We start from the raw sequence: 72,089 nt of genomic DNA, 5'->3' as shown, positions 1-72,089 counted from the left end.
TAAAACACTTTTGTTTCACTTGTGTATGGTTTAATTTATTGTATAACTCCATCTGTTCTCTTTCAGTTTTCCTTAATAATTAATTATGACTTCTTAGTGATGTATTAATCTTTTAGTATGACTGGCTCTTTTGCTATAGAGGCAAGACATGAAATTTACTTCTAATCTCTCTTTCAAATAGAACATTGACTTCTGTCTATTATGCTACCTTTACAACTATCCCTAGCTTTTGTTTTAATATTTATATTATGTAAGTAGAATTTTGATAGTACATGCTGGCAAATATAAAAGGTAACTATCGTCACATTTGAAAAGTAACTTATATACATAAATATGTATATGTATTATTATTTTTATACCTATTACATCCCGCTATTACTACTTGTGTATTGATGTGTATATATGTAAATATATACATATACTTGCATATAGGTATATATGCTTTTATAGGTAAACATAGTAAGAATGACATAAAGTCATACTCAATTGGTTATTTCATCTAATATAAAAGGATGTTTTATTTTTCACAATTAATTAATTAATTTTACATGCTAGCCTCGGTTTCTCCTCCCTCCTCTTCTTCCAGTACCTCTCTCCTGTATCCCATCTGTTTCCACCTCCCAATCCACTCCTCCATTTCTGTTCAGGAAAGGGCAGGTCTCCCATGGATATTAACAAAACAAGATATATCAAGTTGCAGTAAGACTAAGTACCTCACCATATATTAAGGCTAGTCAAGGCCACCCAGTAAGAGGAGTACGGTCCCGAAAGTCAGCAAAAGAATCAGAGACAGCCTCTGTTCCCACTGTTAGGAGTCCAAGAAGAGGACAAAGCTTTGCAACTATAACATATATGCAGAGTCGCTAAGTCAGTCCAATGAAGGTTCCTGGTTGTCAGTTCAGTCTCTGTGAGCCCCTATGAGCCAGGTTAATTGATTCTGTTAGTGCTGTGTGTGTGTGTGTGTGTGTGTGTGTGTGTGTGTGTGTGTGTGTTGTCCTTAACTTCTCTGGCTCCTACAATCCTTTCTCCCCCTATTATGTAGGATTTTGTAGGATTTCTTGAGTTCCACCTAATTTGGCTGTGGGTCTCTGCATCTGTTCCTGGCAGTTGCTGGATGAAGCCTCTCTGATGACAATTGGGTTAGGTACCAATCTATGTTAGGCATCATTACATTGACATTTTTTTCCTTCAGTAGTGTTTGGTTCTATCTTAGATCTCTGAGGCCTCCAACATGTGGGTCCTGGTGTCCCAGGCAGTGTCAGGGGTGGGTTTACTCTCTTGACATGGATTATAGGCTAGAGTAGTCATTCGCTGGCCACTCCCCCAAACTCTAGACTACCCCTACCACAGCATATCCCATAGGCAGAACAGACTGCAGGTGGAAGATTATGTGACTTGGTTGATGTTTAAATCCCTTCACTTGAAGACTTGCCTGGTCCTAGGAGATGGTCAGTTCAATCTACACATCCTATATTGCTAAAAGTCTTAGCTGACGTCATCTTTGTAGACTCCTGGCAGATTTTCTTGCACCAGGTTTCTATCTGATCTTGAAATGCACCCTGCCTTTCTAGTAGTCCCTTTTAACATTCTTCCCCTCCATTCCTTTCTCCCCAGCTTGATCCCTCATGTTTCCATCCCTATTTACCCATTTTTTTTTTTTTACAAAATTTCTCTTATTTCTCTTTCCCAGGGAGATGGGCGAGTGAACCCTTCCCCCAGAACCATCCTTGTTCCCTAGTTTCTCTTGGTAGCATAGTTAAGAGGATGCTTTTCTTGTTCTTAGCATTGAGCTAAAATACTGTGATGTGACTAAGGTCTATTAGGGAACAACACCTAAAATAATTTCACATTTAATAACCCCATTCTTTTCATTTGTCTTATTCCAATAATTTCTAAAATTAAAAATAATTACAATTGGTGATATACTAATGAATATTTATAACTCCCTGTGGCTAGTAATGCTTTCTGATTTTCATGGCAATAATACTTCACAAAACTGATTTAAACTGCCTACCTCTTATCATTAAATGGAGAGTGAAGTGCGATAAACATAGTTAACCCACTCAGACCAATAGAAAGCAGCTCCAGTCCTACCACTGTGTTTAATTCCCTGTGTCAGTAGTCACTTGATTTAACAAGAGGCAAATTATTAGATTGTATTAAATGATGTTCTTTTAAAAAACTATTCTAATAGATAATTACTCAGAAAATTACTGTAGTTCATCTGTTTGCTTGATCGGTATGACTAAGAGAGTGTTTACAAATAAAGAAATGCGAAAAAAAAAAGCAAATAAAGAAATGTAGTAGAAAATCCAGAGTTAGACCAAATCTTGCCTATTGGATATATTCATGTAGCAGAGACAAAAATTTCCACAAACTCCTTTTCCATCCATAGAACAATCTTTGCAATTTAACCTCAACTCTTATGTTGCTACTTCTAGTATCTGGGTCTATAGTGATGAGAAGGAAACAAACCTTTACAGTAAATGAACACTTTTGAAAATCTGCACGCTTATTTCATTCATAGAAAGTGCAGTCTAGAACAGTACTCAAACTTATTTTACATACTGGTGTAGATATAGAAATCTATGGCCATTGTTCTGTGATGAGAAAAGAGCCCAAACAGAAATAAGGGTTTTCAAGCATTTTCTCCAATTCAGCATTGCTATTAGCATCTCTGGTGGTTTGGATGAGAATGACCTCCTTAGAGTCATATATTTGAACGCTTGAGACCTAGTTGGTATAACTGTTTGAGAAGGATTGAGAGGTTTGGTCTTGTGGGAGGAGATGTGTCCCTGCAAACAGTCACTGAGGCTTCAAAAGCCTATGCCACCACCAGTTAGCTCTCTCTACCTCATTTTTGTGGATCAACTGTAAGCTCCCAGCTACTGCTCCAGAGCCATGCCTACATGCTTGCTGCCATGTTCCCTGCCATGATGGTCAGAGACTCTACCCTTTTGAAATCATGATCCCCAAATTAAATATGTTCTTTTATAAGTTGCTTAGGTCTTAAGACAACAGCCTAGATCATGATCAGCAGATTCCTTTCATGTATCTGTATGTGTATCCTATACTCAAGAAATAAAGAAGACAAGTTTGAGTTTTAGTAATACTATTCTAAACTTAATTCTTAGAAGTGGTTATGATGAAGGACTAAAGATGAATCTTGAAAGCATAACTGGCATCATTTCATATGGTAAAAAAAGCTAAAAACCTGTTTTTGAAATTGTTTTAAAGTCTTTCCATTTTTCCCATTCTATCTAGAATATTATAAAGTAAAACAGAGACCATTAAGAAACACATAATCTTTTACATGTAGCATATTACCAATTCTACTTTGGTTAGGTCATTTAATGTGCAAGAAACAAATCAATTTATTGTACTAAAAATTTGAGCTGTATATCTGTGTTTGTTCAAAGTATGTGAACATCCATGCATTTGACCTGAATGGAAATGGTAATGCACACCTTTATCCCAACATGCAGGAGGCATGCCAGGTGTTCCAGGCTAGCTTTGTCTACATAGAACGTCCTAGGCTAGAGTTCTATATACAGGGAGACCCTAGCTCAAATGTCAAGACAAAGAAGGTAAATAGGTAATTAATATAGTAAATTACTATTTCTCTTCATACACTTTATCTAAAATTGTTAAGTGGTACAAGATGCAAATACTTAGAAAATGGCTATGTTAATTACCTGTGCACACAGTTAGCAAACAGCTTATACTGTTTTATGATTTAATATATCCCCCTTCTGTATGTTTCTCTTAATTTTAAGTATTTTAATATAATTTTAATTTACTATGATTATTTTAAAAACTAAAAAATTAGTACTATATCTCTTGTTCAAAATTAGTTTTTCTATTAATTTGTATTGTATGAAAACATTAATCAAAAATTACCTAAATAAAAAGTAAAAAATGGTCCTTTACCTTAGACAGTTTAAAAAGAACTTGGTAGAGAAGTTGTTGCATCATGATGTATTGAGTGTAGACAGTGTAGAAGTAGAGCTTTTGAAGGCAATAAAAACTTTATGAAGTCTCACATTTATTAAAATTGTGGGTGATAAATCTTCAAATAGTTTATACTGTTGGGATAGCTAGTTGTGTTGAGTATTAGCAGTATAAACTTGCATACATTTGACCTAAGTAAAAGTTGTGTCTGTTGTGACTATTTGATCAAGGCCTCAACAGACAAAATAATCTTTTATAAATACATATTAGTGACTGGCAAGATTGCTTAGCAGTTTATGTTGCTTACTACGAAGTCTGAAGATCTTTCTTTTATTCCAGGACCCACATGATGATGGAAAGCCAATTCCTTCAAGTTGTTATCTGGCCTTTACATATATACTGTGATACTTACACATACCAAAACAAACTATTTAAAAGTCATGTGTGTGTGTGTGTATATATATGTATGTATGTATGTATGTATATATATATATATATGCGTTAGAGATAGTACTTAAAATCTTTATCAACTTTCTGTCACATTTATAATAAGGTCAAAACTTATTTAATTCTTGAAACCTGCACTCAGCTTCCCTTTAACTTTATTTTGCTCCTGGTGATTGCTGTGTGAATCAGCCATATTGATGTACTTTGGGTGTTCCAAGCAAGCACACATTCTTTATATCTTACGTTTCTTGTGCTAGTCCTCTCTGCCCAAACCTTTCCACTGCTACTCTTTCTCATCCTTTGAGGTTTCAGGTTAAACCTTAGTGCTACCTTTCTACCTCCCATTGCAGTAACTTACTGGATGGCCTTTTGTAGTATCCACAGCATCTACCACACATGCACTTTCATTGATTCTGCTTGTTTGTTTGCTTGTTTTTTAAAATTTATTTTACATGCCAACCACAGTTTCTTATTGATCCTCTTCTCCCTTTCCTCCACCACCTCTTTTCTATATCCCCCCCATCCAATCCTCAGAAAGGGCAAGGCCTCCCATAAGGAGTCAGCAAAACCTGGCATATCAAGTTGAGGCAGGTTTGTTTTGTTTTTATTTTTATCTCCTTTCCTTTTAAATAGAATAAAAACTTGATGACTGTAGAGGTTTTCTTCCTCCAGCTTGTGTTTATATTCTCAAAGTATAGTTTTCTGGGAATGATGTAACAGGTAACAGATGCTTAGTAATGATGCTCAATGAGTGAATGCCAGAGAGGAGGAAAGACTGAGTCATTTGAACTGGTAATTAAAGGAGATCTGGAGAAGACACCTGATTGAAATGATACAGATGTCAAAGGAGGCCATTTTGGTTGTTATAAAAGCATTCATCTGTAAAAGTGAAATCTGTTTCTCATTTGACAGATAAAATTCTATTTTTTACTGGCATATTTAATAATAACCTTTAAAAATCTTCTAATATCCAATTATGTACATCAATATGACTGAAACGCATAGAGTATTTTAAGGATAAAACAAAGTCAGAGGGAGGCTGAGTACAGATTGTATAGAGTCTTTGTGAGAATAACATGAGTTTCCAATTGGCTACAAACATGACAGGAAGTTGATAAAGACTTTAAGCATGCAGATCACATATATTTTAAATCATTTTCTTGTGAGAAGTACATGGCAATTTCTGAAGAAGGACGTTTTAAAGAAATTCCACTCTAGCTCAGAATTAAGTATAATAGAGGGTTATTTGTTTAGGGGTAGATTCACAAATCACAATCCTCTGTTCGAATGGGAAACAACAACCAGATCCAGCAGCTGGCAAAAAAGGCCAAATGTGTGCTTTACATTGGCATATATAGTATAAGAGGCCACACCCAAGTGGGTGGGTAACTTAAAGTCTACTTGTGGTAGGAATTCCTATAGCACCTCCCCCTTTTGTTTAAATAAGAAAGTTCTAAGCCTAATACAAAGTTATAAGAACAAATATCAGATATAAAAATTAGAATTACAACCAGTATAAACAATATCAAGCAAGAAAAATTTAATAAATGTTTCAATAATTACTCTATCTTAATGAGTTTAAGTCTTGTATAATAAATAACTTGGCCAAGTCATGAGAGGAAAGTAATAATAACTATCTAGTCTTCAACCCCAACAAAATACCTGAGAAGGGAAATAATATTACTTGAGTAAGCAGAAAGTGCAATCAAGCAACTTCCAAAATGTGCAACAAGTGACAGAGACAACTGGCTACCTGGGCAATAACTTAGAGTTTCATTTGCAACATTGGAACAACCAACTTTGGCTAAGGCCTATAGTAACTGTCAGACCATTTCCAGAGGCAGGAAATTTTCAAAATTATCTTACCTTTTCTTGGCAAGTCTTTTTTTTTCTTTATTTTTTTTATTTTTTATTCTGTTTGTCCTGTCTGGATATCGTGCATTTTGTCAGTGGTCTACGCATGGGCAATTCCTTGCCCAAAAACCAGTTTTTTTTGTTTGTTTGTTTAAAAACAAAACAAAACAAAACAAAACAAAACAAAAAAAAACAAGCTCCAACTGGAGGGTCTTTGGTGCTCAACATTCTCTTGGCAATGGATCCATGCTGCCAGGAGCAATCGTGTCTCACTTCAACAGAACCCTAAGTTAAATGCCTTATTTTACAGCTATTTGAAGTGGTTGAAGATTACCTATTTATGCAGAATACAATTTCTATATATCTAAAGAACCTGATTAGTCTAAATATAAGTATGACAAACATGGATGACTATTGACCTATAATTCTGAATACTTATATAACTTAAAGAATAAGACTTCACACTAGAATATTAAACAATCTTTAAACAACTGTGCAACAAATAAAGACAATGGTAACAAAATGTAAACAATGTATAATTATGTTAATCAGAGGTAGAAATGTACATTGCAATATGCTAAATATATCCTAAAAGTTTATCCAAATACAAAATATCTTAAGCAGAGGTAGAAGCATGCATGCATACAATATGACAAAATAATTTTGCCTAGATATACAAATATTGTAGACAAAAGTAGGAACATATTCAATATAATTTAAGTTTGTATCAATATACAAGAATCTATACCAATGTAAATTGCCTATAAATAATAGCTCACAAGTATTCACTCTATCACTCATTATTATTAGTGTGAGTAAGGTCACACTAATCTATTATCCCATTCAATTTCCTCTCTTTCTTTTTCAAAGAGATCCTCGATCCTGCATAATTTAACCTCTAACCCTATACCAATTAATTATAATCAGTCCCTAAATAATGTCCCTAACCCTGAGGACAAACTTTGTTGGGAGAGTGGACATTGTCTTCTAGAATTACTTTCAGCTATCAGTGGGGCAATGTTCTTTCTATAGGATTCTGTGAAAGTAAAATGATGGTTAAGTTCCAAGATTAGTGTCTGGTATAACTACAAATAGTCTCTGAGTATTCAGTAGGGTTTTTCTAAAGTTTTTATGTAGAGTTCTGGCCAGAACATTGTAAAAAATTATACCATTTCAGCTAACCAAATTGGAACCATCTTGAGTAGCTAGTACCTAAAACAGGTCTTAATATTGGCACTATCAGCATCATGACGTCGTATCAACCAGGTAGAGTTGTTGTTGTGAGGCCGCATCTTTTTCCTGGAAACTTCAAAGATTACTGCAAGAAAATTCATTGTTCATTGTGTAAAACAAATATTATTTATATAGACATATACAGATATATATCTTAAATTAGAAGCATAACAGAGACAAAAATAGGTATGGAGAAAAGTAAAACTTTTTCTAAATTCTTTCTTCTTTCTGTTACATTCCAGGCAGCTCTTGACATGAGACAGAAACTTTGAATTTTTCTTTTAACAGCATGCTTGGATTTAGAGAAGAACAGAGCCATTGACCAACTCCAAAGCCAGCTCTATATATTCATATATATATATTTAAATGTATATGTTTGATCACCTGTCCTTACAAGTCATATTCCTTTTTCTTGATGATCCTTATTGAATAGTTATTTTTCCTTCTGTTAGCATACAAATATCTAGGACCTCTTGCATTTTTGAAGATGTGTATTTTCCTGTAAAGACAAGTACAAAACCCTGCTCCAAGCCTATATCATTTCCTTACCACCTGTATGGCTGTCCCCATTGTGGATGAGCTTTCATTTCTCTATCTCAAGAGATTTCTCCTTTTCAAAGTGAATCTTTATTAATTTTAATGATATCCATAGTTTTTCATCTCCTGTGGTAACAAATGCAAAACCCCTTCCCCAATGTAGCACATCTCCTGTCTTATATTATGAGGTCAACACATCCTTGAAATACATTGGCTGATTTAATTCAGAAGACTTTTCTATTATCCAATGTCTCTCTGCTGCTGTTGTCCCATTCTCATTAGCTTTAAGAAAATACAAGGTTAATAAAGCATTATGTAATTTATTTCTGGGGGTATTTCCATCCCTTTCTGTTTGTTTAACATATTCTTGACAGTTTGATTTGATCTTTCTCCAACTGCCTGACCTGTAGGACTGTGTAGTATGCCTGTAATATACTTTAAATTATAATAAGAAAAAACTGTTTCATTTTCTTAGAGACATATGCTGGACCATTATCTGTCTTTATTTGTGCAGGTATACCCATAATGGCCATAACTTATAATAAATGTGTGATTACTTAATCAGCCTTTTCTGAGCTTAAAGCAGTAGCCCACTGAAAACTTGAATAAATATTAACGGTGTGGTGTACATATTTTAATTTTCTAAATTATGTAAACTGTGACACATCCATCTGCCAGATTTCATTCCTTTGAGTACCCTTTGGGTTAGTCCTTGCAGGTAGTATTGTTTGGTCATAGAAAGAGCAAGTAGGTCATCTTTTTATAATCCCCTTAGCTTGTTACCATGTAATAGAAAACTCTTTCTTTAAACCTTTGCTATTGACATGATGTTTATTATGGAATTCTGAGGTCTTCAACACACTTCCAATCAGTATTGGATCAATTTGTGCATTAACTTGCGCTAGAGGACCTGGCAGACCTGCATGGGATCAAATATGTGTTATGTAGATGGTACAAAGCCTATTCCTGATTGTATCTTGAACTTGTATGAATAATAAAGTCAATTCTGTATCATCTGGTATAAATTCAGTGGTTTCAAAATTCTGCAAAGTGGAATACATCTATCTACCTGATTTCATTCCTTTGAGCACCCTTTGTGTTAGTCCCTGAAGGTAGCAGTGTTTGGTTATAGAAAGAGCAAATAGGACATCTCTTTATAATCTCCCTAGCTTGTTGCTATGTAATAGAAAACTCTTTCTTTAAATCTTTGCTATTGACCTGATGTTTCTTATGAAATTCTGAGGCCTTCAACACACTTTCAATCAATAATTGATCAATTTCTGCAATGTGCTAGAGGAACTGGCAGACACATATGGGATCAGATGTGTGTTTTGTATATGGGACAAAGCCTATTCCTGATTATATCTTGAAACTATATGAATAATGAAGTCAATTCTGTATCATCTGGTGTAAATTCAGCAGTTTCAATATGAAAGACAACTCTTTCTGCATATGGTGAATCAGTAACTATATTAAGAGGTTCTTTAAAATCCCTTAGTGCCTTGTATGAGAATGCATACAAGTATATGAGAATGAATAAAAATACTAAGAATATTTAGTGCCTAGTATGAGAATGGCATATAATTCTGCCTTTTAGACAGAATTATAAGGGTTTTGTTCCATCTTACTTAACTCTCCTGATTTGTAACCTGCCTTTTCTGATTTATTTGCATCAGTATAGAATGTATGGGCTCCAAATATTGGCATGTCCCATACAATGCAGGGAAGGATCCAAGTAGTTCTCTTTATAAAGTAAATTCTATCAATTTGGGTATAATTGCTATTAATCACTCTTAAAAAATAGCACAAGCTCTTTGTCAAGGTTCATTGTCTTCCCATAATTTTTTAATTTCTTCACTAATAAAAGGCACTATAGTCTCTGCGGGGTCTATACCTGCTAGTTGATGAAGTCTCAATTTTCTTTTTGTAATTAAATCTGAGACTTTTCCCACATAAGTTTTAAATTTTTTACTTGGTTTATGTGGTAAAAAGAGCCATTCTAAGACGTCTTCCCTCTACATTAAAATTTCTGTGAGGAAACTCTGGCAGGAACTAAGACTAGAATGCAATTAAGATTTGGATTCACCCTATCCACATTTTTGTTCAACAACAATCAATTGCTTTTCTGATTCACCTGTTAATTCTCTGGTACTGTTTAAGTCTTTGTTACCATATAAGGTTTTGTTTAAATGAACTATTAGTTCAGGTGCTATCCTAATAGCTGGTTGTAGACTCAAAATGTCCCATAACAGTCTTTGAAAGTCATTAAGTGTCTGAAATTTGTCTCTTCTAATTTCTGGCTTTTTTGTTTTAATTTTCTGTAAATCTATTTTATAACCTAGGCAATTGACAGAATCTCTTCTCTGTATTTGTTCAGGAGCAATTTGTAATCCTCATTTTGTCAAAACTTTCTTTACTTATTTAAACATTCTTTCTAAAGTATCTATGTTTGAATCTGATAGCAAAATGTCATCCATGTAATGGTAAATTATAGATTTGGATTTTTTTTAACATATTATTTCAAATGGCTGACTTACAAAGTATTGGCATAGAGTGGGGCTATTGATCATTCCCCGTGGAAGGATGGTCTAACGGTATATCCTTGTAAGTTTAGAATTACTATAAGTAGGCACTGTGAAAGCAAATTATTCTCTGTTCTTTTTTTGTAAAGGTATAGTGAAGAAGCAATCTTTTAAATCAATAACTATAATAGGTCATCCTTCTGGTAATAGAGAAGGCAAAGGAATTCCAGATTGTGAAGGGCAAATAGGTTGAATTACCTTATTGACAGCTCTTAGATCTGTCATCATTCTCCATTTACCAGATTTCTTTTTTACAACAAACACAGGAGAATTCCAAGAGCTGGTTGGTTCTTCAATATGGTGAGTATCTAGTTGCTCCATTACCAGCTGTTCTAAAGCCTGCTGTTTGTCTACTGTTAACGGCCACTGTTTCACCCAAATTGATTTCTCTGTTTAACCATTTTAAAGGTAGGGCTCTTGGTACCTCTAAAGGTTTGCTGTTGCTTTGTGTTCTTGTACAGCCTGAATGACTGTTGACCTTTGTGTATAGTATCTTATAATATCCTTCCCAGAATTATGAGTTTCTGGGACTGCAGGAACGTTAATCTGGTATTCCATTGCTATAACAGCTCATGACCCCATAAATTCACTGCAATATTAGCCACATATGGCCTTAGCCTTCCTGTCTGTACTTCTGGCTCCATGCATCAACTCATCTTGTGTTTGAGATAGGGGTTCCAATTCCTAGTAATTGAACATCTGCCTCTTGAAAAGGCCAATTTGGATGCCAAGATTCTGGAGTAATGATACTCATGCTTACACCTATGTCTACTAAACCAAAATAACAATGTTATTTATATGCATTCTTATTTTGGTCTTTGATAATTTATAGAAGTCTACCAGAATATATGTTTCCTATTTCCTATTGGAATTTTTCATTTATCCTCCATGTTTATTCTATAATCTAGAACAGTATGATTTTGTACAGAAGGCTCTAGATATTTAAATTTTCCTGGTGAGACATGTCTTCCACAGTGATTGGGAATGACTGGACCACTTTTGACTTGGAGAGCCCCCCTAAGGAGTTTCCCAAAGGTATTGGTTTGCCTTGACTGTCTTTTGTTGACCTATATTCATTGGTCCAATGTTTGCTTTGCCACATCTTCTACATATATCTGAAAGCTGAGTCTTCCTAATCTTGCCATTCCCACAGGAGATATTATTCCTAGGAATTCCTTGTCTATAAGCCCTTCTCAGATGTCCTATTCTATCACAATTAAAACATTTGGCATTTTGATGTCTCATCATTCCTTTGGAAATTGCTTCTCCTACCCAAGATTCAGTATTATAGTTAAACGTCTTAATGTTCATTGTAATTTCCCTAACAAATGTGAAATACAAGCTATAAGTTACAATTGCTTGCTTAATTTCTTTTAGATCATTCATTCCTATAGGTGTCCATTTACCTTCTTTGGATCCTTTTGGGAGGTTAGAATTTGATGCTTTGTCAGAGTAGATTACAGGATAGGAAACTAAAAGCCTGGGTAAGTCTTCCCTAACAGCTGCTGGCAATGTTGAATCTTGTCCTTGTACCTTCTTTCCCTGCTCATCAGCTCTAACAATTTCAAATCTTTCTACTACTGTCCTTTGTAAAGCCTGAATCTCCTGGCCTATATATATTTCTAGTGATTTCATTGAGGCACCTAGCCTCTGGTTCTCATTCTGCACATGTGATTCCAAGGTGAAGTTTTTCCTTTAAAGATAATGGCTTATCCTTGGACATTATTTGGATAGTGTGTGGATTGCCATCTTGGAGAGATGCTGTATCTGCTAACCTATCATAACATTTTAACAAATTTTGATTGTCAAATTCAGCAGTATGAATTCTTTCAGATAATTTCTCAGTATCTTTTGGAATGGATTCAATTTTGTTTTTCAAATTAATGCTACCCTTTTCAATAGCATTAATGATTTCAGGTAACTTTTGATTTTTGGTGGTATTAATTCTGTCAGTTAGCTGTCCATTATTAGTTTATAAAGACTGTATAATTTTTTTAAAGTTCCTCATTCTTGGCTCTGTTATCAAACAATTTTCTTAAGGATATAATATGAAGAAAAAAATGTCTCAATATCTAATAAATAGATGTATGACCACAACCATATAAACCTTGCAGAATATAATCCATAGTATTAGGGGGAAAAGTTACTAAAAGTTTCAATGGTAATGTTGTCTGCAATTATACAACTTTCAAGTTTATTGATTTATTAATTACCTGTTATGAAATCTGATAAACTGTTTTAGGTGTAATAATCTTTATTGTCCAGCAGGTGTTGTGGTTGCAGAGTCACAACTAGAGGTGCCACCTGGTGACACAAACAGTCCTGAGTGGCTTTGGTTTCCCCACTTTGGTGATGGTTAAATACTGAGAAATATGCTTTGCTTGACAACTTAAAAGCAATTAAATCAATTCCGTACACAAAGCAAGAAGCCCAGAACTCAGGAGCCAGGAGAACAAACAGGAAGTTTCCATGAAGCAGGAAATGCAGCAGTTGGGGCAGGGGACATGCGTGTGTTTGGGAAATTTCCAAGTTGCCGCATGCAGTTAGTTTCTCTGTGGCAGGGGTTTTACAAAAAAACCACTTAGTAGGTAAAAGCAAGTCAAGCAGGTGAGGCTTTCTGGACTGTGGATTGTTTAGACCTTTTAGACTGGTCCACCTGGTAGGTGTGGAGTTCAGATCCATGTGGGGTACCAGACAAAGAAGGATGCTTAAAAGAAATCCCATACTAGCTCAGAATTGAGTATAATAGAGGGTTTTTTATTTACGGGTAAACTCACAGATCACAATCCTCTGCTGGAATGAGGAATAACAACCGAATCTTGCAGCCAGAAAAGAGGCCAGATGCATGTTTTACATTGGCATATACAGTATAAGAGACCATGCCTAAGTGAGCAGGTAACTTAAAGGCTACTGTTGATAGGAATTCCTACAGCAAATTTTATACATATTAGTGCCATACTAAACCATGCATTACTTCGTATTCGTATTCAAGGTATGTGATGTCTTCAGCAATAGGTTCTTTTCAGCTAGTTCTGCTGAGTCACCTTGGGGAATGGCAAGGACTTTCATTGTTATGGGAGCCTCTGGAGTCTCCCTAACCTATAGCTCATATGGAGATGTCCTACACATGTAATTGGACTTTTTGTTTAATAACTGATCCCTTTCAGGAGCAACACAGTCCATCTCTGCAGGATGTCTGATCCCTTCCAGCCTTCTCTCTTTTTTATGGGGACACCTAACAAAGCAAGAGATGCCCATGGGGATTTTCATAATTCTTTGCTTAGGTGAATCTCCCTGCTCCACTTAGCCCATAGTTCCTCTATCCTAACTACCCAATCTGTTTTCAAACCTCTCATATTCTCCCTCTTTGTTTTCATGATACCTGTGTCCTACTAGACCCTTCCAATAAGGTGCTCACCTACCCAATGGCCTTCTATTACTACTTCAAGTTAAACACACAAAGCAGATTTTAAAATTCACATATGAAAGAAACACAACGTCCCTTTTGTTGGGCCAAAATTATCTCAGGGCTTGTATCTCGAGGCCTGTAGGACAGAGAAAAGCCTGAGTTTGAAGGATAGTCTCAAAGCTACTAAGGGAGCATAAGACAGCAAAATCTAGGTAGATGCTTCTGGATCCAGAGGGAGGTTTTGGCTTCCCTTCATTGGCTGGAGGTACCCTCATGTAACCCCATGTCACTTAACCTATATAAGCTGACACTCACAGTAATAAACTGAGTTCTTGCTTTGACTTGACTCTCTATTGCATCTAATGGTCTTGCATTGTAGGACTGTGGATCTGATTGTCCTTCCTCATGGGGCTGTGGAATGGGCAGATAGCACACTCACCTTTCCATAGGGACTAAGGCCAAGGAGGCCGGGCAGTGTTTGTTTTCTGTGTCTGGACCATCTCACTCACTATAATTTTCTTCAGTTACACCCATTTACTTCAAGCACAGATAGTTTCATTTTTATTTGCAGTTGAATAAAACTCTGTATGTACCACATTTTCATTTACCATTCATTAAGATATGTTTTACATGAACTCCACATAACACAGCAAGAGAAGGACCACATAATATGAAGTCCTTAGGTTTCAGATGTTATACATCTAAAGCAAAAAGGTACAAACATCCAAAGATACTTATTTCTATTTAAGTATTTTAGGATAAATACTGAATGGAATTTCCTGTCATGGCTTGATGAGGAAAGTTAAGAGTTTGGCTCTGTGAAAACAAGACACATTCTCTAATTAGTTATTTTTGCACAACACTATAGTTGGTAAAACTTAGTTTTTTATTCTACATAAATCAAAATATATCAATTAGAATCACATGGAATAATTTCCTTAGTATGTCAAAAATTGTTCCAACTGTTCTACTAGTTCTAATAGTGCCTGTTACCTGAAATACCCCACATATGCCTTCCACTCTACTTGGATACTAATCAAAGGGTCTACTAAGAACTCTGATTTTTAAAAAAACAGAGCCTGGAAATAAAATTTATTGCTGCATTTTACTATTCTATTTTAAAGGAAGCATGAATTAATTAGATTACTATATAGACTTCATGATAATTTAGTTTGGAATTAGAGACAGTTTTGCCGGATGCCATATAGAATGCTATCAGTTTTAATCTATTTCTGGTTATAAGCCATTCTTTCATCTCATTTTAACTTTAGTGATAATAGCATAAAATCTGCTTTGAATATATATTTTTTATCTTATGCCTACATAATGAATGTTAACAGGCTGGCAGTCATTGGCCTCAACATTATTACTGGATGGATGAATATGTAAGCAGATGTTTGTTTTAGCAGTTCAAAATACATATATGTGTATATGTCTGTTACATTTGTTCAAGGTATGCTGAGAGATAAATTCTGACTGTTATGAACTCATAATCAACATTACACTGTTAACTACATGGTAAATATGAAGCTTTTTAAAATTTAAGATTTCTTAATTTAATTTTCAAGTGTTTTCTTGCCCTCTAGAATTTTTGGGTGGGACCAAATTTTATAAAAGATGAGTCTATAAAAAGCAGAAAAGTTCATGGATTCTTACATGATATTTAGACCTTATTTAAATGGAAAAGATAATGATACATTTAGGATGTCTCATGTTTTTTTTTGTATTCGAATCATTTACTTTTTTCAAGATATGTAAAAACAAATATACCTTTTCAAGAAACAGGAAAGACTTTAAGCTTTTTGCCCCCTCCCATCCCTTCTTGTCCTTCTTCCTTTTCCCTCCTTCCCTTCTTTCTTTTCTTTTCTTTTTTTCAGACTAAGTCTCATTATTACCACAGACTGGCCTAGAATTCACTGTGTAGCCCAGAGTGCTTTGAACTTGGTGCAGTCTTTGTGCTTCATTCTTGCTGGTGCTGAGTCAGTCTATAGGCATGAATGCCACACCTGACTATTGAGATTTTCTTTTATTTTTTAATTGATTTTTATTGAGCTTCACATTTTTCTCTGCTCCCCTCCCTGCTTCTCCCCTCCCCTTGAGCCCTCCCCCAAGGTCCCCATGCTCCCAATTTACTCAGGAGATCTTGTCTTTTTCTACTTCCCATGCAGATTAGATCTATGTAAGTCTATCTTAGTGTCCTCATTGTTGTCTAAGTTCTCTGGTATTGTGATTTGTGGGTTCGTTTTCTTTTATTTATGTTTAAAAACCATTTAGGAATGAGTACATGTGATAATTGTCTTTCTGTGTCTGGGTTACCTCACTCAAAATGATGTTTTCGAGCTCTATCCACTTTCCTGCAAAATACAAGATGTCATTTTCTGCTGTGTAGTACTCCATTGTGTAAATGTACCACATTTTCCTTATCCATTCTTTAGTCGGGGGGCATTTAGGTTGTTTCCAGGTTATGGCTATGACCAACAATACTGCTATGAACATAATTGAGCACATGTCCTTGTGGCACGATTGAGCATCCTTTAGATATATACCCAAGAATGGTATTACTGGGTCTTTTTTTTTTTTTGGATTTTTCGAGACAGGGTTTCTCTGTAGCTTTTTGGTTCCTGTCCTGGAACTAGATCTTGTAGACCAGGCTGGCCTCAAACTCACAGAGATCCGCCTGCCTCTGCCTCCCGAGTGCTGGGATTAAAGGCGTGCACCACCGCCGCCCAGATTTACTGGGTCTTGAGGAAGGTTGTTTCCTAATTTTCTGAGAAATTGTCGCAGTGACATAAAAAGGGGTTGTACCAGCTTGCATTGCCACCAGCAATGCAGAAGAGGCTACAACTACCCTGATACCCAAACAACAGAAAGACATTACTAAGAAAGAGAATTGCAGACCAATCTCACTCATGATCATTGATGCAAAAATACTAAATAATTTACTGGCAAATCGAATTCAAGAACACATTAGAAAAATCATCTACCATGATCAAGTCAGCTTCATCCCAGAAATGCAGGGATGGTTCAACATATGAAAATCTGTCAACATAATCTACCATATAAACAAACTGAAAAATAAAAACCACATGATTATCTCATTAGATGCCAAAAAAGCTTTTGACAAAATACAACATCCCTTCATGATAAAGGTCTTGGAGAGAGCGGGAATACAAGGAACATACCTAAACATAATAAAGGAAATATACAGCAAACCAACAGACAACATGAAACTAAATGGAGAGAAACTCCCAGCAATCCCACTGAAATCAGGAACAAGACAAGGTTGTCCACTCTCTCCATATTTATTCAATATAGTTCTTGAGGTCCTAGCTAAAGCAATAAGACACCTAAAGGAGATCAAGGGGATGCAAATTGGAAAAGGAGAAGTCAAACTCTTACTGTTTGCTGATGATATGAGAGTTTAATAAGCGACCCCCAAAATTCTACCAAGGAACTTCTACAACTCATAAACACTTTCAGTAATGTAGCAGAATACAAGAGTAACTAAAAAAAAAAAAAATCAGTATCCCCTCACCCCTGTACACAGACAATAAAAGGGCTGGGAAAGAAATCAGAGAAACAACAACCTTCACAATAGCCATAAATAGCATGAAATACTGAGAAGTAACTCTATCCAAACAAGTGGAATTCTTGTATGACAAGTACTTTAAATCTTTGAAGAAAGAAATTGAAGAAGACACCAGAAAGTGGAAAGATCTCCCATGCTCTTGGGTAGGTAGAATTAACAGTAAAAATGGCAATCTTACCAAAAGCAATCTACAGATTCAATGCAATGCCCTTCAAAATCCCAGCAAAATTCTTCACAGACCTCAAAAGAATGGTACTCAACTTCATATGGAAAAGTAAAAAAACCCAGCATAGCCAAAGCAATCCTGTACAATTAATAACTTCTGGAGACATCACAATCTCTGACTTAAAAATCTACTACAGATCTTCAGTACTGAAAACAGCTTGGTATTGGCATAAGAACAGACAGGAGGACCAATGGCACTGAATTGAAGATCTGGATGTTGAGATTTTCTAAGCCTACTATAATTTGCTTCATGCTTCCTTATAAAAATGAAGCAGTTCTAAAACCTATGAGGAAAATTATTTGCCTTGGGGGCACAAACATGCTTCTCTCTATATCAAGCATTTATCATCTTTGGAATCATAGCATGAAACAGTGACCTAAGGACTTGTTTTGGACCACTGATGTCTCAGTTTGTCATGTTTGAACAGGACGTCGCACAAGATACCAGCGTTATTGATATTTCCTTGTCAAGATTATTATATCATATACAGTTGAAACCCGACTCAGCAGTTCATAATGAGGTCTACACTCATCTCCCTTTCGCCTTCTCCTTCCACTCTTCTCCCTTCCTTCCTTTTCTTCTTTGTTTTCTTTTGAGATAAGTTCTCACCGTGCAGCCTAGGTTTGCCTTGAACTTGTGGTTATTCTTCTTCAACTTCCCAAAAGCTGAATATTTTTACAAGAGAAAGGAGAATAATATGGTCAGATTTCATAAAATCTAACTAGAAATAGGGCAGGTGACAGGGTCAATTTTCTGCTTTAACCATAGCTAGATCAGATTGGCTTTAACATTTTTTTTGTAGTATCAGGGAATTGCAGGAAACAGGTCATTGTTGAAAAACACAGACTGCTTCTTCTTGGACATTTGAGGAAGAGTCACCTCTTGGGATCTGATATCTGAGAGTTTTACATCACTGGAGCCAATGAATTGTAGATAAAAACAAATTGAATTGTAGATAAAAAACAATTTTTCTTCTACTAAAAATGCACAGATGTTTTTCTTCTCCATATTCTTTGAAAACATAGAAACCCAGCCACTTTTAGCATTAGGTTTAGCTAAGATTTTAAATATACAGGAACATGCATGGGTTATGTGTAAACACAATGCCATTTTATAGAAGGACACCAAGTATATTCCAATTTTGGTATTTGCAGACCAAGTCTGGGAACTAGGCTTCAGTGGATCCTGATCATTAACTGTATTTTTCTTAAAACAAACAAACAAACAAAAAACCAAAAAGCAATACAAAACAAAACAAAAAAACTCAGCAACAACAACAACAACAAAAAACCTACCTTGGAAGCACCCTTAAAAGGCCTCTGGGTTGCATTATATGTTTTCCACTTAAAGAAAAAGAGCACGACACAAAACTGACTGGGGATTGGGTTTCCAACCTCATGCCAGACCCTTCAGGGCTGTTCTAGTATGTGGGCAGGTTTATGAGAGCAGCTCAAATTGGGCACACTTCTCAGCTCACTCGCACTGTATCTACAACACAAGAATTCACTAGGATGGATGGATAGGTAAACAGGCTCCCGTATTCCTGCAGGGAAAGCATGGAATATGTTTCATTTGATTTTGATGTGATTTATTCTCTATGCCATCATTGGCAAGAAAATGACTTGTTTGACAATGGACTCACATTTCAAAAAGCCCAATTCATACACAGTCATAACAGGTAGAAAATACTGTACATACTAATCACATACAGTAACAACTAGTAGCCATCTGCTCCAATTAGATGAATGTGAAAAACATTTTCTTCCTTATATCTCCTTTTAGACACTACTACCATAAAGTTTCCAACCCAAATGTCCTTCAAACCATCTGCTCCAATTAGATGAATGTGGAAAACATTTTCTTCCGTATATCTCCTTTTAGACACTACTACCATAAAGTTTCCAACCCAAATGTCCTTCAAAATCTTGCAATGCCTTATAAATATTTAGTATATTTGGATAGTTGCATGTTATATGTGGGTAGAAAACAAAAGGTTGCAAAACTTTAATATATACCAGCAAATATATTTGCTAATTTCCAGTGTGTTTATTTTTAATACCATAGGACTTTGAGCATTTCCCAGAAAGCATACATTTTTTTTACATTATCTCATTCTAGTAATCAAATCAAGTAGGCTTTTTCTATATGATTGAATTTGAACTTTATGGATTTTCTGCTGGAGAAGGCACCTAGGGACTATATATTGTTTTAACCAAGGAAATGTTCTTCAGAGAAAGGGAGGTCTTTGGTTTTCATCTACTAATTTAAAAAAGCTACATTTCTAATATAAAATAGTACCTCCAACACAAAAACGTGCAAATAATCTTAGAAATGATTAAATGTCATTTACTCTGTGTAGTAAAGATATATAATAGAAGATCTTATATATGAAAAACCTTCCACTAAAATGAATCTGTTATTTATAGCCATGCAACCTCTTAACTGTTTCTTCATATAAAACAAAGGGTGGACTTGCTTATAGGAAATTAATCTGGTCTTAGTGTGCTGATTTTATTTTTGAATCAATAATTTCAGATCCATCAAACCTGACTGGGTATTCTAATCATATGAGATATTCTTCAATTTGAATTTATTGCCAACAAACTCTTCACACACACAAATGGAAAAGAGGTTTTGGAAAGTGACTAGACAATGTCTCTATTATAGGTGATTAAAATATGTATTTATATCCTGGTCTGTATTATTTGGAGGCCTGAAATTATCTACACTTCTGTTTATTTTTATTGTATCTTCAGCTTACGTTGTGAGCACGTCCAACAGGAATCAGGCTAAATTGAAGGCTTTCATTCACAAGATTTATAGTGTGTGAACTAGGCAGAACTTGGTTGTAGTAGTTAGTCTCTTTTGCTATGATAGAACACCATAACGAAAGCAACTTACAAAAGGTAGGTTTTATTTGGGATTATAGTTTTGGAGGAAAAAGACATTATTACCGTCAAAGAACAGAAGCATAACATCATGTTTGCCTGGCAGCTGGAAGGATTCGGCGCTCATGACTCAAACTGCAAGCTGAGAGCAGAAAAGGGCTAACTGTGAATTGTATGAGACTTTGAAATTTCAAATACTGCCTTTCCCAATCCTTAATGATGAACTCTTTTCAGCAACTCCATACCCCACCAAACTACCCAGACAGAATAAGAACTGGGCACCAAGTATTCAAATGTCTGAGACTATAGTGGACATCTTAAAACCACCACAACATTGAAATTCACCTAGTAGACCAGAAGTACATTTTTGAAAAATTAATTTCAAATTAAATTTATCTTAAGTGAAAGACATATTCTTTAATTTATTTAACCAATAAATGCTTACTATGCTTTTGTCAGTTCTGTGCTAGAGTAATAAATTTGAATGTATGTCATAAACTAAAGCCTGAAATACAAAGTAAGTGGTAAAATACACTTAGAAAAATAAAGTAGCGACTGGAGGATGGTTCAGCATTTAAGAGTGCTTGCAGTTCACAACCATTAGTAACTCTGGATTTAGGGGATCTGAAACTCTCTTCTGGTATTTCAGGCACTGCACACACATGGCACACTTACATGCATTCAGGCAAACACCCATACGTGTACAATAAAAATAATCTATTTTTAAAACGTTTTTTTTTTAAAAAAATAAAATAAGACACTAGAGAGATAGCTCCATGGTTAAGAGAGCTGCTTTCTCTTGCCAAGGACGTGGGATCAGTTCCCAGCACCTACATGGTAACTTACAACCATCTACAGCTTTAATTTCTTCTGACCTTTCTGGACTGTTGAATGCACTTGGCACACATGCATAAACCTAGGCACACACATAAAGATGTAAATCGTTTTCTGCCAAAAGAAAATTAAAATAGCAGTTAAAGGGGGGTGGTTAGCACAGTGAGTGTTAAGCACAGCGGATGTTATGTGTTCTATGTTATGGAGATAGGTTCACAGAGATTCTGAGGATGGTATAGGGAGATGGCATCAGCATAGACTTGAATGAAACGAAGTAGTTCTAAGCAGAGGTATGCAGAGGGTGGTTATCGTGCAAAGGGAACAGCAAGAGCAAAAGTCTGAGTATGTGGTCCTATTTCAATTTCTATAGAAAACGAGATTGCTGAAGAAGAATAGGTAATAACCATGGCAGTCACAGACTGATAAGCAGTCAGCTGAATTTGATCCATGGTTTGAAGAGATTTACAGGGAGATAGAGCTACTTATCTATATCTAGGGAATCTTTCTAAAAAACTGTTGAACAGGGATATAAAAAATGCCTGGTAGGTGGCAAAGACAGGGAAACAGCATTGATGGAGCTCGGGAAGGACACAGGTTGTATGGAGTCATTAAGGCTGTTTCAAGGTCTTTATAGCTTAGTCTAAAAGAGGGCTCTGGGCAGAAAGTGGTATTATTTAATTATATTTTTCAAAGATTCTCTGACTGCTCTTCAGAGACGACGTAAAAGCAGCAAGGATGCAAACAGGAGAGCTATTTAAAGGTGCTGTGTTTTACAGACCAGAAAGGGAAGTGATTGTGACTTGTTCTAAGGTGGTAGTGGAGCAATATTTGTCTCACTGTGGTCAAGTACCTATATATGGTAGGTGAAATAAGAGGTCATGCAAAAATATGGCAGCTCCCTCTGGAATTTTCTGTCAGATCAGGAACTGGGAGAAAGAAGGCCAGGCCCCAGTGGGACATGTTATGGCTTTGTTAGTGTCAGAAAGGATTTTCCAAAGCTCATATTTGGAAAACTTAGTTCCTGATTCAGCAGTTCATGTATCATACTTTGGAGAAGTGATTAGATCATGAAGACTATTACTTTCCCAATGGTTAATCTACTGATGAGTTCCTAATTTTATTGGTTATTTAGAGGTGATGGACACTTCAGAGTGGGATCTAATTGAAGATAACTCAATGGAGGTAGACTCTAGAGACTCTATCTTGTCCTGTTTCTCTCCTTTCCACATCTACTATTAGACAAGAATATTTTTTTTATTCTTGCTGTTATTCCACACCCTTGTACAAATGAGCAGTACTAATTGGAATCTGTGGGTTAATATTAAATAAACACAATTTTAAAATATGACCTAATTTTGGGCAACAGGTACGTTTTCAAATTCTGGGTTCAAATTTTCAAGATACATATATATGTATATAAAAATTTCAAATCATAGGTAAAAACTGTAAAATAATTTAAAAAAGAAAGAAACTATAATTTACAATGAGAAATTGTGCCTGGTGTAATGGAATTCTTTGAAATATCTGAGTTGTCAACGTAGTCAAGGAATTAATTGATTAGGATCAATTTAGTTAGGAAGAAGATAATGTTAAGAGATGTTGAGTCAATGGTGAGAAATATTTTAGAGAAATATGGAGCAATAAGAGAACTGAAGACGATTTGTTCTATCTGGTCTTTAACACAATGGTATCACTGGCATGCTGAAGATGAGACAGTTTCAGTGAACTCTGCAACAAGTTAGACAGAAGTGAAGTTGGGATACAGATAGCTCTTTCTAGAAGTTTGAGGAAGACAAATGTGTGGTAAACAGGAGAATGGAAGTTATTAACGTGGGGATTGTGTATCAGTCACAGAGAGCCCAAAGCAAGGAAAGGCAGCCACAGAAGTTAACTGTTCAGCGGAGCCCAAGCTGAAGTCCAGGGAACATGGGAGGCAAGGAAGCCTTTCATAGGAGAAAGCGTCTTCCTTTTGAGGCAGATGCAATGGAAACAAGTAAGTGCAGAATGGATGGAGAGAGAAGATGTCTGTGCTCAAAAATAATCATTATATCTGTTATTTTTGTTCGTGTTTGGTTCTGATGATGTTATCTGTGTTACAAGTCTATAATGGCAATAAAAGCATTTTCTTTCAAAACAATTAATTGAATTTTTGACACTTTACCCAACTACTCTAAGATAACTATTCATAATTTGGAGAGTTCTTCCATGTGATTTTAGCTTCATGGTCTTTCCATGGGAAGACAGTCAGAAAGGTGTCAGAATAAGCCTAAACGTGGTTGTTCTGCATTGGCACAGAAGGAAAGGTTGTAAGTGGGCATAAGCAGAGCATCTTTATTTCACGTTGAAGCATTATTACATTGAGAAGTAAATTTTATTTTTGAGCAAGGGAACTAGTATTGAATTTACTAGGAAATTGGATTTTAGTAAAGTAGGTCACAGCAATGTCTAGTTTTACTGAGAAATCCATGAAACATTTGAAAGGCTGGTATCTCCCTCCAGAAACTTCCAGCTAATCACAGGCTTGAAGTCAAACCAAACTGATTTTTTCCCCTAGTTGAAGCTTCCAGACGTAAGAGGAGTGCACATTTTTATTTATGTTAGGAGGCAATATGTACTTCATTCACTGAATAGAATTTAAGCAGTTAGTTGTTTTACTAAGTGCTAAATCACTGCTATTCCATTATTGATTTATTGTGACCATGAAAACCCACTTCAGAATGCTTTGTGGAAGGCAGAAACCATATTGTCCAGATTGCACTCTACCTTTCTCTTTATTTCCCTTTTAGTCAAATAAAATGCACAGCTAAGTAGCATAGAGAAAAAAAAAAGAGAAAGGAATGAACTGTATGTAGGCCAAATAGGATTATCCTTTTAATGAAGCTAATGTGAATTACTTTTAATAGGATTAAATCCCCTGGGTTTAGAGTAATAGAGAGAATCATCCTAGCTATTTCAAGAGAATGTGCCTAAGTGATGTAGAAGAGTTCTAAATAATATTAGCATTCTACAAGTAAAGTGGTCCCTGAGCATAAAGCTCATCATTCAAAACTGGAAATTACGTTCATATTTAATATCTAATGTAAACAGAGACTGCTCATTCATTTCTCGCCACCCAGAAACAAATAATCACACAGAAACTATATTAATTACAAAACTGCTTGATCAATAGCTTAGGCATATTGCTAGTTGCCTCTTACATATTAAATTAATCCATATTTATTATTCTGTGTATTGCCACAAGGCTGTGGCCTCCAGTAAGGGTTCCTATACCCGTCTCCTTCGGCAGCTGTATGGTGGCTCCCTGACTCTGCAACTCTCTCTCTATATCTCTTCCAACCTGACTATATTCTGTCCTGCCATAGGCCCAAATAGCTTCTTTATTAACCAATGGTAATAAAACATATTCACAGAATACAGAGGAATACCACATCATCTCCTTTTTTCTGTCTAAATAAAAAGAAAGATTTTAACTTTAACAGAGTAAAATTATATATAACAAAATAGGTTCAAACAATAATTACAGTTACAATAGTTAGTCTATTTCTATCTATTTCTATCTAGCAAAATTGAAAAAAAATACTATCACCTATTTTATCTTTGTGAGTCTAAAGTTTCATATCTAATTCATCTTTTATCATAACCAAGAATAACTATAACTATCTGTCTTCAACTCTTCAAAGACCAAGAAGAATATAATATTACCTAAGTAAACAGGAAGTGCATTGTAAGCAACTTCCAAAAACTCTAGAATTGACAGAGACTTCTTGCTGTCTGGATAATCACCCAAAGTTCTTTTATAACATTGGGACATCCATCTTTGGTCAACAAGCTCATAGTATCTGGCAGACTTTTCAATGAAGCAGTAATTTGAAAGGCTGCTTCACATATCTTGGCAGTTTGTCAGTCACTCTCTTCTGTGTCCTGCAGAATTTCTGGCATACTCTTTCATGAAGAAGGAACCATGAAGGTATATTCAGTAGTCACTTTTCTGTGGGTCTTAAAAGTCCAGTTTATACAGCATGCCATCAAGCAGTCCAGAAAAGAGCAGTTTCTTGCCCAAATGGCTAGCATTGTCACATTGAAAGCAAATTCTATGGGTTTCTTCAGTGCCCATCAACCTCTCCGAAGTAATTGGTACTGCCAGAAGCAGACATGTTTTACTGTTGAGAAAAGTTTAAGTTCTTAAAACCTTTTAAATACCATATTCTGTAAGTCTTTGAAAGGACTGAAGAATACCTATCCATTTAAAATATATCTCCATACATTTAGAAAATTTAACTAACATGACTACAAGTTTAACTATTACAAATGACTATATATTAATCTAAATTTTAATTATACATTACATTTTTAAATGAGCTGCAAAAGCATAATACCTTAAACGAGGACAAATACACATACACAATGTTACAAATTAACCTTAAATTTATATCAATAGACCAAAGTCTGTAGCAATGTAAAGTATTCACTTCTATATCACATTCCTCTCTAAATGAAAAAAAAAATTATAAACATCATTTTGAGAATTTGGGTGCAGTTTTCAAGGCTACTTCCTGCTGATTGTTGGGTAAAATAGTCTTAAGGTTCATGGAGACCTACTCTGGGGGGTCTTGTTCCATCATACCATATTAACCTGGAAAGAATCCACAGACTCTCATTTTCTGTGGAAACAAAAGCAGAACCGCTTTTCCAAAGTAACATATTCTTAGACTCAAATTTTGAAGTCAAAATAACTTCATGTTGGTTTAACTTTATGTTGGCCCCCAGAACCAAATGTTTCTCTGCAGTAAAAAAATTTAAAGAAATCACAATAATATACATAATTCAGACTTTCTTTGTATTTTCCAATTTTATGTGGCTTTTTTACTATATTACTTTTTAGGAATTATTTTATTACCTTTACTCCTTTAATCTATGACTGCCTGTACTTCTTTTTCTGTCTATATTTTTTTCCCTCTCTCTCCCAAGTTTATGTCAATTTTTAAAGCACACTATGGCATGTTCAGAGGTTTATTTTTGCCTAAGTCTGTCTTTATTGCATAATAAAATCTATAATCATTTTCTGACCAGGAGTGCTTCTTAAAATGCTATGTGGTGTGGCTAGGACTCCAGCTGCTTTGACTTCTGGCACAACCCAGTCTAACATGGGGGAGGTACATTCACAGCCAGTTCTGGGATCCATGTTCACTGCCCCAGCTCCAGGGACACAGCAGGTCTATGTCACCATTAGGCAACTAGTAGTGTGCTGTTCACAAACCCCATTCAAGTACTCTATAACTGCACCAGCATGAGCCAGGATCTGGCTCTTAAAGGAGCTGTGCAGTTTTGCTGCTAACACTGAATCAGGAAGCCTTCTCTTAAAGGAATCACAGCACTGCTTGCCTCTAGCAAACAGAGTCCACCTGAAAAAATGCTTCTACTGAGAAGCTGTGATTAATGCTGTTCTTTTGTGTCTAGAATTCCTTTCCAAGTTCTCTCAGATTTTATGTGGATGTAGTTGCCTCATGTTGGTACCATTTGTAAAAGGAGATTGCTGCTTCATTCCCAGCTGCCCAAACCCGAATAACCACACAGAAACTATATTAATTGCAAAACTGCTTGATCAATAGCTTAGGTGTATTCCTAGCTACCTCTTACATCTTAAATTATCCCATTTTTATTATTCTGTGTATTGCCACGGGGCTGTGGCCTACTGGCAAGGGTTCCAGTGTTTTTTTTTTTCCCTTTGGAAGCTACATGGCATCTCTCTGACTCTGCCTGCTCTCTCTCTATATCTCTTCCAGCCTGGCTATATTTTGTTCTGCCATTGGCGGAAGCAACTTCTGTCCTTGGGCAGTGGAAGAGAGGGTGCTTGAACTGTCCTTGCCCCACTATCACACTGATAATTATCTCAAATATCACCATAGAATTTTCGTCTGGCGATGGATGGAGATAGAGACAGAGACCCTCATCAGAGCAATGGACTGAGCTCACAAGGTCTTGTTGAAGGGCAGAAGGAGGGAGAAGACGAACAAGGAAGTCAGGACCAGGAGGGGTTAGTCCATCCACTGAGACCAATGTGCCTCAAGTAATGGGAGTTCACCAAATCCACCTGGAACAGGACTGAATGAGCATGTGATCAAACCAGACTCTCTGATTGTGGCTCACAATGAGGGCTGACTGAGAAGCAATTGATAAGGGCGCTGGGACTTGTTTTTACTGCATGTACTGGCTTTTTGGGACCCTTGTCTATTTGGATGCACAGCTTCCTAGTGAAGGCGAAGGCGTAAGTCACAAACAATCCCACACCAGTTTGGAATTATGATTAATAGAATGGTTATTTATTTAAAGGGGGAAAAAACTTACAGATCACCGTCCCAGACAACAGCCCTCTGCAAAATCAGGAAAGAAGTCTAGTCGCTGGAAGCAGAGTAGGAAGTAAGAGAGATCGAGGAGGGAAGTGGCTGCTATTTTAAATGGACAGAGACCATGCCCCAATGGGCTGTATCTCAGCGGCTATTGGCTGGAGGAGCGGAAGGACCTCCCGCAACATCCTAGGACTGGATGTGGGGGGGCTTGGACGTCCCACAGGGCAGGGTTCTCTGCCCTCTCTCAAGCAGGGGGGGCAAGAGGAGAGTGAGTGAGGCGAGTGGGAGGAGAATGGGAGGAGGGGAGGAAGTGTAAATTTTTGAATGGAAAAATTAAAAAAAAACATATTCACAGCATACAGAGGGGAATCCCACATGAATATTTATTTTTGTCAATAATTATTTTGTGTCAGACCATTCTTTTTCAGAAAGGACAGGAACCTGGCTAGAATATTCACACACAGCTGTATTATTTGCATATGCAGTATGTTATACCAGAAAAAAGTTGTTTATGATTTATTTTCCAGCAGAGACCCAAAAAATGGATTAAATTCCTTTGGACATTAGTAAAAGTAATAATTCATGACACAATAAAAGTTGAAAACTACAGCATCAGAGAAAATAGAGAATTCAATAATCAGTGTTGGGAAATTGAGTATTTACAGAAAAGTTAACATCATACCTAGCTATGTCTCCAATTTATCAATAGATTAAATTTTGGACTTGCAAATACTAGAAAATTGTTGATCAGTATTGGTAGAATCGTGGGGAGAAGGTTGTTTTCAACATGTTTCCTTTGACTTTCAAGGCAGAAGCCATAAAGAAAGGATGAGAAGTTTTGAGCGTATGAACTAAAAGTTCCTGCTGCTACATGGCATAAAGAATGCAAATGCAAATACTTCAGACTAAGAACACTGGCATGGTTTACAAGACGTCTTTTATCTTGCTCTATAAATAGCTCTCAAAAAATAGCTGAACCAACATTCCCACTGGCAAATCTCTGTACTAAGAAAATAGGTCAATATCATGAATAGGCAATTTATTAAATAATGCAAAAGGCTAAGAAAGAAGACACATTATTCACTTTTTACACTGCAAAAGGGAAACAACTAATGACAAGAAAAGATGAGCGAGGGAAGCCAGGCCTTCTCATAAAGTGATGTCTGTGTAGAGGACACTGTGATTTGTAGTCTATGCCTTCTTTTAATGGACATTTAGTGATCCAGGTTCTGGGGCTGCCCCACCTACAGCATTTCAGAAGTAAATTCAGTAGCAGAAAGCCTTTATCCACACGCACATCTGCTCCGTGTGTGACCCACATCCAATGATTGGACAATGCAGAGATAAAAGCATGCAGTCACTTCAATACAACTAGGAATCATTCTAGCCTCTGATTCTGGGAATAAGCTAACCAACACTGCTGGGTCATACTGGAGAACCACTGTTGCTTCTGCCCAGTTCTCCTTTCTGTACAAACGGACCCCAAGATCCATCCTTGGATATTCAGTAAACTAAACCCTGAATTCAGTTTTCTGTTCATGGGAAATCAGATCTGCTAGTCTTAATCTCTAGATTTTAAAGAGAAAATTGCTTATAGGCATCAATAGGCATAAGTATAGCTTGTCATTATACTTGGAGATTTCATTTTTCTAAAGATAGCCTTGAGTAGAAGAAAATTATATCACTAGGAATGTTCATGAGTAGAAGTCCTGATGATGCAAAAACTGTATAAACTATTTGGCATCTGTTAGGTATTGGCAAAATGTTTCAACCATGTAGTTATCATAAGGCCAAGCAAATAGAACCATGAAATGATGCTGTGGCAAGGTATTCCATAAAATTTTAAATATTTTAATATGAGATTTAAAGTGACAGATTTCTAGGAGATACACTCAGCATAACATTTTGCTTTCATACATGAGTCATTGCAAATAAGAAAGGGAAAATTAATTACTGTTTTTTGCTCTTTTTCTTTAAGAATTGAACTTAAAAATTGCTTTCAATTTTTCTTCATGTTCTCTGAATTTCTTAAAAATTAACGTAATTGAAGATGTGTTATGAAATTATGAAAAGCTTAGTATTTTATTTTTTGAATTCTAACAAGGACTTTGTTTTGATTTATTTTGTTTTCATTAGGGGTACTCCCCAAAAACACATTTACCTTTAGTGTCCTATTTCAAACAACTTCTAAGCACTGAGTACCCTACTTCCTCGCTCCCCACCATGCATGAGTGTTAACACTTCTGTGCATGTGAACTGCAATCTTTTGCCAAGGACATTAAGATTAAATGACCACTTTGCTTTTAGAATTTGCCTAAGGCTAGCTGTTCTCTTTCTGAGATATTGTCACAGAATTGTTTAACCAAAATTTCCAAGGCAGTGATTGCAGAGGTCTACTCCTCCCCTCCTACCCACTGGAGCTGAGGAGAGGTAGGGTTGGTGGAGTGAAGCAAAGAGATGTTGGGGTTGTGGAGAGTCTCTGTAACCACCCTGGCCACCAGCGAGGCAAAAAGGAAGTTCAGTTCAACTAAGTAGAAGGTGTTGAACAAACTGTGAAGCCTGACCCCAAGTAGTTTATTATGGGGGCATATTTAAGCACAGCACAATTTGGTGAAATATTTCTTGGTGATAAATAACTCAATCCTGTGTGCACAATAAAGCTTAAGACATAACACGTCAAAACTCTTTGTAAAGTGCTTGTGACACCTTCCATAAATATGGATTCTATAGATTGACTACATGTGACACCTTCCAAAAAGATAGATTCTAAAGATGGACAAGCTCACAATAAGGGTCTTGGGAAGGATCCAGTGTGGTCTCAGTTACAAAGATAGTGCAAAACATACCAGGCTATTAACCATGTCCCCTCCAGGCCTCTTGGGCTGAAAACAGGTTATATATCCCTCTGTTTGAAAGACCAATCGTACGTTTTCAACATTCCTGGTGGGCCCAGTGCTTATACATATGAGCAAAGGAAGCTCTGTACTTCCCACAAGACGTTTCCAGGATGTGGGACCTTGGGCAACTGCAGGTTCTCCTATTTTCTTTTTTTTTTTTTTTTGGTTTTTCGAGACAGGGTTTCTCTGTGGTTTTGGAGCCTGTCCTGGAACTAGCTCTGTAGACCAGGCTGGTCTCGAACTCACAGAGATCCGCCTGCCTCTGCCTCCCGAGTGCTGGGATTAAAGGCGTGCGCCACCACCGCCCGGCAGGTTCTCCTATTTTCAAAGTGACTATGTTTCAGTGCTTTTCATTTCTCATTCTGAGGACATTTGAACATTTCCCTTGGTTGAAAACAGTTTAAATGCTAGTTGTTTTAATTATAGCTCTTGGAGTAACGTAGATCACTCAGAAGTATCTAGACTGCTTTGCCTTGTCTGCTCTTAAAAATGCTTCAAGTGAATTGCACTAAAGCATTTAGGTTATATGAGGTAAAATCTGAAAAAAAAATCAGTGAAAACCTTTTTTTTTTGTAATTTTCAAAACTACTTTGGAAAAGACAATTTTGTTGTTCTCAATAATACTCTTGTATAAGAAAGCATGAGAAATATCTCTGCAATGTAACTGGCATGAGGTTTGTAACACAGAGAGATAAATAACCAATTACATTCCCATTTTTACATTGTTCACAGACTATCCCAAATGGTATTCTGTTTTAAGGGCCTATTTTTAGTCTCAATTTTCAGATATATTTTCTTTTCCTGATTGATGGTCTTTGTTTTCATACTTAATGATCTGTGAGATTTAAATCTATTTTTATTACAAGTTACCTAACATCATTTGACAATTAAAAAGTAAACATATTTTTGTCATATCCTATAAATTCTTTTTTTTCTTTTTTTTTGATTGTTCGAGACAGGGTTTCTCTGTGGTTTTGAAGCCTGTCCTGGAACTAGCTCTTGTAGACCAGGCTGGTCTTGAACTCACAGAGATCTGCCTGCCTCTACCTCCCAAGTGCTGGGATTAAAAGTGTGTGCCACCACCGCCCGGCTCCTATAAATTCTTTATCAACTTGACTGAATTTATAATTAACAAGCACATGTTCATTATAGAAAGGTATTGATATGGTTTCTAGCACTTTTTAGTTTTATATATTACATTATTCCCCTTGCATATGTGCCCCCCTCAAGAGAACACACATAGATTAGTTTGCTTGTACTACAGAGTCTTGCCTCCATTAAATGCAGACAACTTAACTCTAGAAGAGTTATTTTCCTTGAACAATTGATTTTCTTCTTACGGAAAAATTATTGGTAAAAAAAATAGTTCTGCATGTGTCTATGTATATGTGAGATTACATAAAACACAACACAATAGAACACCCCAAAACCCCAAATATTATTTTCTTTAGTTTCCAAATTTAATGCATAAGAAAAATATTTGTGTGTGAATGTAGGCGGTGGCTGCATGTTGCAAATCATTTTTAAATCTGTGCACTTATAGAACATTACTCTTGAGATTCATTGTGAATTCATTCTGTGATGCTTCCACAGTAAATGAATGATTCATTCTAGTTATAGAAAATGACATTTCATTTCAGTCAAAACCCATCCGGACATAAATGGCATGAATCTGTTTAGGGATTTTCTAGTTTATACTTCGAAATAGTGGAGCAAAAGCTTGTTTCCCATTAGTTTAGCTAGGTAAACATTGTGTGCTTTCTAGATTTAGTGGGCAGCTTGTATGCAACCATTTACCACCAAGTTTTAGATATTTACTCTTCTGTTTTGTCCATTCCTGGGAGATCACAATGTATTAGGGGTTGTGTGTAGAAAGTCTGCCATGGCTGTTTGCTTGAAAGTCTTGGTTCAGACTGAAAGATGGTGAGATGTTAAAGAATCATCTGTGGCCAACTGTGGCCCATTTCTTCCCAAGACGATTGTAAGGCTGGGGAATGATGGAAAACAGACAGATGTATGGCATTAGAAAAGCGTAACATGTTCAATACTATCTATCCTAGGCTATCAATATTAGTCAAACAATTTAGAGTACACTTTCTGTAACACTGAGTCTTTCATTCCTGAAGTTTTCATTCATGTAGTCTACAAAATCTGGCTTACCATTTGAGCAGAAGCTAAAGTAGTTAATGTAAAAGACATTTTCCTCCTTGGGAGATGTTTAGGACTCAGTGTGAAAGAGCAGGAATTAAAGAATTGTCACAGACATTCATACAAGTAAAAATGTCAATACTTAGAAGGAAAAGTAAGGCAAAGGTGTTTGTGGAAGTCAGTACACACATGAAAGTCAGTCTGTACCAGCTAGCCAAGCGAGGAGGGTGAACTAGACTATTTTAGACTCCTTCTATTATATAGGCATCTTTTGAATTACTGCAGTGATAAGAAAAGAGTAGTTATTTCCAAAATGAAAATAAAAACTCAAAGTAATATGCCACATTTCACATCCTGGCAACAATAGCTTCAAGGGTCACAATGTTATATGTGGTTTTCACTTGGTCTTCTTTCTATTATTATTTGAAATTTTATGGAGCAACTCTTGTTAAATTTTTAAGTATAAAGATGAGTGTTTTCCTAACAATGTTGGCATTTTTATTGTTGTCAGCTTTTTAAACCTATTACACAACTAATTTTTCTCTAGAACTGAATTTGGGTCTATCTTTGAACACCACCTTCAGTGAGAGATTGCTTGTCAACAATATGTTTTGAATCTTGAAAAACCTTAACAATGGTTCATCAGCATGATATTGATTGGCTCCTTTTTTAGTGTTGCACGGTGAAGTATCATGAGAATTTAGAAGAGGGTAGCAATGTTTGCTGTGTATATTATTGCTATTGCAAAGTTGCCACCCTTTGTAGATTCCTGTTTCTGCATTCTATGTGTTAAAGACGAGCATACTATTAGTTAATTTATCAGATAGTTGCATGCCCATATATTTGACTCTGAATGTCTAAGTTTTCAGATAACATAGTACGTTATCCAAAAGTTTTGATGGAATGAGGCTTCACATACAGATGTTCACCTTCATCTGCTTTCTGCCTATGCTTGAAACTAACAGTACATCAAGATCAAATTTACAGCCAGGGACACTGTCCTACTGTCAAACTGTTATGGTCTACATTTTATCCCACCCCTTCCTCAATGTATATGTTGATGTCTTAGACTCAGTGCCTTAAAATACAGCCTTATTTGAAGAAATTGTGGATGTAGTCAAAATGAGATCATGACAGAGTACATTGAACTGCCTAATATGACAGGTATACTTACAAAATGAATACATTTAGAAACAGAAACAGACAGATATGTATACAAACACAAATATACACACATAGAGACATAATCACACCCACACCCACTCCCCCAGAAGACACCCTGTGAAGATGAAGGCAAAGAGAAAGTAATGTTTTTACAGACCATAGCCACTCCAAACATGTCCATAAGACCTCCAAAATCAGGCAAAAGCATGGGACCAGTTCTCCATAGTCTTCAGGAAGAATTAACCCATGGGCACCATGATACTGAAACTGAGAGACCATAAAGTTTTACTGCTGAATGCACTCAATTTGTGGTCCTTTGTCATGGCCACATTTGCCTACCAGGATTTGTCAAGTCTTCAAATACTTATTGAAAAAAAGTTACTAACACCACAGCTTCTTGGTAGCCACATATTTTTTCAGATAGGCCCTGTTTGCTGGCAGCAAGCAGAGGTTTGGCTTCTTTCAGAGATGACTTCCTTGTTATTACTAGTGGCAGGAACACTCTGGCTCTGATCCTGCTATTGAGAACTTAAATGGGGTTTTGTGAGCAGATTGCTAGTAGTTGCTTAATGGCAACAAAGACCCACTGCATCTCTGGAGTTGGGGTGGTAAGCATGACTCCCAGAGGTAATGAACATACCTCCACCATGTTGGATGGGATCCAGCCAATAGGTAAAGCTACGGCATTAGTCCTAGCCATGCCTGCTTAGCAGTTTAAAAAACATTCCTGGTTAGAAAAGGATTACAGATACACAGTAAAGACAGGCTCGGAAAAAAAGTACTCTAAATGGGCCACAGGTAGTTTGATAAATGTATGTAATCACATTTAAAGAATGTGTAGTAATCACATAGAAACAACATGAATCACAATACTATTTGACCAACAGCTTAGGCATACTCTTAACTAGCTCTTACATCTTAAAACAGAGAGGATGAAAGACAGACAGAGTCACAGAAACAATAATTTGAGGATGTTAAATTGAGGTTCTTAAAGGAAAATAAAAATAAAAAATCATAATGGACCACGAAAAGATGAAAAATACACAAAGAGTCTGTATTATGTATATTATTGTGTTCTTTAAATTTTTTTGACTAAAGAGAGAGATTCTGGATGCTGCTAAGCTAAACCAACATAAATATTTTAAAAGTATCTTGACTTCAAAATTTGAATCTAATGATATGTTACTTTAGAAAAGTGGTTATGCTTTTGTTTATGCAGAGGATAGGAATCTGTGGATTTCTTCCAGGCTAATTTGGTTTTATGGAACAAGATCCCCTGAAAGATCTCAATGGATCCAAAAAATACTTTACCCAACAAAGAGCAGGAAGCAGTTTGGAGAAAATTGTTCCCAAATCCCCAAAATGATTGTTTATAAATGTTTATTTTTATTTAAAAGGGGTTGAGTATAAATGGTTAAATCATTACACTCAATCTTTTGCCAAAAAATTGGAGGGGATATGATATAGAAATGAATACTTTACATTGGTATGATTTTGTTCTATTGATGTAAATTTAAGGTCAATTTTGTTATATTCTGTATATGTATATCTATACCTATATCTATATATAAACTCTTGTTTATGGTATTATGTCTATGCAGAGCATTTAAAATGTAATTTATAATTAAGCAATACAGATTAATAGATAGTCATCTATAATATTTAACTTTTAGTCATGTTAGATTTTCTAGAAAGAGATATATTCAGTTAGATAAATAATCTTCAATACATCAAAGACCTACAGAATATGGCATTTAAAAAATTTTAAGAACTTAGACTTTTCTTGACAGTGAGACATATCTGCTTCTGGCTGTACCAAGTACTTCAGAGAGGTTGATGCGCACTAAAGAAACTCATTATAAAATTTTTCTTCAGTGTGACAAGATTAGCCATTTGGGTAAGAAACTGTTCTTGCCTGGGATGCTTGATGGTATGCTGTATAAACTGGTCATGCAGGTCCCACAGAAAAAAAACTATTGAACTTTCCAAAATATGGGAACATCCTTCAGGGTTTCTCTTTCACAGAAGAAACTGCCAGACATTCTTTAGAACAAAGAAGAAAGCAACTGATGAATTTTTCCAATAAAAGGCAGAAAAGATCTTCAAATTTCTGGCTTCACTAAAAGGTCTGCCAGATATTTGGGGCCTATAGGCCAAAGATGGATGCCTTAACATGGCAGAAGAATTCTGGATGACTGTTCAGCCAACAAGATGTTTCTGTCAATTCTAGAACTTTGAGAGTTGCTTACAATGCACTTTCTATTTACATAGGTAATACTATATCCTTGTGGGGTCTTTGATAGAGTTGAAGACTAGATTGTTGTAATTACAGTTTTCCTTTATTATGATAAAATATAACTTAGATATAAAACTTTAGGATCACTTAATTTTCTAAATGTAAATGGACTAAATATTTAACTATAATTCTTACCTGATAACTGTTTTGTATATGTAATTTTACTATGTTAAAGTTGAAACCTTTTTTTGTATTTAGACAGAAAAGGGGAGATGATGTAGGATGTCCTTCTGTACATATGTTACTTTCATTGGTTGATGAATAAAGCGATTTTGGCCAATGGCTTAGCAGAGTAAAGCCAGACAGGAAATCCAGACAGAAGGAGGGAGGGAGAGAGAGAGAGAGAGAGAAAGAGAGAGAGAGAGGTAGGTGAAGTCAAGGAGATGTCATGTAGCCACTGAATGAGAAAGATATCAGAACATATCTGGTAGGTGACAGCCTTAGGGGGATACATAGATTTATAGAAATGGGGTAATTTAAGATAGAAGAGCTACCTAGGAATACAATTAAGCCATTGGACAAACAGTTTTGTTCTTAATGTTGTTTCTGAGTGATTATTTGGGTCTGAGTGGCTGGGAAACAATAGTGCAGTCTCTGTATACAGGAAACAGTTTGGAGCAGAGTAATATCTCCTTTCAGCATGAACCAACACAATTGTTTCCTTGACTTTGTTTCAGAGTGACTTTCCTATGCATCACCTAATACAAGGTTCATATGCTCACCAAAACCAATAATTCAACCCTCTATCTGCATATTCACTTGTTCATACAGTCACACCTGAATCTAAGATCTATTTTGCAATTATCTGAAGATGAGTTTTATGGGATACACCATCACTTTCTGTACCTTTTGGTCCTGGCCATGGTACAATATGGCAGAAGTCACAAAGATTACGAGAGGAAAAGTCACCTCAGAAAGTGACTTCTGGAAGATCTTTAAAGCTTCATTTTAATTCTTTATGTGTGTGCATGTGTGTGGGCATGTATGTTATAGTGCCTGTAGACACCAGGAAGAGACAAATCTCATGAAACTGGAGTTACAATTTATTATGAGCTCTATGATAAGGATTCAGGGAATTGAAGTTAGGTCCTCTAAAAAAGCACTAAGTTCACTTTAGGAATGAGTCATCTTTCCTGTTGAGCTCTATTATTGTGTTTAGTCAGGCAGTCAGTATTAAGACTGTACTAGGTGGAATAAATATCAATACATGTGGGGTAGTTTCAGAAGCAAATAGAAACTAAGGCTGTGGATGTCAACTCAGGAGGAAATAGTTGAACATGAAGAGGTGAATGGTTGGGTACCAGATCTCACCATCAAAAGGATTAAGAGTACAGAGGTCTTCAAAGACTTGAACCTTCCAGAGGAGAAATGATGTAGAGGACAGAGTCCAGAGCTCATGATTAGCCTTCTGAGATCACCTGAGTGGGTCTCTCATCCAGCTGGGTTTCTGAAGTCTCCTCTTCAAATCTTTACCACCTTCCTAGAGTTCCTGACTTTTTATACTTGCTTTTCATTAACAACAAGGCTCAGTTGCCAGAAGTAATTCAAGAATTCATACATAGCAAAGTGAATTTTGGGATCAACAAATGATGAGATAATAATACTGTGTTCAGGGGTGCCTTTAGCCTTTGTTTAAACAATTAAGAAGGATCAATATAAAAATTTCCACTAAAATGACATGTTCTTGTCCGGGAAATTTGATACAGCTTTATGATATTTGCATACCTTTTCTTCCTAAAATGAAGCCATACATGAACCAGAAGGGGAAACAGCAAAGGGTAAGAATTTATTTTGCCTAGCTGACTGTTCAGTTTTTACCTTCATAGATTTATTATGACACATCAAGAGATTTAGGGAGTTTTCCATTTTTTTCCTGTTAGTTTTCAGAAAAATATTAAAGGAAAGTATCAAAATGGGAATTTGATAATGTTTTAACAGTGAGCAGAGATTTTCATTTTGTATTATAATAGTTCTAGAAAACTGTCACCAGATCATTAGGTTGATTGCATATGCTCATTTGAACTATTTGTATTTAAATGAATATTCAATGTTTCTGTTTCCTGATTGTCTCTAATTATGAAGGTTTTCAAGGATATGTATCTAGCACCACTTAGTTTTTTATGTTTTAAAAGGGTAATTGACTATTATCTTATATATTTGATAGTTCATAATTCATTTTTATGCATCCAATTAAATACTAAAGTCTTCTTTTATTTTTGAAACTTTATTTCTGATAATTATTTAACGCTATATTATATTTCAAGTTATTAGTCAAAAATAAACTTTGAATACTCAGGATTATTTTACCTGGGTCCAAAAATTTAAGTTGCTATTTTCATAATTTGTTTTAAAGCATATTCAAAATAATTAGCTATGCAAAATTTAAAGTTTTCTTGTTGGAATTAAGTGTCATTAACTAGGTACGGCAAAATCTGCTGATTTCATTCATGCTGAGCTCATGACCAGTAAGTATGAAATTTATTTTAGATAAGAGTCAGTGAATTTAGTACGCGTGAATGATGCCAGGTTGGCAACCTTTGAGTGCTGCCAGATGGACATAGGAGATGCTGGTTTTATTTTAATGAACAAAATAGAGCAGCAGGTGCTACACGAGTTGTGTTAGATGTTGTAGGAATTTCTGACTTGCATTTCCAATCAAGCATTTAGTCTCTGTTTTGGAATAGATAAGGACTAGGGATGGAACGAAAAGTGAGAAGTTTTTTTCTCATTGAGAATTCCTGAGATAAGAATTACTATGATAACTGAGGATCAGCAAAGGTAAAAATCATAATTTCAACACTTTGATGTGCTGTGTATTAGGATCAATTCCCTAAGCATCATCTCAGAACTGAAGGAGATACTACTAATCTTCTGTCCTAATGCCCTCGTCTCACAGACAGGGAGAGTTACTACTAATCGCGTGACTACTTAGGGTTATAACTTCAACTCATATCTACAACGATATTATTTATTTGTTTGTTTGTTTTTTAATATAGGGTTTTATGTAGTCCCGACTGGCCTTCAACTCACTATATAATTGAGATTGTCCTTGAACTTCTAATGTTCTTGCTTCAACTTTTTAAGTTCTGTGATTACAGGCCTAGGCAACCAAACTAGTTTATAGTGCTGGGGACTGAACCCTGGGCTTCATGCATGCTTGCCAAGAACTGTACCAACTAGATTACAGCCCAAGTCCCAATTGTACTCTTTATTCTTGACTTTGAATCTGTCAGTGTCAACATCACTATTAGGTTGCATTGTTAAAATCTTAAGAAAAAGAACAATAAGACTAGTCTGTGTTGGTGTACTAAGTGGACTCGAGTTAATAAAAAGAAAATATATAAATCTGGTAGGCGAAAATGGTGGGAGATGATAGAGGAAGAAATAGAGGGGAGAAAAGTGGGGTGGATTTGATCAAAATGTACTACAAACGTGAGAATGTCCCAAATAACAGAAACAAAAACATTTATTCAGATTATGATGGTTACTTTTATCTCTCAACTTGACAAAATGTAGAAAAACCTGGGAAGAATATCTGAATGAGAGATTATTTAGATCAAGGTGGCCTGTAGGTGTGACTGTTGGAGATTTTCTTAATTGCATTAATTGTTATGAGAAGATTCTGCCAGTATGGACAAAATCATTCCCTAGTCTGAGATTTCGGGACTGTATAATAGTAAAAAACGAACTCAATACTGTCTATATTTCTCTATGTTCTTGATAGTATATAGGATATGAGTAGCTACTTCAAGATCTTGTTGCTTTCACTACCCCAAAAGAATGGCATGGATAGCCTGAAATTACTCACTGAAATAGATTCTTTCTCTCCTAAAACAAAAAAACCCAAACACCCTCTTAGCTTATTTTCTCCATAGCTGGAAGAAACAAGCAATTCATTGCTAGTACTTTTTTCCAAAGGTATTTTAACATTTAAAAAAAATTAATAATTATTATTATTGTTATTATTATTGTGTGTGTACACGCATGTGTGTGTATTCATGATCATATTTAGCAGACATATGTAGACATCGAAGGACAACTTTCTGGAGTTGGTTCTTTCCTTCTATCGTGGCTTTTGGGGATTCAACTTAAGTACTCAAGTGCCTTTCCCAATGACCATGTCATTATCCACTTACTGGTACTTTTGAACTGAGAGTGAATATTAGCTCTACTGCTTGTATTTCCAGGTAAACTTTTTTCCCTTGGCAGTTAGCATATCAAAAATTAAAACTATTTTCAGCCTAAATTAAATCTTCTAATTAACAGTCATTATTATTTTTAATATAATCTGATTGCATTACAAACATTGGAGGAAACAATTAAAGCATGCTGAGAACGAACTTGACACAATCATAACATACTAATCTCTTCTAGTTTATTTCATACTTTCTGTAGTAAAAAAAATAATCTCCCTTTCATTTAGTTGTATGGTTCATGGCTGTGTCCATGTAAATGTAAAGAAAATTAATTAAATATTACATCAGTGATAATCTTTCCTCATCATAGCACAAAGTGATAGGATGTAAGGTGAACAGAAAAGAAAATACACGCCGGTGTGGAAATGTATCTGCATTTATAGGTAGTGCTTTTGCTGAACAAACTAAAACATGTTTTTGTTTTGGTCTTAAATGTTCCTTGCTGGATCTTGTGTTTAAGGGTTGGTTCCTAATGTAGTAATGTTCATAGATGGAACATTAAGGAAATTATTAGATCATGAGGTCTTTCCTAATCAATGAGTTAATCCACTAATGAGTTCCTGACTAGATTTGTTGTTGGGAGTGACAGAAATTGAGAAGTAGAAAAATTAGGCTTGGGAAGAAAAAAATGTTTCGCTTGATAGCAAACAGGAACTAAGAACTGACGCTGAAATTTGAACGTAGGCCATCCTGTCTCCAGGAAGTGGGTCTACAGGTTGTGTCATTGGGAGATGTAGTCTATCATATGCCTGTTTCTTTTCTCTCTGCTTCCAGGATGCCATGGGGTGCACAGGATTGCTCTGCCCGGTGCTCCCTAACATGATGTTCTGCCTCATGAAGGCCCAGGAAACTCACAGTCAAGACACCATATAAGCCAATTTCTGAAGTTGTGAGTCAGAGCAACAATGATTTCTTTCTTCATGCGTTTAGCTCAAGGATTTTTTTTTGTACCTGTGGAATGCTGATTGACATGAGCAGTTTAGATGATTTTATACTGTTCTCTCTACTTTGCTTCTCTCTCTTTCACCCTCATTACTTCTATCAGGAGTCCCTCATTCTCAGCTTGCTATTTAACTTGCTTTTCTCTCAATTCTGCATGACTGGAACCATGTAGATCTCTGGACAGGTTGAATCCACTTTGCCTACACTTGTTCTTCTTTTCCATCCTTGTGTCTTTCATCCCAGAACAATGAGACTCTGTGAACACACACACACACACACACACACACACACACACACACACACGACTTCCGCTCTTCTCTAGACTGTGTATGGTCCATGTGGCTCTATTTTTTGGGCATCTCTTCTGATAATGATAAATTTTACAAAGCAGAATAAGCAACAAAGAGTAAAAAATTTTAGAAACAGGAAGATCTGGGTTTAAAATTCAGCTTCATTTTTCATTTTCTATACAAAATACTTTTCTTTCTAAGGATTCTATTTCTGAGAGTCATAGGGAGGCCTAGGTAGATAATTCATGCAAAGGATCTGTCAGAGAAGAAGCTTTAATACATGATGTAGATTACATTGGGAATCTCAAGAGCACAGGAGCAAGAGTTTGGCTTTGGGAGGCAAGAAGAAAGATATTTGGATCATGGTCTGGGTCGTCACTAGAAGTCATTTTTTTTCATCTGTAATAGTACCAGTTTTCAGACGACTTAGTAAAATGAGGCATCAGCTGTCACTCTAGGTCTTAATCCAGGAAAAGAGTAACAAACAAGTACACACTTCATTATATTGCCTCCTTGGTTTCTTCAGGGCTGTGTGTTTTTCCTCCCAGAGACTTTGCTATGGTGTCTCCTGAACCTTTTGGAAACTGAACATGCTATCCAGGAAACTGGAAGAAATCTAAACTCATTCACCCACCCATTTATTTATTCATGCATGCCAAAAATATCTATTCATAGCCATGTCTGTCCTTTTTTTAACCTCTGTATGTTGCACTTCCTCTCAGAACCGACAGTAAAGCCTGCCTCTAAAGAACCCTGATTCACAGTCTCACTGACCTTTGTTCTGCTGTGGTGGCTGGGCTCATGTCCCATGGACACTGTATCCTTAAGCTTGTCTTCCTCAACTACACCTAATTCACTGTAATTCAACCTAGAACATTTTGCTTGTGTTCTAACAGTTCCCTAAAGTCATATTTCCACGTTTAAGATTTAAGTTCTTGTGCTATTCAACTACTTTGGTAAACTCTTATGAAAAGACAAAAAAGTTAGAGTATATTATTCATACTACCTGCATATTACAAGAACTTACTAGGTGTTTGGCATTGTAGAAGGGTTCATGGATGCATAAATCTTAAAGTCTAGAATAGAATAGAGTAAGTTAAATTGACAATTAAAACTTCATGTGGTGATAATTTCTTGCAGAGGAAAACTGCAACCCATGTACATAATTCACACCCGGCCGATGCAGGCATGACTTCCTGGAAGGAAGAATGCCTGATCCAAGAGAAAGGCCCAGATGAAAAAATCAGTATTCCAGTCCAAAGATAGTGCAAATACACTGATGAGAGGGCACAATTTGTTCACGTTGGCAGACAAAATTGTGGGTGGTTGGAGAGTAAGCAGCCAGTGAAAACAGATCAAGTGTAGTATGCATGGGCATGGGATACAAGTGGCTTCGTAAATTATAACGATTTAATCCAGCGACCATTAATGAGCCATTCAAGGGTTTTAAACAAGACAGAGACATTGTCAAGTTTGCTTTTATAAAGCTGATTTTGGCAGAAGCACAAACAATGATGTGGAAGAAGGGCAAGACTGGATACAGTCCATCTAGTTAGAAGAATTCTGCAATGATTTGGGAGAACAACAAAACGGCTTGAGCCAGAAACATGCAGGAAATCAGCAATGACTTTCACGGGTCCATTTATGAGTTTATGCAGTAAATATGTATTGATGTTGTACTAGGTCCTGTGCTATGTGTTGAAATTTAAATGATAAGCAGAAAAAGCTGGTTCTAGCTCCTAGTAGGAGATCCTGACTATTTGAAGGTAATGCTTAGAATATTCCTAGGCATTGCAGGGTAGAAATTGGATATGGACATGGAGAGGTCAGCTGAAAGGCAAGGGAAATACATAAAAGGCAAACTCAGAGGGGAACCTCTTATTCAACATTTACTGGGTACCCTCACAGCTTGGAAGGAGGAGCAAAAGAGAAAGATAAGTCCTCAGGTTGCAGTCATACATTCAGTGGAAAGTGTCCTTCCTAGTTTTGACTCATGACTGTCAACAGGAGACTAGGGTCAGAGACGACAATAGAAATGAGACATAAACAAGTATCTAGACAATTTGGGAAGAAGTGATGAACTCAGTTGTATAGATGAACTCAAGCTGTTATAATACAGCTGAGTGTGTTATACTAGAACATATCAGGCAAGGAAGTGTCAGTGACTGGTGCTGCATTGAGACATACTTCTGTACTCTGAACAGAGACTGCCTTGGTTCAACACACACACATTAAGTACTTAGAAACAAAGTCCTACAAAAGTTTAGCTATTGTTGAACTTGTAACTAGGGTACATATTTAGGAGTTTTGTATATATTATTTAAGTGGACAGTACACAAAGGTGCCACATCTTTGACGTAATAACAGCATAGATGCTGTAGATACATGCATATTTATCACATGATTATCTGGAAGAAGTTAAAGAAGGAAGGCACATCTTTAGTAGATTTTACTAAAGTAAACACCTGGGAAATGAATGGTGCAGGAAACAGTTACCATGTGCACAGGAAGGAAGAGAAGATGCTTAACTGTGAAGAGTTGAGGTGGCAGGAGAGCTGAACAGAGGTGAAGAATTGAATTTGTTTTACTTTATTTGAAGCAAAAAAAAGCGATGAGTAACTTCAAATCTTGATTACAGTAAAGAAAGAGAAAAAAAAACTGTAAAAGCTATTAAGTTCCTGGATAAGGATGAGAAAAATGGATAAAAATGTCTTTCTGAAGTCTGGGAGGAGGTTGGATGGGACATAGGCCTTCAGAATTAAATTTCTAATATGGGGAATTCACAATTTAAGTGCTTGTTCTGACAGTGACCCTTCAGGTACAGCAAGAATTTCAACCCCATTGAGAAGAAACAAAATACATATGGGAAGAATATGTATTTTATTTATTATACTTATTTATTATCTGGTGGCCATTCAAACATCTAATTGTAAGTGATCATCTGTTCTTTGAAAACTGAGCTATAGCTAAATTTTGTCCATAACCGACAGGCTCCTTCATTGCATTGGTGTTGTCGCTTGGGCTGGAAGATACACTGAGAACATGATGCTTTAATACAGATGTGTGATTGTGGGCATGAGGCAAAAGTTGGGAGCACAAGGGTGGGGGTGGGGTGGGGGTAAGGGGAGATGGGGAGAGAGAAGGGAGAAGGGGAGGATTGGGGAGAGCTTGGGGAAATAAGATGGTTGGGATGGAGGAAGGGTGGATATGGGAGCAGGGAAGTAGATATCTTAATTAAGGGAGCCATTTTAGGGGTGGCAAGAGACTTGACTCTAGAGGGGTTCCCAGGTGTCCAAGGAGATGTCCCCAGCTTGTTCCTTGGGCAGCTGAGGAGAGGGTGCCTGAACTGGCCTCATCCTATAGCCACACTGATGAATATATTGCATATCACCATAGAACCTTCATCTGGCAATGGATGGAGATAGAGACAGAGACCCACATTGGAGCACTGGACTGAGCTCCCAAGGTCCAAATGAGGAGCAGAAGGAGGGAGAACATGAACAAGGAAGTCAGGACTGCAAGGGGTGTGTCCACCCACTGAGATGGTGGGACTGATCTAATGGGAGCTCACCAAGGTCAACTGGACTGGGACTGATGGAGCATGTGATCAAACCAGACTCTCTGAATGTAGCTGACAATGAGAGCTGACTGAGAAGCCAAGGACAGTGGCACTGGGTTTTGATTCTACTGCATTTACTGGCTTTGTGTGAGCCTAGTCTGTTTGGATGCTCACCTTCCTAGACCTGGATGGAGGGGGAGGACCTTGGACCTTCCACAGGGCAGGGAACCCTGACTGCTCTTAGGACTGGAGAGGGAGGGGGAGAGGGGGAAGTGGGAGGGAAATGGGAGGCAGGGAGGAGGAGGAAATTTTTAATAAATAAATAAATTAATTAATTAAAAAAGTATTTTCCTTGATATTCCACTGCACATTCTTGGTTTCTACCAATGTTTGATTCTTATAACCATAAGTAAAATAGTGAATGGCTTTCTTTCCCCACATCACCACAAGAACTGGATCCAGATACACCTGTTTTATGCTTTCCGATGTGCTGTTTCAGTCACTCTCTACCATCTTCTTAAGAGTGAAAAAGTGATACAACTCCCAATCTTTCTTCAAACATCAAAAATGTACTTTCCTGACATTTCATAGTGTGTACAATTCTAGGACACATGTATATGTGTCTTGTTTCAAGTTCCTTTCCACAAGTCGAGGACTTACTGTGGAAGGTACAGTCTTTACATGCATTTGAAATGTCCATTATCTCTTTCAGCCATTTGGGTACCATTTATGAAAGATGAAAGTATTTTAATCATGAGTCCCTCTTTCTTTAGTACAGTTAAATGAAATAGTTATGGGGGAGAGAATCTGAGGAAAGAGGTGAAGTGATGGGAACTAGGAGGAGTGGGGGGCAGAAAAACTGTGTTTGGGATATGTCATATGAGAGATGAATCTATATTTTCAATAAAAAGTAAAAAAAGAGTCGGGCGGTGGTGGCACACACCTTTAATTCCAGCACTCAGGAAGGCAGAGGCAGGAGAATCTCTGTGAGTTTGAGGCCAGCCTGGTCTACAAAGTGAGTTCCGGGACAGCTAGTGATAAACAGAGAAACTCTGTCTCAAGAAAACAGAGAGAGAGAGAGAGAGAGAGAGAGAGAGAGAGAGAGAGAGAGAGAGAGAGAGAATAAATAGAAGTGACAATTTTACCTCAATAATCTTAGATTCAAAATACAGAATTGATGCTACATGGTCTCACACACCTGTAACTACAAGCACTTAGACAGCTGACGCAGGGGAATTGTGGGAGCAAGGCCAGTCTGAACTATAGCAAGATCTGGAAAAAGAAAGAAAGAAAGAAAGAAAGAAAGAAAGAAAGAAAGAAAGAAAGAAAGAAAGAAAGAAAGAAAGAAGGGAGAGAAGGAATAAAGGAAGGAAAGAAGAAAGGAAGGAAAGAAGAAAGAAAGAAGGCTTAATGGAATGTGTATCAGTCTATCAAGGGTTTTTTATGAAGCCTTTGTTTTAATTTAAAATTAAGGCAGAGAAAGACTACATGACATTTGCTCTGTCACTTAAGTTTAGAAGCATCACAATTAAAATACTGTGATATCTAGAAAGATTTTTTTCTCTTTTTGAAAAAACATTCTTATTTTTTTGTTTTTTGTTATTTATTTGTTTGTTTTTCAAGACAGAGTTTCCCAGTAGCTATGGAACCAGTCCTGGAACTTGCTCTGCAGACCAGACTGTCCTTAAACTCCCAGAGATTCACCCGGCTCTGCCTCCTGAGTGCTGCGATTTAAAGGCATGTGCCACAACCACCTGGTGGGAGAAAAATGCTTTTAAAGCACGTCATTCTAATCTTTTAAAAAGTGAATACATGGGCAGTATACACACATGCTGGGTTGCACAATGCCTATTACTGGACTATGTTCTTCCGAGTTTCCTTTAAGCAGACTGAAGTTACTTCGATCCATTGGTAATGTCTGAGAATTGGTGACACACATACTTCTTGAAAAGTTTTTGAGGGTGGACAAATATCTTTCTTGAGCCTCTAAAATTTCACTCTAATCCATGATGTTGTGGTTCTTTTATTTTCTGGAAACAATGTGATGTGCTATAATAAGAATTCAAACTTTTCTGGTACTATTGCATAGTATTATTTATCAGACTCTTAAGCTTAGACATGATTAGATCTATTCTCTTTAGAGCTGTTCACACTGACCTTTCCTATGATCTCATCCTGGTGTAACTTTGTCCCCCAGGAATGCCTGTTAAGGTCTATATACTTAAACCAGCTGCTTCCTTTATTCATCCACTCATTTTACTGGCAGGAATCATGGCCTCTGTTTTATTTGTTATTATTGACAACAAAAGCATGGTTTGTGGCCATGATTTGCTCCTCCGTGGACACCTATAATATTTAGGTATATTTAAATTCCTTACATTAAAATAACATAGCCATTTGGGGTGGGACATGTCTATTACCTAGCAATCAGAAGGCTGAAGCAGGAGAATGACCTCAAATCCAAGAAGAGCCAGAACTATGCAATGATTAACTTAATAACCGGGGTGGCAAAACAAGACTCTCATGAAAAAATTCATCTTGCAAAGATAATTTTAGGGTGTGCCTCTTACAAGTGAGAGGTGCCTGGCACACCTAAGTCTGTGATGAAGAGGAAGGCGAAAGAGGAAGCTGCACTTTCATGTTTCTCCTTTGAAAGTGAGTGTAATTGGATGTGAACTCTAAAGCCGTGCAGCAAAAACTCAAAGGCAATAGTAGAAATTCAAGGTGTAACAATATAAACTTTGGCAAAGTAGGAACACTTCGAAATCAAAATTAGTGTAGAAATCCTGGCGTTTAGCACCATGATTCAAAACATTGTTGTATCTCTTGTTCTAAAAGAAAATTCTAGTATCACTGATATGTTTATCATCGGCCAGATGGAGCAGACTAAACAGGCTTTAACTATTTCATGAGAAGATTATAAGTAAATTCCAGGCTGGAGAGCTAAAGCTTGGGACAGAAAATGAACAAGCGTCTGTGCATATCCTCTGCTTCCTTTCCCTACCGTGTCACTCTTGGTTAGCTAAAGTTCCAAAAATTAAAACTTTGGAAATCGACTAGAAACCATACCATGAGATCGCTTCTAACCCTTCAAGGTCCATAATGTGATGTCGTAAAACAGTGTTCCAGATCTTTCCCAGCAATACACTCCAGTTGCACATCTGTCCTTCTTTCCTGCTTGGCCAACATCGCCCAAATCCACCGAAAATGAGACTATATCGTAGATATTTCTAAGTTACAAAGGCAATTCAGGCCACGATTCAATTTTAGGCACCTTTCATTGTAATTTCAAAAGTATTGTCATCCAATTTAATAACAATGTAATTACTTCCTGCTAAAGAGAGTAAATGCTAAATTATGCAGTTCTAACATGGAGTATGTCGTTCCAACCTGATTTTTATGAGTACATTTAAAGAGCTGTCCAGGACAGCATCTTTACTGAATCATTGCAGAAATCTACACACATATCCTGTCAGGAACTACCACACATTTATGAGTGAGGGCTTCCATCCTCCTAGAGATGCCTGTTGTCTGAGAATGCAGTTTTAGGACCCATCTGATCTACTGAAGTTAAGATACCAAAATTAATTTTTTGTAGGCTGGAGCACTTTCTCGATTTAGGAAGCAACTGTTTCAGATATGAGTCTATGGGATGATTTCCTTTTAAATTCTTAATGACTAAAACCTAAAAGTGGGTGAGAACTTTAATAAAAGCAATGTTTTTTAAATGATGAAATTCCCTTTTGGAGTTGAGATGTTCAGCTCTTCAGATTGATAAACTATGTAATGAAGCACTTCCATATTTATGAAAAAAGAGCCATATGAATTAGATTCTGTATTTCCTCAACCATATCCTGAACATAGTGAAACATTAATATGTAACTTATACTAGGTTTTACTTAAATTTTGTATGAATGAATGCATAGAACAAAATTTAGACTAAGCATTCTTCTTGGGGCTAGGAAAATGGCTCAAGAGGTTGTACTGCTCTTTCAGAAGACCTGCATTCAATCCCTAGCCCACACATCAGATGACTCACAACTGCCTGTAATTCCAGCTCCGGAGGATCCAATGCTCTGTTCTGGCCTCTGCTTATGGCTACATATATGTGCACATACCTACCCACAGATAGACAAGCAATCAAACACACACACAGATACACAGACAGACAAACAAACACATACGCATACAGAGAAACACACAGACACACACACACAAATAGACACACATTTAAAAAAATTATCTTTCTGCCAGAAACAAGCCACCATTAAGTTCAGTAGTTGAATAAAGAATGACAATGTTTTCAATATTAATATATTAATAAAATAAAAATTCAGTAACTGTCTCTGACATTTAAAATTATTTAAGTCTCAAGAGATCTCTTAACTGGTTTGTGTGTAAAAATAAATTTCAACCGTAAAATTAGGCTTACATCTCCACAAGTTAAAATTTTCCATTTGAAAAAATAATTATAAAATTAAGAAATCCAACCATCCAGTTTTATTTATCACCAATAAAATCCATTAATTTTTCTATAAAAAATTGAGTTTATGTCTTTCTCTTGCCTACTCAACTGACACTCCAATTGCCTCCATTAATTAAATTTATAATAAAAATATGACCATGAGAATGATGAAATAATAATGCCTTTGTGTACAAACAGCATTACTTAGAGTCTATTTAAATAAAATAAATAATATTCTAAAGTGTCTTTGAACATATAAAACTCAGCTATATTGTTGGATAAACATTCTTGGCATACAAAACTGAAACACAAAATTAAAGGGTCACAGTCTTAACCTTTCAGAAGTATTTCCAATCACTACATTTGAAACCTCTGTTAAAATTTAGGTTACCCTAGACCTAATTTTATTGCTTTTTCTTTCAACTAATTTTCATTATTTAAAACAATTTTAAAGTTCAACTGTATTTTGATCATGTTCTTCTGGTCCTTCATGCCCCTTCAGAACCACCCCCGCCCCATCTACCCAACTTTATGTTTCTTCTCAAGACCGAAACAAAACCCAATACGACAAGAAAACACAATAAAACCACATCCAAAAATAAAAGGAAAGAAAAAGAAAAACAAGACACCAAACAGTAACCAAATAAGAGCACGTGTGTGCACGCACGTGCACAACACACACACACACACAACAGAAGCACCACCACCAACAAAAAACTGTGGAGTCCATTCTGAGCCTGAGGCCTGTCCTGGAGTGAGTGTTCTCCAGAGTCACTCTAGTGGAGAAAACTGATTTTTCCTCTCCCAAAAAGGTATAATTGACACTTAGTTTAATTGTTAACCTTTACTCAAGTGGCTTGGTATTCATTCATTCAGTTTTTAAAAATATAGCAAATAAAATATAATAGGATAACGCAAAAACTATTACATTGAAGTTGAGCAAAATAAACCTACAGAAGAAAAAGAATCTAAGAGAAGTCACAAGAATCAGAGACCAGTCATCTGCACACTCAGGAATCCCATAACAACACTAAAATGGAAGCAGCAATGTATGCACAGATCAGGTGCAGACCTGTGCAAGTCCTGTGCATCCTACTTCAGTCTCTTATGGACTTCGATTGTGTTGATTTAGAAGGCTTTAGTTTTTTAGGTGTCCCTGATCTACTCTTGCCCTCTTCCTGCTTCCTTTTCTGCAGGGCTGCCTCAGCTCTGAGAGGAGAGATCTGATGTATACATATGGTTTAGGGCTGAGTATTCCTAGGTTTTTCAGTCTGTGTAATGTCTGGTTATGGTAGACCCACTTTTCTAATACTTTAGGCATTATGGAAAATATACTGATGTCTGCTCTGATGAATTTAACTCATATTTTTGTCTTGTATTCCAAAATCTAATAGATGATATTGTCAATTTTCAGGAACTTGGCTATAGTTTAACTCACTTCTAATTTTGCAACACATGATGAGTAACAGATTATAATATATGTCTTTACCTATATTATATTATAGATAAAAGTACTATTCTTGATTAATATAATATGCTCATATATGAGTGTTATCCCATGTTAATATACTACAACAGAATATAGTGAAATACTGTCTACATAGTTATATGAGAATTATGGCTACCATAATTCATCACACAGCCTTTATGACCACCCAGGTCATTTGTCCAAAACCACAAGGGAAAAAAATAAGGTGCGAATAGTTCAAACTTCATCACTCTTAAACTTTCTGGTGAGGCTTAGGGAAAAGACTCCGTGAGCGGAGAACTTGTAGTGAAAGGAGGTGGACTTGAGTTGGATCCTAAGAACCCATGACAAAAACTGGTCATGGCATCATGCATCTGAAACCCAGCACTGGAGTGGAGGTGGAGAGACCAGGATCCTGAGGGCACACTGACCAACCAGTTTGGTCTCAAATGGTAAGTTCAGGTTCAGTGCTAGACCCTGTCTCAAAAATACATTGGTGAGAGATAGAAAAAGACACCTGAAATTCTTATTTGGCTTTCATGTCAGTTCAGGTGATCACACCTGCACAATATGTTCACATATATTCATAACACACACACACGCACACACACACATGCACACACACACACACACACACTACCTGTTTGGCAGATAATATTTGAGTTATTATCTCAATTTTGACAAGACCAAAGTGAGTGCTAAGTTTTCAGAATACAATAGGGGGTGCTGAAGAGTTGGTTCAGCTGTTAAGAGCATTTGCTGCCTTTTGCAGAAGACTGGAGTTCAGTTTCCAGCAGCTGTGTTTAGCAGTTCATGAACACCTGTAACTCCAGCTCCATGCGGCTTCTGCTAATTTCTAGCCTTGGTGGCCATCTGTACTCACCTGCACAGGACTGGAACAGATGCACACATATATACGCATGATGCATAAATAATTAAAAATAAAATGCATCTTTAAGATAACACTAGGTAGACACAATTTCTAAAATACATATTGTTTTGTTTTTCTGTCTTAATATTTAATCAGTATTTCTGGTTGTTAAACATTTATTGCCTAATACTAAAGGATTTTTGTGTATGTGTGTGTGTGTGTGTGTGTTTGTATGGGGATAGTACTTAAAAATGCAAGATGAAGAAAATGAACTTACAATTTTTTAAATTTTCATCAATCTAAATGAATATAAAATTCACTTCTATAGAAATTATTTGGTTATATAAAACAGATGACAGGCATATAGTCTAGAATTTCAGAAAACTGCAAAATACATGTGGGTCAAATCAATGAGAGCTAAAGTCAGAATGGGTCTATGGACTGGGCTGCCGAGCTCAGTGGGAAATGTATACAGCTGTGTGCTGCAGGAAAGAAGTGATACTGAATGGAAAAATGACAAATGAGCAAAGAATCTGGGTAGATGAGAAGGCACCTATCCCAAAAAGTTCTTGGTGCTTTGGATTTGATCCCATATACAGATGAAACACAAGGAGGTCCTTTTAAACAGTGACGTCAAATTCTAAAACGCTTATGAAATTCCTTTAAACTTCCCTGCTAGTGAATATATTAATTTTTTCATGGTATCTCTAGGTCTCATCGCTAGAACAGTCCTACCATTCTTTCTAATTTTTTTCTGTACCTTCTCTTGGTGACTGCTTACACATAATATCTTGATTCGTGATTATAGTGGTGAATATTTCCTATTCACACTCATGGATACATATCTAAGATACAAAATTGGATATCTAAATTTTCTTATAATAATATTATGCATGATCATTGTTATCAATGGAGATTTAATTTCTGTTAGTTCAAAGTAGAATAATTATTAGTTGAATATTTGAGAAAGTATTTTTGCAATGTAAATAGAATTTAAACTGATCTAAGTTTTTTTTTGTTGTTGTTCTTGTGGTGGTGGTGTGTATGTAGGTGTGTGTGGCATTTGTTTGTGTGTGTATGTATGCATGTATGTATGTATGATACAGGAGCTTGCCAGTGCCCTGCTCTATCACACTCCATTGTATTCCTCTGAGACAGGTTCTGAGCATGGAGGGATACTAGCAGTTTGTAAGCCCCAGTACTCTTCCTGTGTCTCCTCCAAACAGTTCTAGAATTACAGATCCCTTTGCAGCTAAGCCCGCCTGCTTATGTGGATGCTGGGATCTGAACTCAGGTCCTCATGCTTGCACAGACAGTAGCCATACTCACTGAGCCATCTCTTCAGTTCCTAAACTGAAAATAATACCTAGCAAATTTTCCTTAACAAGACTCAATTCAATTGGAAATATCTTTTTCTTTATAGTTTCTGAAAATGACAGATTTTCCTGCTCACAATGGAAATACAAACTCACCCGCTGCAGAAAATGCTCAAGATCTTTCAGGCATAACAAATAACAGCACCACAGAGAAGAACACAGCTTCTTGTGTCAAGGAATTGAGTTGCATCACGTCTAAAGGCATTGATGCAGTAATTGTGCAGAATTTCCCATGCACTGCATTGTATAAAGACCATGTAAAAATAGAAACATTTATTCTCTTGAATGATGAACCCTTGGGTGCAGAAATATTTTCTCATTCAATCTACCAAATCAGTACCTAAAATCATTAACATGATACAACTAAGAATCTTTCTACTTCGTCCTCTTAAAAGTCAAAAATTCACAAAGTTAGGAAACATGAAATGATGTTTTATACAAATTATATCACTTTGTTGCTCCAAGTAAGAAGAGTAAATTTAGAAAAGTCATAATTACTAAGTCATAATTACTTCTAGACAGTTTACCCAGTTTTTGAATGTGATGAAAAATCATTGTAAAACACCAGTGCACTGGGTTGTATTTGAAAAGCAGGGTCTTCATGCAAATTTGACACAGCAAACACAAAAGCAAAAGACAAGTTGATCTATGTTCATTTTGCAAATCTGAAGACTAAAATCCAAGCCAATACCAGATTTAATGAAAGGATTTATTAAGTACTTTGTACAACTTTCAGTACACAGTAGGTGCTAATGAAGTATCTGTTCAAAGGTGGGTGGTTCTGAAATCACAAACTGGGGAAGTATTAAAATATCTCCCTAGATTTTATTCCTCATATATTGGAATAGAAATTGAAGCAGGTTTGGCTCCCTGAAAAAGAAATCCATGAATTATTTATAATTGAAGACAAACCATAAAAAGGAATAACAGGGCACAAATATCCATAATTTGGTCATTTGCAATGGAAGCAGAGCATCAGATCTGTCTGATTAAAATTAAAAGTGCTGTTATGAAGTTAGCACATGAATAAAGCAAAAGCCTAGTGAGTGTGTTAATGTGCTATATATAGATGTTAGCCAGTGTTGATATCAATATGCTGGGACCAGCTTAGGCCTCAGTTGCTTATCTAGAGACCTAGTTAGCTCAAATATTACACAAACGAACTAACTCTCAGTGAACCACTGCCAGTTGTGGGGAGTTCTGTTGGATAGGAATAACCATGACATTTTATCCTGGAAACATCCATGACCCAGATAGATAAACTATAGATTTTTCCAAGCCAGAGGAATTTCATTATACAATGAGAGAACTAAGAGGTCAAAAAAAAATTGATCATAGCTTGTAACTGACCAGCAGACCAGCTCCTAATACTCACTCTGATCATTCTTTCTCAATACACAGGGTGATGAAATAATAGCAACGTGTCCTGAAACAACAGAAGGCAGTGTTTGGAAACAGGGAGAAGACAGAAGAAATCTATCCCTTTAGAAGATGGACTCACCTTGACCATGATTACTGAAGACATCAGATGGAAAGAATGAAGCACAGCCGTTATGGAAATGGGAAATCGGCAAATCGACACATTAAAATCAGCAAAGAGTGACTTGTGTAAGCGACTGTCCAAATGTCAGTAGATATAAAAGTGTGGAATTATCTGGTTTCATGAATACCACATAAATAATTCCACAAGGCAATTCTACCCCACTCTCTGTGAATTAGCCCCTTACTAAACAGAGGTCTAACCACTGGCATGGAAGCTGTGAAAGATTTGAGGGCAGGGAAATAAACGTCATTAGTTGTCACAGGGACTAGGAATGGTGTTCCTGGGAGGTAGACCTTTAAGAGAGACTGGATAGACTGAATGAAAAGATTTTATGCAGCCTACAACAGTCCACTATATTAAATCTTCCCTTTGAGAACGTGACAAAACTTCTATAGTACAGAAAAATAGCCAGATCTAGGAAAAACTGTCCACCTGGTGTGAGTTGTGTAACCCCCTGAAAAGTCATCAAAAAAAAAAAAAGTCCTGATGGATTCTCCTTCCTGCTGTAGCAGGATCCTACATGAAAGCAGAGGTGGGCTTTAGTAACCTAGTCCTCTGTTTCTTTCAGAGTCTCTGTGGGAAAGGAAGGCAGGCAAGCAAAGTGGAGCTGAATTCCAAAGGCCCGGAGCTCTGTCTCTGCTGTGCTCCTTCTATTCCTGTAGCTTCTGACCTCCAATAAAAATGTTCTAACATCAGCAGCAGCAGCAGTAGAAACAACAACCACAGCCACCATTTGTGAGCATCCAGTGAGGCTGGATATTGCATGAATGAATGCTTAGCTTGGCTGAATATTGCATGAATGAGTGTTTAGCTGAGCTGGATATTGCATGAATGAATGTCTAGCTTGGTTGAATATTGCATGATGTACTTGACATCCACCCTTGTCTTTACTAACTTGTGCAAGTTACTTAATTCTCTGTTTCAGTTTCTAAATTCACAAATTATAAATATTAATAGCATCTACTTTTGATTGTCAAATGAGTTAATACTAGAAACGCGTTTAAAATATTACTGGGCATATTGTAATAAATTCTTATTATTTCATATACTTTTCAAAGCAAAATTTTAAAACTAATAGTTGTATATTTATTCCCAAATTTACAGATAAGCATATTGAGATTCAAAAAATAAAGGCGTTGACGAGCATGCTTAAGACTGTAGAGCTAGTAAGAGACAGAATAAGGGCTTAGACCTTCAATGTTTTGTTTTTTAGCTACTCCATCATGCTGCCCCCCCCCCTCAGCTCCACTCACACCACATACACATCTTTGATTTTGATTAGTTTTCTGTTGGGCACATCAGGGGTTTTCACATGTCTCCTTCCTTTGCCCATCTTGTTACACCTCTGTCTGAATAGCTTTATTAGCTTTGTCGAGCCAATGAAATTAAAATTACCCTGCAAGGCCTGTTGAGTTGCCACTTTCCTCTCACCTCCCTACTCCCACCTTCACAGAGTTAATTGCTTGCCTGTGTTGTTTTAACACTTATCTCACCCATCTCCCTTACAGCACTTATCACATTGTCTCATTCTCTGGTGATGGCTTCAGTGCGAGATGACGAACTTCCTTGCAGTATAAAGTAAAGTTTATTTAAAATGTGGACTCTCTGCCAGGGCCTCACAGGAATGCCCTCACTGAATCTTCTCAACAGCTCTAGAATTCACACACTATTGTAATTCCATTTCTGTTGTTAAGGCAGAAAAGCCAAGTTATTTGACAGAGAGTCTATCTAAAATGGGGGCATAATGAATTGCTATCACATTAATGTTATGTTTCAAGACACAAATGTTTAGTGTAAAGGATAGTAAAGTCATTTTCATGGGAGAAAAAAGTCAACATTAAATTAAACATTTGTTGATGGAAGACAAAGGAACAAATTCTGCTTCATCTATTTAATTGCTTCTTCTTTTCTTGTCTATAAAAAAGAAGCAACTGATTCGTTGTGGTTAGTTCAAGCCAAATTTTTACTCCATCTTCAACAAGTTTTATAGTATAATCCCCCTTGCCAGTGGTATAGTGGGTACCTTTCTTCCTCATCCGATGAACTTGAGTACCCACATAACTTAACTACTTTAGTATTTTACTATCCAAAATTTCATAAAACAAGTCCTGAATTGCAATATCAGCTTTGCTATTTCTGACAAGAATCTAGTATTTCCCACACTCAAGAGGATGATGTGTCCTTAGGTATCAGAGGGAGCTGGGAGCTGGCTGTGAAGGCCAAGTGTGAATGGCTCCATCCTCCCACTGACCTGTGGTTTCCCTGAGGCCTGTTTGTACAGGGCACTTTTAGGGCAAGGCGTTCTCCTAGCTGTCCCCATTTCTGGAGCATTAGAAGATCTACTGCTTGATCAACTTTCTGGCTCTGGGAGAGGAAACTGGCTTTAAAAGCCTTTTAACCCAAAGGGTTTGGACGGCTAATGGACAACATCCTTTGGCAAAATGAGATGGCGAAAAATCTCCATTCCTTGTTTAAAAACAAGGCTTTACTTATGTAACATTTTATAATGTTAAAGGCTTTTGGTTTTACTATTTATTTTTGGAATCTGTCACATTGCATCACAAGGCAAACTATTTGTGAGTCTGGTTCACCCCAAACCTCCCCTATGTTTCTCGGTTTTTTTGTTTGGTTTTGTTTTCTACACTTTTAACTTACTTTACTTACATCTACAAATGGTATCTTCATTTCATTTTAAGCACTGTACAGGCTATGGATTCACACCTCAATATTGAGCAATTCTATCATTTTAATGGGATATAAGTAAAGTTTCTGAAGGTCTAGAAAAGTCATAAAATCAATGGCATGACTATAATTGCAAAGGATAATAAAATTCCACTAATAAACAGATAATAGAACTTATAATATCTATTCAAAATATTCATAAACTCTATCACCAAACACAAAACTAATATATCTTTTTTTTCATGGAAAAACAAACTCACAAGACTTGGGAACAATAAATAACTCACAGATCACAAACTTAATCTTGATTTTGGCATCACTCGCCACTGTTTGAAGCATGTCATTATTTAGGGCCTCCCTTTTTTATGTTTAGTATGGGATTAAAATAAGGTGGAATTTTATGTATAAACAAGTTATAGTCTATGCTACCCATGGGATAAGACGGAATAAAAACTCAAATTTGTCTAATGTTGAATATGGAGAAGTGGGTTCTATTCACAACTTCCCAGTAGCAATCCCAGGTGCAGCCCAGTTCAGCAATTAAAGGACATAGACGAAAGTTTTATATCTGCATAATTCTGAGGATGTTCCTTTGTACTTTTATTAGTAATAACTGCTGGAGGCCAAACCAATTTTTCAGCTATAAGACACTCAGGAGTTGTATTTTCACCCCAATAAGGAGCAGTAGAAGTCTTAAAGGGGTGGCAGACTTTAATAATAAAAATACACCTCATTTCATATATTATTTCTATTTTTGGTTGGCACCAGGAAAGACTCCCTGATCACTAAACGCATGGGGACAAGTCTGTCATTTGATTGTATTCTACCCAGATATTTTCATGGTAAGTTGAGAGAAGTATGACTCTAGCAGAAAAGATTCACCTCCAAGTCTCTTGAAGGAATTGAATTATTTCTTGTGGAAGTAAACAGGACACAGTGGGGTGAGGAGAGATTTGACATGTAGGTTTCTCTGTGACTTTACACAAACTGTGAGCAACATGGGAGCTATTTCCAAAACACAGCATGGTGATTCATCTAAGCATGAGTGGCAAGGTCCTGACATTTTCATTAAGAAATACAGCAAAAGGTGCCCCCAGAGTTGAGCAAGTACGATATATAAAAGATTCCAAGGCAAACCAGGAGATAAGGCATTATAGAGAAAGTGGAAACAAACTTAATTTGTGTCATTAATTCCGACCCCGCCCTAGGTGTATTTGTTTTCTTAGCACCCAAAACTCACCATTGCCATTACTCCATAGCTGATGATTCTTTCCCACTTGACTAAGCTCAAGGAAAGCTCATTCGGTCCTGTTTTTCACAATCCTCACAGCATGAAGCCAGGGCCTAGGATGAATTTACTGAACAAATGATGAAATGAGCAATCTACTCAGGTAAGCATCCATAGAAATGTAGATGATTGGGAAAGAGGCCATATCCAAGTATTAACAATGACAAATCAGTCAATTCTATAGGGAACAGTGCTGTTGAAATACAATTAGCTAATGTCTGAAGAAGATAGTCTATTTACTTTCCTATTTACAATTAATGTTTTTCAACTGTAATTAATTTTGTCTTTCCAATCAAGCCTATGTAGAAAACAGGCAAGCTACTCACCTCTGTCTGCCTTAGTTAATATCTGCATGGGATTCCACAGTCACAAACATAAAAATCCACTGTGTATAAAAGGAACCAGACCACTGAAAAACATTGCCACTACGATGGAAAACAATGTAAAGACTGTTCAACTCTGTAGTGTAAAAAGTCCAAGGGGAACCCATTATTTATTGATGATGAGACTTTCTCAGTGGGAAGTTGGATATATTTTTGTGGATTGAAGATTAGTAAAAATTTCAAGTGGAGTTAATTATCAACTGTTTTTTTTATTGACTATTGAAATGGTTGCCATAATAGATAATATGTTTTGGTCATAAAGACACAGACTTATTTTTATGATTACCATTACTATGTGTTGATTTACAAACTTGATTGTTAACTGGAGCTGTTTCTGAACCCCTGCTTCAATCTTGCCAAGTAGGCCAAGAGTGACAGTCACTGACTCCCTGGATTAGTCATTTATACCAATTGACTTTTTAGTCCAAGTAAATAGGTAGAGTCAGGCAAACTCATCTGCTTTTCTCTTCCTTCCTAATGTCCCCCCACTCTTAACACACATCTGTTTACTTATAAATAATAGAAATATGGATTAGTGAAACCTATGTTCACTGGCCTTAAGATCATTACTGAAATTTCTGATTGATATTTGAAACTTTATGCAAAGTTTTTCGTGAAAAGAATCTATGCCCATGTCTTTCCTATAAATTTTGAGATGGAAACATTTTAGGAGACCATGTTTGGGCAACATTGTCTTTATTGTGTTTTGGTAATAGTTTTATTATGAACAAGGAGCTTTTATTGCTATATCTACCTCACTGCTGTTCACTAAACTTTGTCTCAGGTCAAATAAGCTTTGGTGTAGAAATGAGGTTAGAATACTCACTAATCATGGCTTCAGCAAAACTGAGTCGTTGCATAGACCATCGAAAAAATTCAATTTTTTGTTTTTTCTGTTTATATCAAAAATTCTGTTTATAGAAGTATTATATCAATAAGAAATTCTGTTTCATGAGGTTCTTAAGCTTATTTTCCAAATACAAGTACAAAACAAAACAAACAAACAAAAATCCGTCCAGAAACAAACAAAACTATGGAAAGCCAATAGAACTAATAACAGTTTTCTCTGGCTTTGTCATATGTTTCTGCAAACCATCTAACAAGTCATAGATTTGGAACTCAAATTCAACTATACACTAAAGTGTAATCATTATATTAAAACTTCAAACCAAACAATTAGGCATGTATTTGTTTATAAATACTACTGCCACATAAAAATAAATAAAGGGATGGATTTGAAAAGTTACCCAAAAATGCCTTAGAAATATTAAATCAACTTTCTGCTGTCAGTCACATATTTCCAGTTGCAGAATATGGTAACTACAAAAAATAAAAAAAATCATAATAAAGCTATTTTTTTCTGAATTGTGCTTGTTTGCTAGATTAAAGAAAGTTATATGCCAAAAATGTAAAATTTATTCCACGAAAATTAACAGGCTACACAGATAAATTTTGGCAAATGCAACTTTATATTGAAGTTCACACATCTGTATCTTAAAGAATGAGACTCACAGAATCTAATGTATTTCTAAAATACCAGAAATCATATTATAAGCGACCAATACACCGAATGTGCAAAAAGTATAAACAAGACTTGCCTTCCATAGAATAAATGCTCTACAACTTGTGCCAGGTGTCATCTAAGGCTGTAGGCTCCCCTTGACAGCTGACATCTAATATAAACAAATATCAACTGTCCGCTTCTCAGAGCACACTAGGATGGGTAGCACATCCCAGAAGGAAATTTCATTATCCTAGTGATGTGCACCTTCATTTTCAAACCATGTGAGGAAAAATGGAAAAGTATTCAATGCTCTCCCATGCACTTCCTGATAAACAGCCAGGGCCAGTCACTGATTCAATGTCTCTTGACTATTTGCTCCACTGCTAAAGAATATGAAGGATACTAGATAACCCTTTAAGGCAACACGTGTTTATTCTGTATCATTAGAACTGCACATCTGTGGTCAGTTGATACCATTCATGTTGCCTCCCAGACAGATATCTAGCATTTGTAAAATAGAAACAAACTGGAAACTCTTTTACTGAATGAACAGAAAACACATAATACAGTTCAATGCTAGCAGTTTCACTGGTAGGGAAGGAAAGTGGCATTTAGAAAGAGCAATATATTAATACAAAAAGGGTAAACTCTAATTGGAACCAATATACTGCTTTGGAATGCTCCCCCAAACTTACAAGGCGTGTTTAAAGTGTTGTACCCCAATAATTCATGGCACATCTTTAGAGGATTACAGTACTGTTAGTTCCCCCAGTAGTGAAGTCTTTGCAAAACAAAAATAGTATGAAATGTTTTAAAGTCTTCAAACTTCTAAAATTAGCTTTTATCAACACATTTATCTCATGTCAACTTAATTTATTAAAAGGTCCAATGCTAATTGTTTTTAAGTTTTTTCATATGTAATGATATACACAGCATTTAGCACTGATACTTAGCACCTGCTACGTTCATTATCTAGTGTTCAACCACAGAAAGAAACTTAGGGCAGTGGTTCTGTCCTTTCTTAATTACAAACCTTCAGCGGCAGTCAGCAGGATCACTCTGAGATTTAAAATAGGATTATAGGTGAACTATTGCAAAGACTGCAGAAGGTTGCCCAAATCCTTATAACTGCTGATCCCATCCTTGATTTTCTTCTCAAGACATGGCTACAGGCCACAATTGCTTAGCAGAGAAGGTTAGTGTTTCACAAGGCTAAAGATTTACAGATGCTCCCTCATATAACACAGTAAGGTTCCCTTGGTAACCTGGATTTTCTGCAGTAAAGAAGGGTTGTACTGAAACAGCGCCTCAGCTCCCTGTTGGAGAAAATGCAGACAAAGGGATTGATTCCTGCTTGGGCAAAACTCATCCAGACAGCAGCCGTTAGAAATCCCCCTGGCACTACAGGCCCTCTTGCAAAAACTCTCCAATAGCAGGCCACCAGGTAGGGGCCCCACAAGGTTAGGAAGAGAAAAGTCATTATATAGAACATTCTGCTGATTCGTTTCTCCATTTTGAACTCATCTAAGACCAGCAGCCGTCTTCTGCCTGTGGTATTTGCATTTTGCCTGATGCCCAGCAAGGTGGGTGGTGTGGGACCCCTTCCAAATCCTGCTAGCCAGTTGGCAGCTGCCTGGCCACTGGCTCCAGGGCCATGAAAGGTCCAGTTCTGGCTGACGGCTGCTACAAACTGGACTGGCTTCATTTTCCTTCGATCGTGGACAAAAAATATCAGCTTGAGGTAGACAAGCTGTGTCGCTAGGAGGATGAGAGCGAGGAGCAGCATAAATCCTAGGGAATCGTTAGCCCTGAAGGAGCGGTGTTGGAAGGTGCACTGATCCTCCTCCCTAATGAACGAGTACGTGCCCACGTCTAAAACCGGGGGGAATGCCATGGCCACAGACAGAGTCCACACCATGCAGATCACAGCCAAACACGTCCAAAAGGTCAGCCTCTTTGTATAGAAGCGGTGATGGGCGATAGCTAGGTATCTGGTAACGCTGATGCAGAAGAGCATGAAAGCGGTGTGGAAACAGGACAACACCCCCAGAAAGGCAATCACTTTGCAAGTCAGAGTCCCATAAGTCCAGGAAGAGCCATTTTTGACAGAGTTGAATACAAATGGAAAACAAATTGCAGATCTGAGGATGTCTGAACAGCACAGATCCAGCAGGAAGTAGTAAGGAGCTCTGTGCAAGGTCTTATCTTTTACTAGCAAAATGGAGATCAGAAGGTTGCCCACCACGCTGACTCCTATTATGAAACCCAAGGAAGTCAGTTTCAGAAAGGCTGTTAGAGGCGAGAGATTTTGCAAAATGTTGTCAGCTGCATGGCTATAGTTCGCCATAGATGGATGAAGGATAAGGAAACAGCCTCAGTCAAGTCTCATGATCTAGATATAAGAACAAGGAAAAGCTAGATCCATACATTTTACTAACAATGTAATCCACAAAGAGATCTGATCCAATCTGTGGTTATGCTTCCTCTTTCCTTCCGTTTGATTTGCCATCAGAATATCTGAGGAAGAAAAAAGAGAACTATCAGTTCTTAAGTTAATAAGCCATGCTGTTGGGACTAGCATGAAGCTAGCTCTTTACGAGGAAGCACATGAAGTTTCCAATATAAACACTTCTGCTTGCTTCAGCAGTTGTTTATTTGGGATGTCAGGGCACTGGCTGCATTAGTGTCCTAAGCTAGGTGAACATACCAATGTCCTTATTCTCACCATATAGTTAGATTTGGGCACCTTCAAGAGGGAAGGGAATAAATGGTCTCACAGTTGTAAAATATGCCAGCCCCAAAATTAATCACTAGCCTTGCAGTGGAATCTGCAAGATTACTGATAGGAGATAGAGAAGAGGCTGCCCACAATTATTTGGGCTCTTCTAGTACCATCCCTATTTTAAAGGAAGCTTCTCTGCTTGTATGCATCCAGAGAACCTCTGCAAAATATACCTTTTAAGTCAAGTGTCACCGTTCATGCTGCATAAGAGTATTTGTTGATTCATCTTGAGGCATGACTTCAACACCAGACTTCAAAATGAATAAAAACCTGTCCCAAGATTTTGATGTAATATAATCTTTTGTCTTTCTCACCCTACCCCCCCCCTTTGGCAAATCTTGTCTCTTTTAAGCCTACATGATTATTTAAAATGGTTAATGTAAATATTGGCCAGGGAAACACACCCAGAGGGATAATGCACTTCCATTTGCAAACCGTGGCTGCCTGAATTCAAATGAATATAACATGAACCGGTATTTCTTAGGCAATTAAGCCGTTCTCATTTACACTGATAATCTTTGCTGCTAATCACAAGTGGCTTTATTTTCAAACAAAATGCACATTGTCTCCTAGGTGCCCGGGAGCCACACCAGGGAAATCAGCTTCCTCTGTTATTCCCACGAAGCGAATATCCTTTGCCACTTCTCACTTGCCTGGAATATGCTGATGGAAGCCCAAGCAGAAACTGCAGCCGATGATGTTAATTTTCCAACCGGTGCATCCCCGGGTAAATACCGATCACATCATGCAACATTACGAAACCTGAAATCCACCACCCCTGGGTTTATAACGGGGGGGGGGGGTAATGGGGGAGGGGGAGGAGAGAGAGAGAGAGAGAGAGAGAGAGAGAGAGAGAGAGAGAGAGATGCATTACATACTCGAAGATGGGGAGAGATTGCTTCTGTGCTGCAAGGGAAGGGTTCCCGTTGATTCGCAGTCTGTTATTCCTCAGTTTTGCAAAGCTTTCCAGAAACCGAACTCCCAATAAGCCTTACAGAAGATGCATTGTCTGAATGTACTTCCATTATGCAGTTTATTGTCATAAAAAAATATATTAAAAAAAAAAAACCCTCTGGAAGGGCTGTATCCTGGTGAACCTGCAGTTTCATCCACACGGTGCAACCCCCTCCCCCAAACTTAACCGAGAGTATATCCTCCTACCTGTTGGTGTTGGATATCCCGACAGACTATAGCTTCTTCTTTCTATAAATTGCTGATTTTTTTTTTCCTGAGTGCCTTGACTGAGCATCCAGGCAGGGCTCGGCGGCGCCTGCGCGTTGGAGCCTCCTTCAGCTCCAGCCGCGTCCTCCCCTGTCGCAGCGGCACCGTCTCCCCCAGTAACGCAGGGGCCGCGGCGGCGGCGCGGTGGCGAGGGCGGCGGCGGCGAGGGTAGCTCCGGCCTCCGCGAGCCAGCGGGAGCCCCTGCCTGTCCCCGGAGCAGGCTGGCTTGCTTCAAGGTCCTGTCCAGTTCAGCCGGTCCCGAATCAGGCTTTTGTTCCCTCGAGGCTGCTTCGCAACTTTTCCCTCCCCGCATTGGAAGTGGGGGGCTCGGGAAGGCTCTTCCCGGACCTCAGGCCCATCCTCTTCCCCTAGGGCAGCGCACGAAGCCTCCGTGCCGGGGACCGCCGCCTCCGCCCCAGCTGCCCCGAACCCTCGCCTTCCCGAAACATCGTCTTCCTTTCTCTGTCAGGGTGGTCCTGCTAAACATTGGATGCGCCTTGGAGAATTCTTCTCAAATGATTTTCACTGCTGCTCTTTGATTTGGCACGTTAGCTGGGGAAAGAAAAAGAATGAAAAAAGAAAGGAAAAAAAAAGATTAAGCACAGTCAAAAAATCTTGTCAATAGGGGAAGAAGGGAAGCGGGTTAGGGCAGCCCTATCTTTGTTAGTCGTCATCTGTTCTCGAAGGCACGCAGATCAGCGTTTAAGGAAGGAGAAGCTAAGTTCAGACAAGTGCAAAACCCATCTACACTCATTCTACCTTCTCGAACGTGACTAACGGATCAGGAGTACAGAGATTTTACATGGCTGTTCTTCACATCCCACCCCACCAAGCTACAAGCCTCTCCTTTCTCCTCCAAGCTGGGCTGACCAATAGGTTGCTGATGTGAATGCTGGGGAGTGTATGAGTTTTCCCCATCCCTCTCCTTTGTTATTAGTCACTTAAAAAATATCAGGAATATGATGAATACCGAAAACTTACACCACAAACACCACATAGTCTGACACCTGGTGATTAGGCACGCCTCTAGAATCATCCACGTCCCGATTCTCCCATTTCCAAAGAGTTTTTCTGAGGGTGGGGTAAGATTTTAATCAACTACCGACTCTCCACCCCTTAAAAGGTAGCAGGCATGCTTTTGTTAATTCCCAAGGTAAAACGTCTGCTTGTCTTGCTGCAGGCTTATTGCTTTATAATAATCTGTTAATGAAACAGAAAAAAATCTCTCTACAGTAATAATTTGATCTCGGGACAGCAGTAAAATACCTCATCGCTGGGTGGTGAGATTGTGACATTCAGGGGAAGTCAAGCCAATCAGCATACAGATAATATAGGTTAATTTACATATTGTATTTCTATTGGACACATAGAGGTAAAATGTTTAAGGCTTAAAAATGAATACTTCACTGTCATGATGTCACAGTCGTTACACAAAGACCAACGTTAGGAATGCTGAAATGATGTTAAATTGCCCTGGTTTGACTGGAGATTTTTCTTAGACAATTAAAAAATTGATGATTAGCTGGTGTGTGTGTGTCTGTGTGTGTGTGTGTCTGTCTGTCTGTGTGTGTTCTTTTGGATATCCATAAGGCACTTGCTTTTGTCATTTCCTTTACTTTTGAGAGTCATCCCTGCAACAATACTGCAAGTAACTTGAAGGTATTCTGCCCCAGTATGACATCCCAGTTTTAGAGGAACACGATTCTGAAGAACTTGAAACTATATGATTGGCAAAAAATTTTTAAATGCAATCTCAAACTGTTTTTAATGAAACTACAGCTTAATTTCCTACTTCTTAAATTATACCTCCCTGCATTTTGCAAAGAATGATGATCTATTGGACCTTTAAGATAAAAAAAATACTTAATAGAATAAATGATTCAAGTAAGTTTGCTGAACACTCACCGTTGACCAGATGTTAGATTGCCCAGATTAAAAGTTTAAAACTAAACGAAAGGGGGAAAGTGCATGGCCAGCACACAAAGCAATAACCCACTCTGGCAAAAATTACAGGGCTGTGATCCAAGGACTGAACTAGATAATAGAAAAGGATATGTATATAAAATAATCTTTTCCTATCAACTTCCAGTTATATTAGAACTATTTTTCCTTTGCAGTTGTGTGCGGTGGCACCCACTTCATTGTCTTCTCCAGCTGCTAGATGGGAATGCCATTTTCTTGCTTTGCAAGGGGGCTCAAAACTAATGAGATAATTTTCAATTTAGCTCATTAATGCTACAGGAGAAAACACTGGATTTTGCATCTTTCAACAATAGGGATTTTAAAGATATGTTTAATAGCTGTACAAAGTTTCATATTGTCGACACGTTCTTAGACACATAGCTGTTACTGCAGGTTTATGTTCGCACTGTAGGGTGACTTGATCTCAGCTAATTTCTTTTTTTGATTCCTTGTATCACCAAACCTAGAAAAATTGATTTTCAGGTTAAGAATAAAGGAACAAAGCAGATGCAGCAAAGTGCTTTCTACCCTAATCCTTGGGTTTGAAGGATTTCAAAGGTTTCCAGTATTTGACATATTACATTTAGTTTATTGATTTGCGTTGAAGACTGAGGCAATTTGTTCAGTTTGGTCTTTATCCTCAATATAAACCATTTTATTTTAAAAAGAAACTACCTTCTTTTGGAGTTAATCTATTTTAGATTTTTGTCCTGTGATACTCAGCTTCATTATGGGCTGAGTTGTTGTTGAGTGGTTGTATTCTATGCATTGCTTGTATGCAAACCCATCAGGATTTGAATTCATAAAAAAATAAGTTTCAATAAAATAGTCTAAAAATAAATCTAGTTGTTCATTTCAAAAGTCACTTGTTCTGCTTATAGCTTGTTACTGAAATTTTAGAAAACATGTAAATTTAGGGTTCTGAACTTGTGATTTCTGATAGCTTTATTGATAAGAAAGACTCTCACTAAGCCCTTTTGGGCAGAAATATTTCTTGATAGATTATTGAGAAATAAGAGCTAATGCAGCATAAGTAATTAATAGCTAAATTACACATTTATATTTTAAAAACATTTTTCAAAGAAGCTAACTTTTTCACAGTGATATAAGTAGTTAAAAGGATTTTTTTTTTGTAGTTAAAAGTTTTTAGGGCATTGTACTTATATACTTGAAAGATAGAATTGTGGACTCTAGCCCTAAAAAATGACGATCAAATTTTTAAATTGTGCCCCAGGAGTTTGGAATAAGCGAAATTGTGAACATCTCAAAATAAGGAATGTGATTTCTTCAGAATTTTAATAGGTTTTAAAAAGATTAAGAATCGGGTATATTTCTTTCCACATCGCTAAGAGGTTCATTTGTTAGATTTTTCTTCCTGTTCTGCCACAAAACAGGGTCTAAAGTGCTACTATAATTCATTTTTAATTTTAGAACTAGCATGTTCTGTCTCAGTTTAAGACAGACTTCTGAAAACTCAGCAATTTTCTTTCTGTGATCTTTGTCTAGAAAATTTTCTTCTCTGAAAACTTTAAGATTTGTCCCCTTATTTAACTCATCTCATAACCCTTTTGTCAGACTGATTCTCTATGAGGCACAGGGTGGATCTTGAAAATCCAGGTGGTGGGACTAGTTCAGGGGTAGCCACATCATTCTGAAGAAAATCAGAAGAAGCGGTAGAGTAGTGGATGCAAAAGGGTGGGTGGCCTTGATCTGAGGAAGCACAGTGCTTGCCAAGTGTCGGGAAGCAAAAGGAATTAGAAAATAAGAGTTAACTCTCATACTGAATAACTAAGACAAAAGAACTAGTAACCGAGGGTGGCAAAAATAAAAATGGAAAGGAGTTCATCTAATAATGAAAATAATGAGATCTTTAAGACATATGGAATGCTAAATGTTGATGGGCACTCCAAATGCTGATGTCGTTTATGCAGCCAAAAGTGAAAACCTAGTTCAGCAAGTACCAAGGGGTGATGGTAGAGTAACATAAACTGATGTATGTATGACATTGCCAGTTATGAACTGTCAAGAGAGTTTCTTATTCCCATTCCACTTAGTACAAAAATGGGGGGGGGTAATGACTGTGCTGGAGAAATAGAAAAACAAGAGCAACGTTAATGTCAGGAGTACTTTGGGATAAAGACATTTAGTGAGGAGGGGTCATCCATGCAAATTGTGACTCAGAACTTTAGACAAATAGTGAATGAGAAGAAACCCTTGGGTCTGGCAGTAAGGTAAGCAACTTATGAGAGATAAGTTTCTATGATCAACAAGTAAGGACACAGTCTTAAAAAAAAAAAGATTTGTAATGTTAGATTAAGAAACTATTGTACTGTTAACCATAGCACTGTCTCTGTGACATAGGATTTAATAAAGTCTGTTGATACTTTATGAGCAAAGTGGCAGTTATTTAAATGAATATAGCATGTGTTTTCTTCAAGAAGGAGTAGTGAGTTAAGCTCAAAGGAGTCTCCACATTTTTCTTAATTGAATGAAATTGTAATACTTATTTGTGTTTTGGATAGAGGGTTGTCTTGGCCAAGGATTCACTTTTGATTTGGAGTTCAGTTTGCTTTTTAACATTATTACATAAGCATCTGCATGATTTCTTATTTGCATTAGAACTCAGTATTTCATACCATTTTCTAATGTCTCATGTAGATTATAAAACAAGAGCAAATACTTTGTTCCTTAATCATTAAACTGGTGATCAAATATAGAAATAAATATATATAGTCTTATAAATATACATGCATTAATATATAGTAAACATATGTATAGTCTTTATAAATATATATCTATACTCTCATACTGCCTTTATATATTTATATATATATATATGATCATTAATCTTTTAATGACAATGAATCAAAAAAAGAAGCAGCAAACAAAGACATGTTTAAAGAATCCAATCTGATAAATCAGCTCAGAAGTGAAATGCACAATAACATAAACCATTTAAATGATCTTCACTGTTTCACTAAGTGTGACCCGATGCTATCTCTGTATTACAGTGAATAACAGCCTACCTTAATATATAAACAAACCTAAGCCTATATTGTTGTAACAAGATGCCAAGTCCCATCCAAAGTTAGAAGCTGAGCTTCAGTCAATCACAGGCTGCCAACTGCTCAGACCACACTCGGACAGGCAAATGCCTCACCACATCATGCAAACGACTGATCCATGGCATTTGCTTGCCACACTTTTGTTTTCTACCTATAAATAAATAAATGCAGATTTAGCTGAAACTCTTATGGTTCTGTGCACGGCCCAGTACATGATTTGCTTTTTCTCTGTGTAAACAAAAGTTGCTAACTTAACTTTGTAATGGCTTCCTTTTAATAATAACATCTTTTCTGATTTTGTTTGTGAATTTCTCATAATTATCCATAGGAGAAGAAGGAAAAGCGGTTAAAACAGAAATTGCTTATTTACCTACTTGGATAAATACTTCATAAAATGATATGACTCTTAGGTAAATGGCAGGAAAGGGTTTTCTCATGTTTTGTTTTCCTTTTGGAAAGTATTTTTCTTTCTTTACAGTCATATATTAGAACCAAACATAACGCTCTTATATAAAATAGTGCTGTTTCATTTTATTAATTAAATATGGTATTTAAAAAGCTACCAGCCAAATCACCCCTTAAGTCATCTCAGTTTGAACAAAGGCCAGAGCTGATGATAGTTTCTAATCTTTTCAACAAGGGCGTGCAGAGCAGTGTTCCCAACTGGAAACAAAGCAGCAGGTCACTTTGCAAAGGCCCCAATGACCAAAAGTGTGGTGCATGATTTTCACTGTGGAGTATCATTTGGGCTTCTCTTTTTTCCTTTATCTGATCTAGTATCAAAAACTCACGTATTGGCAGCTGGTATGTAATTTACAACAGCTGTTTCCTGGCATGGCTAGAGCTAAAGGATTGTTAATCATTCCTGTGGGATTTAAAGAATCTAGTTACATGCATGGACGTTATGAAAAAAAAAATTGCCTTGTGTGTAGATATTTGGAATGCAAAATGTGTTATGTTCATGAACTACAGAATCTTTACTTCTATAGGTTAGTCATTGTCTCTTTGATGTCTGTGCTGTAGAGAGGTTGGTCTGTGCTGTAGAGGGGTTGGTGTGTGCTGTAGATGTGTTGGTCTGTGCTATAGAGGGGTGGGTCACTGAGCCAGGCTTAGAAGAGGGAAGTGGGCAGGGCATCTACATGTATTTTATTCCTTTCATTTTAGTATTTAATATGAGAATCTCAAGTGTATGGATGAGTGTGTCTCTCATTCTAGTGCCTTCTCTTGGGCTCTTTTACTTCTGTTCATTTGCCTTGTCCAACTTCAATGGGATGGTTTTTGTTTTACCTTTCTTGGTTGTTGTCTCCTAGAAACCTGTTGTTTTCTAATGAGAGACAGAAAGGGAGTGGATCTATTGAAAGGGGAGGTGGGGAAGCATTGGGAGATAGAGGGAGGGAAAACTATAGTCAGGACATATTATGTGATAAAAGAATCTATTTTCAAAAAAAGGTAGAAAATAAAAGAAGCTGGAGGTGGGAATGGTCCTATACAAAGAGTCCCAGTATTTTTGACTATGAATTTCATATACTTCAATGTGAATTAAGACAGCAGAACAGAGTTCTGCTTGTCTCAAATTTAGAACTAGTTTGAATTTGGATGTCTGAACAGTTATCTAGGACAGTCAGAAATCTAGATCAATGTAAGGCATCCAGGTAAACAGTTTGTACTCTTGTGAGAATTCTGAATGTGAACATTCTGCCTGTTCTAGTTCCTGTGTGGTATTTTCTCCAGTAACTACAGAATTGTGTAGTGTAGTAGATTCAGGACCGCTGTCATTTTGTTCCACTGGTATACAGATATAGCTTTTTCCAATTTGCTCCAATAAGCTTATTACTTTTTGAGGGAACATTGGGCTCTTGCATTTTATTTATAGTAGGTAATAGATCATTGAACTAAAAACAACCTCAGCATATAAAATTCCCTCTCAACTAGGCATTCACTAATCCAAGTATATACTGCATCAGACTTAGGTGTATGTATTGCTTCGCATTACATAAAACCCTTTTTCACACATTGACTTCTTTTGCACCCAAAACACTGGCTAGTGCTTGGTTTTTGAGACTTAACTTGTTCACATATTAACTTAGGCC

General features: G+C 36.9%; 1 protein-coding gene and 1 pseudogene across 4 annotated transcripts; both read right to left on the bottom strand.

Annotated features, from left to right (window-relative positions):
• Positions 1-36,936: 36,936 nt before the first annotated feature.
• On the bottom strand, positions 36,937-55,079 carry LOC130863572 (small nuclear ribonucleoprotein E-like; annotated as a pseudogene).
• Positions 55,080-56,381: 1,302 nt separating this feature from the next.
• On the bottom strand, positions 56,382-66,106 carry Gpr85 (G protein-coupled receptor 85). Of its 4 annotated transcripts, none has more exons than XM_057785459.1 (3): positions 65,954-66,105; positions 64,913-65,524; positions 56,382-63,486 (listed from the first exon to the last, which is right to left on the bottom strand). In XM_057785459.1, exon 3 carries the CDS (start codon positions 63,314-63,316, stop codon positions 62,204-62,206), a length of 1,113 nt encoding a protein of 370 aa, XP_057641442.1. In that variant the 5' UTR covers positions 63,317-63,486; positions 64,913-65,524; positions 65,954-66,105; the 3' UTR covers positions 56,382-62,203. The 4 variants fall into 4 exon arrangements, 3 of the variants coding, with proteins under 3 accessions (XP_057641442.1, XP_057641444.1, XP_057641448.1); XM_057785461.1 differs by lacking the exon at positions 65,954-66,105 and adding an exon at positions 65,732-65,794; XR_009058019.1 differs by lacking the exon at positions 56,382-63,486 and adding an exon at positions 64,405-64,529 and having other exon boundaries at positions 65,954-66,106.
• Positions 66,107-72,089: the final 5,983 nt, after the last annotated feature.

This window comes from Chionomys nivalis, chromosome 1 (genome assembly GCF_950005125.1).
Source record: "Chionomys nivalis chromosome 1, mChiNiv1.1, whole genome shotgun sequence".
NCBI classification, from domain to species: domain Eukaryota; kingdom Metazoa; phylum Chordata; class Mammalia; order Rodentia; family Cricetidae; genus Chionomys; species Chionomys nivalis.
The sequence above is the reverse complement of the archived record's forward strand: the minus strand, read 5'-3'. Positions and strand labels throughout refer to the sequence as shown.

Coding starts and splice junctions, on each gene's coding strand:
- Gpr85 (XM_057785459.1), bottom strand. CDS start 63,316: ATGGCGAACTATAGCCATGCAGCTGACAACATTTTGCAAAATCTCTCG.